Source organism: Ascaphus truei, chromosome 3 (genome assembly GCF_040206685.1).
Source record: "Ascaphus truei isolate aAscTru1 chromosome 3, aAscTru1.hap1, whole genome shotgun sequence".
In the NCBI taxonomy this organism is placed as follows: Eukaryota; Metazoa; Chordata; class Amphibia; order Anura; family Ascaphidae; genus Ascaphus; species Ascaphus truei.
This window is the reverse complement of record NC_134485.1, coordinates 393,736,348-393,808,436: the sequence shown is the minus strand read 5'-3', so window position 1 is coordinate 393,808,436 and position 72,089 is coordinate 393,736,348. Positions and strand designations below refer to the sequence as shown.

Genomic DNA, 72,089 nt, shown 5'->3' with positions numbered 1-72,089 from the left:
GCTCTTGATTCCACATTACGCTCCTCCCTCTCCTCTCTCAGTTCCGCTTCAGACCCTGACAACCTGGTCAGGAACTACAACTCTGCCTTATCTTCCTCTCTTGATCTTCATGCCCCACTTTCTCTCTGCCGTCCTCGCCCTTCTAACCCCAGACCCTGGCTAAACTCCCACACACGCATGCTGCGTTCCTCCACTCGTTCCTCTGAACGCCTCTGGAGGAAATCTCATACGCTCGCAGACTTCATTCACTACAAATTTATGCTATCCTGTTTCAACTCTGCCCTCTTTCAGGCTAAACAAACCTACTTTTCATCACTAATCAACACACACAAGTCTAACCCACGCCGTCTCTTTTCTGTCTTTGACTCTCTACTCAGACCACCCTCAGCTGCCTCCTCTTCTTCATCCATCTCACCTCAGGACTTTGCTGATTTTTTTTTAAGAAAAAGGTGGAGTCCATACGGCAGAACATCCCATCTGTTGCCTCCTCCCATCCCACAATGCTTCCCAACTCTCCTCCTGTCTTTCTTGACTCTTTTTCTGCTATCTCGGAGGAGGATGTATCACTGCTGATCTCCTCTTCGCCCACTACCACTTGCCCACTTGACCCCATTCCCTCCCATCTCCTAAAACCTCTTGCTCCTTCTATAATCCCTATGCTCACACAGATCTTTAACTCTTCCCTCTACTCTGGTACCTTTCCTTCATCCTTCAAGCATGCAACCGTTATACCATTACTCAAAAACAGCAAGCTTGACCCTACCTGTCCTTCTAACTATCGACCTGTCTCCCTCCTGCCTTTTGCCTCCAAACTCCTTGAACGTCTTGTATTCTCTCGATTGCTACACTTTCTCAACACCTATTCTGTACTAGACCCTCTACAATCTGGCTTCCGCACTGCTCACTCTACTGAAACAGCCCTCACTAAAATAACTGACGACCTCCACGCTGCCAAAGACAGAGGTCATTACACTCTGCTCATATTACTCGACCTCTCTGCAGCATTCGACACCGTGGACCACCCTCTTCTCCTTCACATTCTCCATACTCTTGGTATTCGGAACAAAGCTTTATCCTGGATCTCCTCTTACCTCTCCCATCGTACCTTCAGTGTCTCTTTTGCTAACACCTCCTCCTCCTCTATTGATCTCTCTGTGGGGGTACCCCAGGGCTCTGTCCTGGGACCCCTTCTCTTTTCTCTCTACACACTCTCTCTAGGTGACCTAATCACATCTTTTGGGTTTAAATATCACCTCTATGCTGACGACACACAAATTTACCTTTCAACCCCTGACCTTACACCTGCTATACAGACCAAAGTTTCTGAATGCCTCTCTGGAATATCATCCTGGATGGCCATTCGCCGACTGAAACTTAACATGGCAAAAACAGAGCTCCTTATACTACCTCCCAAACCTGGCCCTACTACATCCTTCCACATTGCTATTGGAAATACGATCATTCACCCAGTAGCCCAAGCACGCTGCCTAGGGGTCACACTTGATTCCTCTCTCTCATTCTCCTCTCATATTCAAAACGTTTCTAAAACTTGTCGCTTTTTCCTCCGCAATATCACAAAGATACGCCCTTTCCTCTGTTACTCAACTGCTAAAACTCTGACTCAGGCCCTCATTCTCTCACGTCTCGATTACTGCAACCTCCTGCTGTCCGGCCTTCCTACCTCTCACCTGTCTCCCCTACAATCTATCCTAAACACTGCTGCCAGAATCACTCTACTCTTTCCTAAATCTGTCTCAGCGTCTCCCCTGCTGAAATCCCTCTCCTGGCTTCCGATTAAATCGCGTATCTCACACTCAATTCTACTGCTCACTTTTAAAGCTTTACATTCTTCTGCCCCTCATTACATCTCAGCCCTAATTTCTCGCTATGCACCATCACGACTCTTGCGTTCTTCTCAAGGATGTCTTCTTTCTACCCCCTTTGTATCTAAAGCTCTCTCCCGCCTTAAACCTTTCTCACTTTCTGCCCCACACCTCTGGAATGCTCTTCCCCTCAATACCCGACTAGCCCCCTCGCTATCCACCTTTAAGACCCACCTTAAGACACATCTGCTTAAAGAAGCATATGAGTAGCACTGGATAATCATGGACACATGACACAAAGCTTGGCCTCCTGCAGACGCACTTACTAGTATTCCCTCCTACTGTCTCTGTATGTTCTCCCTACCTACCAATTAGATTGTAAGCTCCTCGGAGCAGGGACTCCTTCCTTAATGTTACTTTTACAGTATGTCTGAAGCACTTATTCCCATGATGTGTTATTTATATTTGTTATTTATATGACATGTATTACTACTGTGAAGCGCTATGTACATTTTATGGCGCTATACAAATAAAGACATACATACATACATACATACATACTGCAGATCATGTTTAAATTAAATTAGTTTAACATTTTAGAATTAATGGTTATGATAAAATCTGAGCCAGAAATAAAAATAATTTTTAATAGAGTACAGTGTACTGTACTTTAAATATATTTTTTAACGCACAGATACTGTATATACCCTGCAGAGGTTACTATCTACATTTTTGTGCTTGAAGCTGACACTGGTACAGTATGTGATTTGTTTTCGCCCACTCAAAGGCAGTGACTTTATCACTGTAATACTCACTCTACCCCGCCACCGAAAAAATAGGCCATACATTTTTCTTCATTCATCAATATATATATATATATATATAAATAAATATATATATATATATATATATATATATATATATATATATATATATATATATATATATATAATGTGAGTTTGCTTGCACTATGGATTCAGAAATTGAAGCTGGACACATCTGGTTCTCTAATGTCTTATAAATACCTTGGGAGAACTGAAGATTTGTATGCGATACTCAGAAAGCAATTTAAAAATGGAAATATACAGTAAATATTAATATATTTAAAGTATATTTCGAAAGAGACACTGATCATTTAGGACCACAATCCAGATGGGATGCTCCCAAGAGGGCTGAAAGCTGACATAACATCTGCTTTTATTTTTCATGGACTCATTAGAATGAATACCCATTCATGAAGATTGGCATTTAAGAGACAAGTCTTATACCAAAACAAAACTAAGTAAAGTCTGGGTTTCATTTGTTAACTTTGATGACTTGTGTATCTAACTCTATTATACTACCAAAACGTAACATCTAATCATTGAGCAAGAAGATGGTGCTATTTATTAAAGTCCCTTAGAACAAAATAGAAGAAATATGATACCAGAAAACAGTATAAGATTAAATAAATGAGAATGGTGGGTTTTTTTGTTTTTTTTTACACCATTATTATCCCCATAGTGAAGCTGGGAGACTTTCAAAAATGTATGGCATGGTTTCATGTCTTCAGAAAATAATGGATCATAGTGCTTGTATTTTGAAAACAAAAAAGGATGGGTAGAGTGCAAATTGTTGTTTACACAAATCATTGTGATATAAATCGAAATAAAAAGCAGGTAATGACAATTTTCCACTTTGTTTTTAAATCCTTTTCAGTTGATAAGCACATATACTTTACCTTAAAACCTTTTAATGTCTCTGACTTTTTTTATTTTTTTAATCAATCCAAGGCATTTCATTATTCTGTTGCTTTCATTACAGTAGTTGCCAAGGATCCACATTTCTACAGTAATACATACATTCCCTTGTATCTTGAAATATTACACTGTACAGTATTACCTGCCTCCAATCTATTCATATTGCCTTAGAACGTCTAATGCCATATCATGACCAGCTGAGCCTCATACACCCTCATTTAAAAACAACTATGACACAAAAGATGGGATAAACATGGCCATAGCTTTATTAAAAATACATACAGGAAAGTCCACCCATTCTCACCAAACAGCTCTCCATAGAGTTCATGATCCCTCCTATCATTATTCACTCTATTTTACATAGTCCGTTCACTTAGCCAGATGTCCACTAAAACATAAGGTCATACATGCCAGCTGCCCTTGTCTAGGTATGCTCCTATAATATAATCCAGGACTACCCATGAGTCCCCTGAACAATGAGCCTGCTTCAATGGTTAGAATCACCCTTGAACCTTCTGACCACCCTGACAAAGTCTAAGCCTTTTAACTCTTTATACTGGCCTAGACTCACCAAACAAAAACATATTTGCCTTCTTTACACCATCTCCAAAACCAAATTAAAAATATCTAACCCAATATCAGAAATGTGCACTTCATCCTGCCTGAATAACCCGGTAACCTCCCCTTCTAAGTCCCTGTTCCTAACTGAAAACCCACCTATAGTAACCACACATTTTTCTTTCAATATTGTTAATACTCCTACAGTTAATCCCCTCCAATGCAACCTTTGCACCATCTCGGACCAAACTACAATTAAACCCACAAATTGACATTTTAAGCTGCATAAATCACTCCGCATATCTCTCACCAACCTACTAGATAGAGTTCTCCCCAAATCATTACCTCCTATGTGTAAAACCAAAATACCCATCCCCTGCCTAACTCTTGCTAAACTCAAAATCAGAGGCAACACACCATCCCAACACAAACCCCTATCCTCTTTACAAAACACCCGCACCTTATCAGAATCTAAATCCAAAAACTCCCCTAATGGACGGACAACCACTCTCTCTTCAGCCCAATAGATTTAGGTGTCTCCCACCATCCAATCCGCAGGTTTCTCCTGCCCTGGTGGTCGTGCCTATCGGGAGGGTTGCTGGGGACATTAACCCCTTCATTACCTTGCTGGTTACTACCGCTAAGGTAATGAATGGGGTTAACTACACCTTCACCCACCCCGTCTACTTGCCCCAACTCACCCCCACCCCCCAAAAAAGGAATGAGCAAATGGCTACTAGCCTTTTGCCATTCAAATATACAGTAAAATACAAATTAAATTGGTAAATGTTCTACTTAACCCTGCCAGAATGAAGGCGTCCTCCTCCTCTTCTTCTTCACCAACATGGAAGAAAGGGACTTCATCCTGGCAGGGGTAAGTAAAACCTTTAGTGATGTACAATTAAGGGGAAAAAGGTGGGAAATGTCATATTGCTGCTTTAAAGAAAGTTGATAAACTTAAAGGGGTATAATTCCATAGATGGAGCATTTTATAAGCGTTCTCTTTAATTAATACACAAGTGGAGCTGTTTGCGACCCCTTCGAATATATTCTCCCAACCTGGGGCAAAACATGGACTTTGAAAAAGTTGTAGCATCTGGGAGTTTGAGTTCGTCAGTGTATGTTTAGATTTCAGAGTCCCACATTTTCAGTGAGAGTGTGATAGCCTCCAAAGATATCAGGAGCTTAAGTTTGTCCTGTTTATTTAACCATAATAGCATTTCTATGCTTGCGCGTGACATAATAGCAGATTATCTTTCTACCCATATCTTTATATTTTTTTAGACATCCCAATTAATCACCTGGCTTAGGTGCACTGCTTGATAATATTGCATTAGATTAGGTAAGGCTAAACCTCTGCTTAGTTTAGATTGGTAGAGGAGGGATTTTTTATTCTCGCTTTCTTGCTATTCTATATGAATTTTGCAATCTTTGATTGTAGATCTGTATGTCCTTTACCTTGACCAGTACTGGAATAGTATGAAACAGATACAGGATTCTTGTAAACAAATTCCTTTTAACAGTGTTTATCCTACCTACAGTATCCAAGATAAATATCTGGATCATCCCCCTATTTTTTTTTTTTTTTTCAAGATTCTTATTATTATGGGATAGTTCGTCTTGTATATTGTTTCTTATGCATTGGTCAAAAAAATTTTTTAAGGTACCTTATGGCTTGAGATTTCTATTTGAAATCAAAATGGTGTGTTATGAGATTTACCTGTTCCTGCAGGATATTTATATTCAGGGCTTCGGACTTGTCGTTGTTAATTTTAAATCGTGACATTTTCTGAAATTCCGACAGGCTAAATAGATTTGGCACGGTTGTCAGGGGAGCCGATATTGTCAATAGGATATCATCAAAGAATAACAACAATGTATAAGCTTTTATTTCACCTTAATTCCCTGTCTTGTGCTATTTTTTATTGGTATTGTATCTGTCTGCATATTAAGTTAGCATACATTAGCTGTGGGATTCCCATATAAGGAAGAGATTGCTGTCATAAATTTGCCTTTAATTCCGAATGCCTTTAGTTCTTCAGACATGTAGCTCCAATCAATATGATTAAAAGCTTTATCTGCGGGGGCGTGGCTTGGATGCAGAGCGGGCTGGTCTCAGGTAAGACTAGCTCCGTCTGTACAGAGGGTCTAAACCACATAAAACAAGCCAAAGTCAGCCAAAACTGCCCTGGGACGGCTCAAAACGTCTCCTGAAGCCAAACCACCGCTAGCTGACACCTAGACTGTGCAGCTCTCGAAGAACTGGGACCCCAGGAACACCCGCAGACACAGGAAGCACGGGCCTCCCTTAAAAAACTCAGCCGTGGGCACAAAATGGCCACTGCACGTGCCTGAAACAGAGCACGGCGCGGCAGAAGAAGGGATACTGGCCTATACCGGAGAGGCAAGACCCGCGGCCCACCGGTGGTAGAGGTACACGGGGGGCGGTTCAGGAACGATCGGGGAGGGCCTCGCTGCCGGGAGAGGGTGGAAAACGGTCTTCTTAGAGGCAGAGTCCTTCCGCAGTGACGATGAGCCGGGGGAGACGACAGTTAACCCCTTACCCCCTGCCTCCACTACCAAGTGGATACCTAGTGAAAGTGGGGGACCCCTTCCTGCAGGGTGAAGTGAAGGTGGTGGATCTGTCCACAACAGGAGCTTCTTTACCACAGCCTTCCCCTATCTGAAAATCCAAGCTGGCTGCCGCCGGCCCTTAAAGGGAGAGAGGACAAATAAATTAATCAATACAAATAAACTAACAAACATGCACCCCCCCTCCGCCTCAGCTGTGAGGAGGGAGACTGAGCTGAGCTGCTGTCTTGCTCCGTGCATCCAGCCGGATCCAAAATGGCCACCACCCTTCTGCATTAAAGGCACAGCTTACCCAAGAAAATAATTAAATAAACACAAAAAATAAAAATAAAAAAAACAGCCTGATAACAACCAAGGTGCTGCTGTAGAATAATTGCAACACTCAAAAGAAGCTATACATGGGGGGACTTCCAGTGAAGTCAAGAAGAATGGTCGCCTAGCTGAGGAGCTCCCGTCACCCTCACGAATAACTCGCTAGAACAAGCGATCCAAACCACGCAAAAATTCACAAAAAATGCACAGACAACACAGTAAACAAGGAGGAAGAAGCCGGTCCAGCCAAAAGGGAACCAGGGCCCAGGAGTCACAAAGTATTTCACTCCAACACATCGCCCCATAGAACAGTGCGGTGACTCCCAAGATGGCACCAAAGAAGCAGCCCACGCGGCCCTAACGGATGCATCCCCTGAATTAGGCCCATCAGAAATACAAGAAATAGGGTTGAATAAAAGCTATTTCGAAGCCCTGTTCCACAGAATGCACAAAGAATTGCGCAAAGAAATCCAGTCAGATATGAACATAGCGCTGGAGGGTCGGAGGACAGAGATACACGGGCTAACAAAGCGCACTGATGTGCTGAAGCGCAAAGTCACTGATGTAATAGGTCCACAGCACACCACAGAATACGAAGTCATAAGACTAGGCCAAGAAGTCACTGAACTGAGAGATGCCCTGGATGAGCAAGAAGACAGAGACCGAAGACAAAATCTGAGAATAAGAAATATACCTTAGACGATCTCTGCCGAAGTACTCCACAACTACCTTTGCACCTTATTCCTGAAACTAGCCCCAGACCTGTCGGATCATGATTTCCAAATGGACAGGGATCATAGGGCGCTGGGCCCCAAACCAACAGATCCAGAGCGACGCAGGGACGTGATTGTAAAGCTCCATGCATAACCAGCTAAAGAGAGGATAATGGCCGCAAGCAGAAGAGCAGGAGATATCCAAATTGAGAAAATTCCCCTCCAAATCTTCAGCGACTTATCAAGATCCACGTTGGAAAAGAAGAAAGGGATGAAGCCCCTTACGAACATTCTGCAAGAAAAAGGCATTACCTACCGCTGGGGCTTCCCCTTTAAGCTGATCGTCATGAAGAATGGACGCCACTTCACCATCTCCAGACTGGGGGACTCACCGTCGTTCCTAAAAGCGCTGGGGCTGAGCCAACAACACGACCGCAGAGTACCATCCAAGCCTCCCACAAACAACGAGGAGACACAGGTTCCTCGGGCCTCTGAACGGCTGGCCAAGCAGAGGAACCCAGGGGTCCCTGAAAAAAGAGCATACCAGAAAACTACGCTGGCAGCTTCCCCGGAGAGATCAACGTAGGAGTATGAACCGCCCGGTCCGACTCCACACATACCTGTGATGCTTCGCCCATCACCCCCCTTCACCGCCAGAAAAAAAGCCCAAAGGAAAAGAAAGATGAGGTATCATCACATCGACCCCTCATTGAACCGAGGCAGAAAAATCACCGTAACCTCCGATCCACTCATGGAACCCGTCCCAAACACCTGTGCCCCCCTCCCCCCCAAAGCTCCACCCTTACAACTAAGCCCCTTGCCCAGCAACTAATCAACGCAGTATTGACCCCTCGCGCCCCATCTCTCCCTACCTCTCCCCCCCAGCTCCTCGTCCACCCACCCAACCCCCCCCCCCTCCTTCGTCCCCCCAGCTTTTCCCTCCCCTCCCACCCACACTACACGTCCAGCGACCCTACAAAAAGCTCCCAATAGCGTGTCCCCACCACCTCCCCACCCTGGAGGTTAATCTAGCCCTACTCACCTTTCCGGAATGTCCGGGGGAAGTCTGGGTGTCCCCTGTCCAGGCGAGTCTGCACTATCTCGGTGTCTGTCCCGGGATCTTGGAGCAGACGCTCGGGCAATCATGACGAAGGAGGATATGCAACACTCTGGCGCACGTTAACATCAGAGGCCTCTCTCTGGACGATGAACTGTAGTAACAGTCCCACTTCACTACTTCCTGAGAAGCCCAGGTTGTATAAACCCTCCGCCCCCCCTTCCTTCCCATGCAAATGCCAAAATGCTCCCTGAATCATGTTAACAGATGTAAGACACAAATCTTAGGATGTGAAATGCAAATACTATAATTTCAGGCTGTAACCACAACCCCTATACCACTCCCCATCCAATTCCCCCTCCCCTTCCCATATCCTCCCTCATGACCCCCACCTACCCCCCCCTTGACCCACCATACCCCCCCCATCAACCTTCCCGCTCTCAAACCCGTCCCTTCCCCCCCACATTATTGTAAAGATATAAGCAACAGCCGAAAGAAAAATGCAAATACTGTATGAAAAATGCCAAGTGATCCTGTCAGGAATAGCGGCGATAAGTAGACATTAGCAAATGTTAAGTCAGCTCACGTTGGATGTCTAAATAAAATAAGACAGAGATGCATTCACCTTCCGCACAGTGGCTTCCCTCCCCCCCATGGTTCCCTCACCCCCCCCCACAACCCCCTGCCCCCTCCCCCCCCCTACCCCCATACCCCCTTTTTCCCCCTCCCCCCCTCTCCCTCCCCCCACTCTCCCTCCCTATAACAGGGGAGTTATCCCTGTTCAAGTAATGTGCCTCTAATCCAGCAGTGGGGTGGTTAACTGCTGGTAGTCAATTAACAAACACCACGTGCCTGATTAGATTGCTTACAAAAGCCTGTATTTTGAGACAGGAAGTGAGACTCCTTAGCTCATACCTGAGCTGAACTTGGAGACAGAGCTTAGATTGTCTTTGACTCTCACAATTGGTATTGAGCCCTGCCAGAAGACACTGCAGAGCTGCTTTCAAGACACAATGAAAAACTTCTAAACCTGAATGCTGACAAAACCTGAGGAAAGGTAGCAAAGCAGGAACAGACAAGATTTTCCTCTGCAAACCACAGGGGAAACTTCTAACCTGGAGCCTGATATTTTCTGTGCACACATTGGTGCGGTTCCAAGAGAGCAGAGAAGCTTCCCCTACAGCAGCACAGCAAACAGATAAGACTTTCATTTACAAGACTTTATATACTGTATCTGCTTATTTTCGTGCTATTTGTTTGGGGCTGGGAGACATGCTTATCTAAGGGAGTGTGGACTGCATACAGCAGTATTTCACTAGAAATACTCCCAAGTGAATAGAAGCTTTGTTTACCCCTTGTTTGGATGTTTTCCTGATGTTAAGGAAACAGGCGCAATAAAAAGCCTTATTGAATTTCACAATAACGAGTCTCCCTTGCATACCTCTGTGAGCGTCTGCCCACACTCCCCCTTCTCCCACTCCCCTTCCCCCCCTTCCCCTCGCCCCCTTCTCCCCCTCCCCCCTTCACTAACAAGATATAAGCTACAGCCAAAAGGAAAATGCAAATGTTATTTGCAAAACGCCAAATGATGTGGTCCTCATGAGAGCGGTCTAAAATAGAGATGTTAAGTGAATACTAGCAAATGTTAACGCAGCTCACAAAGGTTGTTAGCTAAGACATGCCAGATAAGCATCCACCCCCTGCTCAGAGGCTCCCCCCCTCTTTCCCCCCTCCCCGCTTCCCCCCCATAATAAGAGACCCAAGTCTCAGCCTAGAGGGATATGCAAACGTTATGTGAAAATGTCTGATGTTGTAGATATCGTGTCAGAGGACAGAAACAGTGTTGATTAGTAGATACTAGGATTTGTCAAATTAGTGCATAATTGCGGGGCAGCCAAGACATGTCAGATACACGTTCACTCCCGGCACACAAGAACTCCCCCTCCCTCACCCTCCCCCCTGTCATCTCCCTGCCCCGTCCCGCTCCTCCCCCTCCCATCCCCACCTGCCCTCCCAACCCCCCCTCCATCCCCAACATGAGAGGACCCAAGCACCTCGCAAACCGAATAGGGAAAGACATAAAATAGATAGAAATGCACAAACAACAGGCCCACTGCAACGATAAGGCGGGTTGATAAGGAGGGTACATCCACAATATGGCAAAATAGACCCCATAAATGTTTGCTGTCAAAATGCATGTTTTATACAGGTTTCGCATCCTCCAAAAGTTAATGTTTATGTGACGTTGTTCTAAAATGTTTAAAGGACGCCACACTAAGTGGTTCCACCAGAAGTGGTTTTATGTAAGCTTATTCACAGAGGGTGTGGGACCCTCTCTCTGGTCTCCGACCGTGTTCTGTGTACTGGAAGGATCTCTAGGGGTACTAAACCCCCCCACCTCTCTCTCCCACATGAGAGAGACTAACTTTCTAGGGCCACCTAAAGGCCCGACGACCCCCACCCTTCCTATTGTGTCTCCCCACCCCACCCCCCCTAGGGCGGCCCCCCCATCCCCTCCACCCACCTAGACAAATCCACCCAATGCTCACAAGGCATATAGATGCACTGGTCCCAATGGACAGCCTTCCCTTGACCTCAAAAGCCCAAGCCCTTACTGTGGGAATATTAAGGGCCTCGGAGCCCAATGCTCCAAAAAACACACATACCATAAAATGACAGACATAAAACTAATCACACTTAATGTAAAGGGACTTAACGCAACTAAAAAAAGGAAACTAGCGCTCCAGGAATTGAAAAAAACAAAAGGGGACATCATATTCCTGCAGGAAACACACTTTAACTCGCCCGTTCCCCCAAATACATTTAAAACTCTGTTCCCTCAGGCTTTCTATGCATCTTCCCCCAGTAAAAAAAAAAGGAGTAGCAATCCTGATAAGGAACAATGTCCCCTTTGCTCTAACCAACACACAAGCAGACCCAGAGGGAAGATTCCTGGTGCTCCAGGGCACTCTAGCAGGTTCACCTGTAACACTGGTGAATCTATACGCCCCTAATGACAACCAAACCCAGTTTCTCAAAAAAGTATTGGACTCCCTGGAGCAGCAGGCACTATCCTCCTTAATCATAGGAGGAGACTTCAATATGGTCGCCTCCCACACACAAGATAAATCAAAAGCCGCAAAGAATCTGCCCAACGCAACCCAATGCACATCTTACACCATCCAATCGCAAAAAAAAGCAAAAAAAATTCGGGAAATAATGGAAGAATTTTCCCTGATCGATGTGTGGAGAGCTCAGCACCAGGGTCAACGGGATTACACCTTCTTCTCCACCCATCATCAGTCCTATTCGAGAATCGACTACTTTCTAGGTACCAATAACATAGTCCAGGCTTCCTCCCACTCCAATATTGGCCCAATTACTTGGTCTGACCATGCCCCGGTGGAACTCACTCTCTCCCTACCATTTGTTAAAAACAATCCCTATAAATGGAAGTTGAATGACTCCCTTCTCAACTGCCCAGAGACCAAGACGAACATAAGGGACAAACTCTCATCCTTCTTCCAAATCAACGCGGGTACTGGTTCGGCCCCGGCTATGCTATGGGAGGCACATAAGGCCTCAATTAGAGGAGACTTAATCTCAATTTCAACCTATAAGAAAAAAACAAAAAATTAAACTCCAAAAGGAACTGAAAGATAAAATCACGCAACTAGAGCAGCAACATAAAGCGACAGCATTCAAAAAGATACTAAAGCAGTTAAACCAAACACGAGCAGCCCTCAAACAAACACAACTAGAAGAAGTAGAAAGAGCCCTGAGGGGGACAAAACAAAAATTCTTTCACAAAGGAAACAACGCCGACAAACTTTTAGCCACAAAATTAAGAGTCATCCGGGTCAAATCCCAGATCTCTAAAATCCGCACAAAAACAGGGCGAATAACATACAGTATGTAGAGAAGGAAATAGCACAAGAATTTGCCGATTACTACTCAGACTTGTATAACCTAAACCCACCAGGCCAAAGCCAGACCCCCTTAGGGACGATCTCAAAATACCTTGAGCAGTGTAACCTCCCCTCCCTCTCAAATGCTGAATTAGAAAAAGTAAACAGAAACATCACCCTTGAGGAACTAACCGAAGCCATAAGCTCCCTAAAACCAGCAAAAACACCAGGCCCAGACGGATTCTCTAACACCTATTATAAGACATTCATGCTGACTCTGTCCCCTTGCCTGCTCGACATGTTCAACTCTTTCCTACAAGGAGAGCCAATCCCCGCGACCATCACTGCAGCAAATTTGGCGATAATCCACAAAGAGGGTAGAGATCCACTTCTCTGTGGGAACTATAGGCCAATATCCCTACTGAACTCAGATCTCAAAATTTACAGCAAGATATTGGCAAACAGGCTCAACCCGATTCTCCCAAAACTCATTAATACAGATCAAGTAGGTTTTGTGTCTGGAAGACAGGCCTCCGACAACACCCGCAAAATAGTGGACATCATTGACCACGTGCATCTCACAGGTACCAAAGCAATGATCCTGAGCCTCGACGCAGAAAAAGCGTTCGACAGGATCAAATGGTCCTTCCTAGATAAAACAATGCTGAAGTTTGGGTTTAGTGGTCCCTATTTGGAGGGTGTTAGAGCCCTCTACCAAAATCCCACTGCACATGTAAAAATCTCAGGAGGCCTATCAGAACCAATTACTATCAGAAATGGGACCAGACAGGGCTACCCACTATCCCCACTCCTATTTGCCCTAACAATTGAACCCTTGGCAAACAAAATTAGAGAAGAAAAGAGCATTAAGGCGATTTCGATCTCTGAAAAACAATACAAAATCTCCCTATTCGCGGACGATGTGATCCTGACCCTCGTTGACCCCCACATCTCCCTACCTAACCTGCAAAAGGTACTCCACCAGTTTGGCGCTGTGTCTGACTATAAAATAAACATAGACAAATCAGAAGCACTGAACATATCCCTTCCAGACACAACGTGGAAGCTATTGCAATCAAATTATAAATATAAGTGGAGCACCAAATATATCAAATACCTCGGTATTAGAATCTCGAGCTCCCATGGATCCCTCTATCAACACAATTATCCCCCACTATTTGACCAGATTAAAAAAGACTTAGGGCATCATGCAGTAAGCAGCGGAAAAATGCATTAGCCAGTTTAGCAATTAGCCATGTTTTTGGCGTGTTAAACTCGCTGTATGCTGTAAGGGCCGAATCCCTGGCGAATGAATGCGCCACCACCATTTGATGAAATGCGAGTAACCGGTGGCGAGACGGCTGCCTGGCGAGAAGCTGTACAGTACATACAGTACAATAATGTGCCAAATAACTATTATCCAGATAGGGATAATACATTATTTGGCCATTATTAAACACATTAACTAGCATAGTAAAATAAAGAAAATTTCTACTAACCTCTTCAATAAGAAGGCCCCGTCGCCAGCATCATCCTTCTGGTCCGTTGCCAAAATAATACATAGCCAATACATTGCAATGACATTCACATATTAAGTAACCCCTTCATCACCTTATAGAATACTAACTGCAAAGGTAATGAAGGGGTTAAGCTATCCTGGCCACATACCCACCCTTCACACATTCCTTTGTACAGTGGCTTCATCATGAAAAAATACAATAAAAATAAAAGAAACAAAAAAAATATATATATATATATATATATATATATATATATATATATATATATATATATATATATATATATTTATATATATATATATATATATATATATATATATATATATATATATATATATGAGAAAAACTATTTTGCTGTGGAACTGGTTAATCCATGTGAGAGCTGGCGTGGGCCCCTGGATCCTGTACTTTGTCCTGTTATTACCTGTCAGGACTCTTCTCTAGGGTTTGGACATTGGACTTTGATTTTGTTATATTATCTATATTACTGTTCTATTTAGTATATCATTGTTTATTGATCAATAATCATTTTATTAGGTTGTTTTGTTATCACATGTTGTTATTTGCATTTGCATTTATATTATTTTATCTTTTGGCGCTACTTTCTTTCCTTTTTTATATATATATATATATACACATATATTTACACATATATATATACACACATGATGAACCAATATACAAATAAATGTCTCCGGGTTAACAAAAACATGCTCCAATAAAAATACCACTTATCCATAACATCCTCAATTAAATACAATGCTATTTCCTAAACAAATCAAATGTAATCATTCAATCTAAAGCATCAAATGCCAATCCAAAGCCTCAAATGCCACTTAATTACACATTTACATTTACATTGTATACATGCTACATAAAATGTAAGCTACATGTACTGCTCCGGCAGCTTTTATTCGAAGTAATCACCGGCTTGTACCTGGCATGTTCTTGGAATGCCACACTGTTCACCCGGAGCATGCCGGGCTCCTTTTGCCTTCCCAGCCAGGCGCATGCCCGGCTGACGCACGGTTGATGTGTTAATTAATAATGGTTCAGGATTTACTAGGCTGCAATGCTTCACGTGTCCGCCAGATGGCATAAATTCATGAATTGTAATGCAGTATATATATACATATATATATATACTGTATAACAACAACCCCTATAACCCCTAACATACAGTACTGTACACATACAGTACTGTATATGCACATCAATGATACTGTAGGCCGGCGGGGGCGAGATGTGTTTGCAGCAGAGAGAGAACCGCTGCTCTCTCTGCGCAAACATCGGCAAATTAAAAATTATTTAAAACACATTTTTATTCATAGTGTAGATGTGGAGGGGGTCTCCGGAGCTCAACCGCGTTGGTTTCAGGTCGGGGACCCCCTGCTTCCCAAGATACAGCCCCCTTTATGAGGTGCCGGTATCCCTCTGCATTTAAAGGTCCCGATCACGTGACCGCGACATGTAAACAATGCAGAGGGATACTGGCACCCCCTAAAGGGGCCTGTATCTCGGGAAGCAGGGGGTCCCCGGACTTAAAACAAAAACGTTTCTGCTCCGGAGACCCTCTGCACATGTACAGTATAAATAAAACACATATATAAATAAACACTCGTTCCTTACCTTAGCGGCTATGTGCTATGGTAACGAAGCAGCATTTCTGTATTTTAATAATATTGTACAGTGAGCAGGGGGTTCCCTGAGCCAGAAATTAATGCTCCGGGGACCCCCTGCACCTGCACAATATTATTAAAATACAGAAATGCTGCTTCATTACCATAGCTGATAGCCGCTAAGGCAATGAAGGGGTTAACCCACCGTGCCCGCTTTATTGTGGGTAGCGGGGGTGGGTGAAGGGGGTATTTTGCCCTTGATGTGAGTTTAGGACTTTCTGGGGGGTTGCGGGTGCACTTAACCCCCGCAGTTAATACCGCTACGATCATGAAGGGGTTAACCCCTCCCGCTACCCCCCTGCAAGCCCTAAACAACCATCGTTGGGGATAATACCCCCTTTACCCACTCCTGCTACCCACAATAAAAAAAACTCACACACAGCAGCCGCCCCAAAAAAATAAAATAAATCTAAATAAATAAATGAATATAAATAAATACATTTAAAATACATTTTTATTCATAGTGTAGATGTGCAGGGGGTCTCCGGAGCTGAACCGCATTGGTTTCAGGTCCGGGGACACCCTGCACCCCGAGATACAGCCCCCTTTATGAGGTGCCGGTATCCCTCAGCATTTAAAGGTCCCGATCACGTGACCGTGGCCTGTAAACCAAGCAGAGGGATACCGGCACCCCCTAAAGGGGCCTGTATCTCGGGAAGCAGGGGGTCACTTCCGGTCGCTGACGTCACTTCCGGTCGCTGACACGCACCCGTGACACGCACAGCAGAGAAGGAGAAAAATCCGAGAGAGAGAATCCATCCGGTGGCAGCACAAAGCGAAATTTGCAGAGATCATTGAGATCTAAAATGCTGTTTTTTATCTTGCACCATGTGAGTAGATTGGATTATAACTACTTCATTTATTAAATTGTCATACAGTCTACGCTATGTCCAGTGTTTTCCTACCCTAAGGTCAGCTGAGAACCACACTCCCCTGGCAACAACACATTTGACAGACTGACACCAGTTCGTAAAGATACCTTTATGTGTCTGTATCCTACCTCACATTTGTAAGTATTCTGTGTACACATTTTGGGCTAGACAATCTTTTTTATCACTGTTTGCACAATATTGCACCATAAGCATTTTTTATGTGTTCCCACATGGTATGCGCTTCCTGATGATCCACCTGCCACTTCTTCAAACAAGGATTGAGAAAGAAATCCTACACCAGGTTACAGCTGCAATCAACCATTGTGTTTGTTTAAGTATCACTTATCACTATTTTATTGGTTATATCACTGTTTGTAAATGTATATGAGCGCCATCATTGGTTAAACACCCCACATACACCCCCTAAAGGGGCCTGTATCTCGGGAAGCAGGGGGTCCCCGGACCTGAAACCAACGCGGTTCAGCTCCGGAGACCCCCTGCACATCTACACTATGAATAAAAATGTATTTTAAATGTATTTATTTATATTCATTTATTTATTTATTTATTTAGATTTATTTATTTATTTTTTGTGCTGCTGCTGTGTGTGAGTTTTTTTTATTGTGGGTAGCGGGGGTGGGTGAAGGGGGTATTGGCCCCAACGGTGGTTGTTTAGGGCTTGCGGGGGGTAGCGGGAGGGGTTAACCCCTTCATGACCGTAGCGGTATTAACTGCTACGGTCATGAAGGGGTTAAGTGCACCCGCAACCCCCCCGCAAGTCCTAAACTCACACAAAGGGCCAAATACCCCCTTCACCCATCCCCGCTACCCACAATAAAGCGGGCACGGTTGGTTAACCCCTTCATTGCCTTAGCGGCTATCAGCTATGGTAATGAAGCAGCATTTCTGTATTTTAATATAATTGTGCAGGAGCAGGGGGTCCCCTGAGCATTAATTTCTGCTCACTATACAATATTATTAAAAATACAGTCATGCTGCTTCGTTATCATAGCACATAGCCGCTAAGGTAAGGAACGAGTGTTTATTTATATATGTGTTTTATTTATACTGTACATGTGCAGAGGGTCTCCGGAGCAGAAACGTTTTTGTTTTAAGTCCGGGGACCCCCTGCTTCCCGAGATACAGGCCTCTTTAATGTGCCGATGTTTGCGCAGAGAGAGCAGCGGTTCTCTCTCGGCTGCAAACACATCTCGCCATGGGACGGCCTATAGTATCATTGATGTGCATATACAGTACTGTATGTGTATGTTAGGGGTTATAGGGGTTGTTGTTATACAGTATATAATGTATATATACAGTATACTGCTGCGGCCAAGTTTATTCGAGCATTTGCCCGTTCTTGGCCGCAGCAGTAGCCTGGCGCGCGCCCGAGAGTGACGGGCGCGCGCCGAAGCAGCGGAAGAGCGCCCTCCGATCGGGGCGCTCTCCCTACCGCTGCCGGGTCCGCCGGGTCCCCCGGAACCCCCTGCCGCTGTCCTTCGATCGCGGGACACCAGGGCTCCCTCGGGGAGCCCCTGGACGCGCGTGCAGGGGGCGCACGCTCCCGAAGACGCGTGACCGCGCGTCGCACGCCGAGGGGCGGCCACTAGCAAGCCGGGAAATCTCCCGGCTTGCGGTACCGGCCACACTCTAATAAAGTGTGTCGGTAGTGTATACTGCATTACAATTCATGAATTTCTCGGCTTCAAAGACAACAGCTCGCAAACGCCCCCATGCGTTTTTACACGGCATTGCAGTATTGCAGCCAGCGGGAATAAAATGCTTAAATCACAGCCGCGATATAACGCTATATACCCCGGGAGAAAACGATACAAAACCGCACATCACCGGGATATTCCGAAATTCGCGGAACTAGCCAACTTCGAATAAAGTTGGTCGCCACTGTAGACGCTGCAAATCAATGTTAACAATACAATATTCCAACTAAAATAGCATTACATCAAAAGAAGTATACTACAGTATGTAATCCAATAAAGTCACCATCAATCAATTAACATACATGAATTACATCCCAAAACAATTAAAATAGCATCCATACCAATTACACAATTAACTATCGCAACCGTTACAGAGAACAAGTTACCATCATACAAAATAGGACACCAACAATTACAATATACTAAAGCAAGCCTCACCATTATCTAAAGTACGTCATAGAAGCCCAAAAATTACATCTATCTAATTATAAAATACATTTAACACACATCTATGCATAGCAGCATAGCCAAAATCATTTACAATAGTGCAAAGAAAGCTTTTACACCACTATCATTTCTTACCCTGTATGAATATATTTCTCTAGACATACATACATACATACATACATACAGTGGCAAGAAATGATGTACAATAAAAAAAATAAACACATGAAAAAAGCAAAAAAAAACATATTTACATTAAATACATTTCTTTAGTTAACTTACCATTACTTGACCCACTCACCGACTCCCGTTGATCAGCTTACTCACGAACCAATCCACGAACAAAAACCCATAGAATAAAAAAACAGAAAATAATAAACATTAAAATAATAAAACACGACAATCCAGGGGTCTTCTACTTGTAATCCATCTTCATCTGTATTCTTCTATCTTCTTCTGGGTTCTTCTTCCCGTCTGCTGCCACGCCCTGGTCTTCTTTCTTCTCCGGAGGTCCTTCCTCCTCGGCGTCTGGCTTCAAAATGAGACGACATAGGCTTTTAAAGGACTATGACGTCACATTTTTGACATGGTTCCCACGGCCCTGATTGGGCCGTGAAAACCATGTGTTTTGGCCGATGCAAAAAAAAAATGATGACGTCACTTAAAGGCAATGAAAGCACAGCCAATCAGAATGGCTTTGCTTCAATTGCCTTTAAGATTATGTCATTAAAAGAAACATGGCCGGCCTCACATGGTACGGCAGCAAATCAGAGCGTGGGAACTCCATCCCAACTCTGATTGGCTCTAGTAGACCATGTGACAGAGGCTTGGGGAAGAACGGATATGACGTCATTGAAAGCCTGTCACATCCTATGTGATACACATCCTATGTAGATGTAGAACCTATCAACCGCCAACCCCCCCCAAAAAAAACGCCAACCAAAATGGCGTTTTTTTTTGATTCTCGCCACTTTCTCGCCCCTTACTGAATAGGGGTAGCCATTTTTGGCGGGAAAGTGGTGAGAATTGCCTTTCCGCTGCTTACTGCATGAACCCCTTAGAGTCTTGGAAAAAACTCCAAATATCATGGTTCGGGAGAATAGTTTCCCTCAAAATGAATATTCTCCCAAGGCTGCTGTACTTCTTTCAAACACTCCCCGTAGTTGTTCCACTAGCAGCCATGAAAAATATACAGGCCCTAATGTTCCAATTTATTTGGAATGATAAGAGACCGAGGGTCCCTAGATCGGTCATGCTATCACCAAAATCAAGAGGAGGTCTGGGGGTTCCCGATGTGGTCAGGTACTATCTCGCAGCCCAGCTGAAGCAAGCTGTAGTTTGGAATTGCGAACCGGCATGGCCCGCTGGCTCGAGATAGAATCACATTACGCAGCCCCATCCAGACTTCAGGTCCTCATGTGGTCCCAAGGAGGAAAAGAGGGAGGACAGAGGAGATTTGAACTAGGAGCAATGAGATGCACTTGGGATACTTGGACAAAAAGCAAAGGGAAATATGGCCTGCTAAACACCCCGTCACAAATCACCCCCATCTTTGGCAACCCGAAGTTCCCGCCCGGGTGCTCCAAACAGCAATTTGACCAATTTCAGGGTCTTGGAATAAGGCTGGTGGCCGATCTTCTGAAAAATGGAGAGATCTTAACCTTCAAAGAAGTACGAGACAAGTACCAATCACAACACCTCCATTTATTCAAATACCTACAAATTAGACATTTTCTGATGTCTCTCGCTCAGAACTCTAAATTTCCCCCACCCACCAGATTCGAAACACTATGCAGTATAGACAGGTATCAACGAGGCATAATCTCTGAGATTTATAGGGGATAGAGTCAGCAGCAGAATCCCCGACCCACCACTACATGCAAAAATGGTCTGCGGACCTAAACATACAAATTGACAAAGAGGACTGGGAGGATATCTGGGAGATGGCGGCTAAAACCTCAATCTGTACAGTAACAAAAGAAAATATCTCTAAAATTTTATTTCAGTGGTACCTGACCCCGGCTAGATTTAGCCAGATCTTCCCCGGCACACCAGACATGTGCTGGAGAGGATGTGGTCAAAAGGGAGACATGGCCCATATTTGGTGGTCGTGTCTGGAGATTCAGAGGTTCTGGGTAAAGATTCAGATGCTGCTCTATGAGACAACGGGGATCCCTCTCCCCCTAGATCCACTGTCCCTGGTGCTGAGTAAACAGTTCGACGACCTACCCCCTCCAATAAGTAGACTAGTCTCTGCAATATTGACGGCGGCCAGATGCTCAATAGCAGCAGCCTGGAAGCAGGTCAAAGCTCCTGCAAGAAACACGGTCATAAGACGGGTGAACGAGGTAATGTCAATGGAAAAACTAACTGCCATGTTACACAAAAAAATGCCGCAGTTCTGGAACACATGGGATCCATGGATAGGCCCCCAGGGCCTGAGATAACGGGATAAGGCGAAAAACCGGAACGAGGAGATGAACTAAGGGGGACCTCCCTCCCCCTTTTTTGTTTGTCTAGCCCCCCCTAAACCCCGCCCCCCCCCCACACACTTCCCCCGCCCCTCTACCCTTTCCCTCAACTTCCAAAAAAAGGAAAAAACTATGTTGGCCAGTATTCACTCAGTGTTAGCAAAGTTAAAAAGTTATAAGTTGTTGTCCATAATGTAACCATGCCTGTAAATGACAATGCCAATAAAAAGATTGATACAAAAAAAAAGCTTTATCTGCATCTAAAGCTAGCAACATTGGTGGTATACGGTTTGTTTTTTTTAAAATTTTAATGTCATTATTGATAAGTGAGATTTGTCTATAGCTTTTACATTTTGTGGTGTCTTCTTACTGATAAAACTACCACATGACATTCTACTGGTGTATGTGCAGGGTAGTGTTTCATAATTAATATTACTTTTATTATTTATTTATTCTTCTACTTGTTTGTCTCTTACTATATTACAAGAGTCCAGATTGTAAAGACAACATTGTCCAGTGACAATCTGAATATTAATGTATTTGAGGTCAACTAAGGAGGATTTGGATGTAGAATGGGAGAAGAGAATGTAGAATGGGAGAAGAGGATGTAGAATGGGAGAATAGGATGTAGAATGGGAGAAGAGGATGTAGAATGGGAGAAGAGGATGTAGAATGGGAGAAGAGGATGTAGAATGGGAGAAGAGGATGTAGAATGGGAGAATAGGATGTAGAATGGGAGAAGAGGATGTAGAATGGGAGAAGAGGATGTAGAATGGGAGAAGAGGATGTAGAATGGGAGAAGAGGATGTAGAGCATTGTAGCAAAAAGGGGGACTGGAGGGAGGGAACAGAGCTTGAAGGATTGATAGAATGACTAGAAAAGTCAGGACAATTAAGATGTGAAGAATTTAAATGAAACATTCTGTGATAGGCACGAAAGTGGGATAAAAGAAATTACAGTAGGTATGGATTTCTGTAACAATTTAAAACAATCTACCATTTTGAGAAGTGACATTTAAATGAATACCACGGTGGTGCTGTTTATGTAAACAATAATGTTTAGTCGTATGAATAACTACTGCATATGTTTTTTTAGGATTTTGTCACTGATGAAAAGTGAGTTGAAAAAAAACCACATTAAAAGAAGTAATAATTTCATGTCATAGTAAAATATCGCTGAAGCATTAAAGGTGCTGACATAAATAGCATTTTATAAAGTATTTTTACATTTCAAATATGTTTTTGCTATGATCTTTTTTATTAACTTTAATGAAAATTCTGTTTCGGAAATGTAAAACTTTTATTGGCAAAATGTATTAAAATATTTCTGTATGTGACAATAATGTCAACAATATGCAATTAAAATAATATGAATTATACATTTAAAAGCTAAGATTGCTGCCGAAGTGCTGATAACTGAACAGAAAACGTCATGTGAAAGCTGCTACTCTATGAGTAGTCGTACAAAGGAGGCTGTTTTCAGCCCATGACAAGGCACTAAAAATATAGTTAACATGTCACTTCTATTTAAGATTAATTAAACTAAAGAAGAACACAACGCATACAATAATATGCTTACACAATACACAAGTCTGCTATGAACCTGTTAAATCATTATTATGCTGCGTGATCAGATTTGTCAGCAAATGCCAATGTGTTACTGAAGGCAAGTTTAATGTATTCCTATTTATGCACACTGAAAATAATTTAATTATTTTTATTCTACATAGCTCTGCCACCTTGCACAACATTATAGTAATATATATTATATATACTTTTTTTTTATATATCCTCCCCAATGCTTACCCTTTTCTCTGCTACATCATCTACCTTTTAACCCTTACACTGTCTGGTCCTCAACCACCTGCTCATGCCTCCCTTCATAAAGGTAACTGGAAACTTGAGCAGCCCAGTATTTATCAGTACACGGAGCAGTGAGATGGTATGATCAGCGGATACCTGGAATGCGCCGCTCCTCACCTCTGACAAGCCCCGTTGCGTTTGCCTTCCCAGCCTGGGTTCATGCCTGGCTGACGGGCGGCTGATCTGTTAAATGATAATGATTAGGATTTAATAGGCTGCAATGCTTCGCGTGTCTACCAGATGGCATAAATTCATGAATTGTAATGCAGTATATATATATATATATATATATATATATATATATACTGTGCAGTATTGCAGCCAGCGGGAATAAAATGCTTCAATCCCTGCCTGGAAAATACCTCAATGCACTCGGGCAGAAAACAGTCACAAACCTCAATACACCCGGGTATACCCGAATTCGTGGGACTAGCCGAGCTCGAATAAAGTGTGTAGCCAGTGTAGAGCTATCCAGTTGTGTCCCAATAAAGGAGCTGGGAGGTGCTGCGGTAACTATAGAACAGACTATGCAAAGGGTATAGTCTTTGTTGTTCTGGATTTTTACAGTCCCTAACAAAGTTCCAGAAAAAGATCAAACAGCACAAAGGATTGATACAGTAGTTAAATAAGAGCAAATAGATGCAAGTCCCAAAATAGCACATGAAAACTGCTGCAGGACATGTGAAACAGACTATGCAGTAAATAACGTCTCTGTAAACTTGTTTTTTGTCAACGTGACATGCCGATGACGCCCCCGTGCGGGCGCAACCCGAAGGTGGGGCCAGAGGAGTCCGTAATAATACTCATGCCCGTAGACCGGCGGCTGGTTGACGGCCCAGGTGACGCACCGCAGGAGGCGGGGGAAGCGGAGCACCCGATATACAGCAAGAGGTAAGCGAGAAGTGCGCCGAGGGTAGCGGGACCCACGAATCCTTACATATTTAAACCACTCTGTCTCTTACAATAGGGCGAGAGCATGGGGTGGGAGGGGGTCAAACCAATCAGAATAAAAGTGAAACATATCACATAGCTGATCCTAATCAGCAATCAACAGACTATAAAACATTAATTTATTTCAAAATATGTAACAAAAACACATATATAAAACAAAATGGATTATGATAATACAGCAAGACCACTGAAATGAGAGACATAATTAGGACACTGAAGTGATATAGTAAACTGAGCATCAGTATAACCTAGAAAAGCGGTGTGCAAAGTGGGGGGCGCACACCCCGAGGGGTGCGAAAATTTCTGTGGGTGCGCGGCTCTTACAGAGACCCTGCGCTTTCCCGAAAACATTTAAAATAAATGCCAGGAATTGCATGAGGCCTCTGAAACTTTTACTTACCTTCCAGCAACACATCTCCATGGCAACCTGGCGTAAAATGAAGCCACGGGACACGTGACATCATAGTTGCCATGGCAAATGTGACGTCACATGACCCCAAGATGTAATTTGATGCCGGAGCCGTGCAGGGAGGGGGGCACGAGCCGGAGGGGAGAGGAGACAGGCGGCGCATGTAAGAAACTTTGCGCACCCCTGACCTAGAATACTCATCAGCAAGCATATAATGAGATTTAAGCACAGGAGACTCGAAAAATAAGGACAATAAGAGTTTGAAAACTTATGACCAAAAAGGGCATCATGAATGCACAAAATAGAGCAGAAAAATATGGATGACAGGGATGGGCCATCTTGCAGGGAGATAAATACCACTACTCACCTTTCAGATGAGCTGTATAGCGGTGTCCGGTCCCTGTCTGTAGCCGCCATCTGCCATCTGGCGTGTCTTCCACTCGCTGAAGCTAAGAGATACATGTGATGTTAAGGGTAGATTTGGCTGCTTTTAAATAAAGGTTAAGCCCGCAGTTACCCCTACCTATCAATCGTATGATGTATGTACAGTTTATTCTACCAGTCCTATATATGTTGCTCTTAAAGTATGCAAAACAGTGATGTACAGCTCTGTTCAAGAGCATGGACCTGTATGGGTTAATTCTCTCTTGCAAAAGGAACTGCAATCCCATCAGAGTTTGGTATTGTAGTCCTGGACACTGTGATGGGATTAGGTCCATTGTTGAGGAAGCAGGGAGAGGTTAACCACCTGCTTAGTGGACTTGTTTGGCAGGTAAAACTATAAGCCCTGGGGCTATATCTGTATTATGATTTTGGAGGGGAATTGTGTGGACATTGTCCTGTATCTGCCTACATCCTGTGGACTATACTAAGGATAGGAATGACCATACTGCTGCGGCACAGTTTATTCGAGCATTTGCCCGTTCTGTGCCGCAGCAGTAGCCTGGCGCGCGCCCGAGTGTGACGGGCGCGCGCCGAAGCAGCGGAAGAGCGCCCTCCGATCGGGGCGCTCTCCCTACCGCTGCCGGGTCCGCCGGGTCCCCCGGAACCCCCTGCCGCTGTCCCGCGATCGCGGGACACCAGGGCTCCCTCGGGGAGCCCCTGGACACGCGTGCAGGGGGCGCACGCTCCCGATGACGCGTGACCGCGCGTCTATGACGCGCGGCACGCCGAGGGGCGGCCACTAGCAAGCCGGGAGATTTCCCGGCTTGCGGTACCGACCACACTTCAATAAAGTGTGTCGGTAGTGTATTTTGGCATGCCATTTTGGACTCCCTGGCCAACATTCAAACCCAGTAATCTCATCAACCGAGTATGCGGCTGTGTGCAGAAACCAGGACTATTGTTCCTACCCAGACTAGTTGGCACCTGCATGATTAGGACAAGGATATACATACACCTTCTCCCCAACCTCAATTTAGTCAATCTGGACCTGATCTTCTTTGTGAAGACTGTGTGCTGACAAGTGACTAGCAGAGCCTCTGTAAAGGAAGATCTGACAGGGAGTCAGCAGTAGTGAACTGAGGAGACCCAGTGCAGGGGTCTGGAGTATCCGGTGGAGCTGCGGTCTGTGTGTGCAGCATTGACTGGAGCAATTTGGAGTGAAACAAGGGTGGAGAATGTAAAACTACTAGCTAGCAGAGAGCAAGGCAGTGCTGCCCATACTACAGAGGACAGCAGAGCAAGTTGGGAACGTGTATCGGGGTAAGCAACTGGCCAGAAGTCCCCACACCTAGCACTTTAGGTTGTTCACCGAGCTGGGTGGGTTTGTGTGTGTTTTATGTACTGGAAGTTTGTGGAATATGTTTCCAATAAGTTCACTTTTGTTCAGCTCTGCAGTTCTGTCTAGTACAGGGGTGAGCAAAATTTTGATCCTGTGCCCCCCTGCCTGCTCACCTCCTGGCTCGCGCCCCCCTCCTTTTTGGCTCCGGCGTCAAATTACATTGCGGGGGTCATGTATTATGACGTTGTGGAGTCACCCTGCCTGTATTAGTTCTCTGGTATGTTTAACTCATTGATCCCCTGCATATATAGGATTCACACCCCACCCTGCTTGTATTAGTTCTCTGGCATGTTTAACTCATTGATCCCCTGCATATATAGGACTCACCCCACCCTGCTTGTATTAGTTCTCTGGTATGTTTAAAACAGCAAACTGTATTTGTTAATTGTGTGCTGTGAATTGTCTAGCTTTTAAAAGACAGATTTATTGGTAAAGGTCATGTGACTGTTAGATGTATAAATCTGAAATCACTTAAGGGAGAGCACTGGTGGTAGTGCATTGTTTTTAAGAGTGTTGCATTTTAAGTGGATATGTAGTTAGACAGTAGTTAGAAAGTAGTTGGACTTGAGGTGGAAAAGAAGCTGGAACTTTTGACAACATTGTCTACACAAGGCAGCAAATTGTGAGCTATCTGACAACACTATTATCCCATGCTTGTTAGTCTGCACAGTTAATCCCCCCTACACACTTTATTTACTGCAGTCTCTCCCAACACTTGATTGCCTCTCCCATCCCCCCCAGACCAAATCTCTCTGCAAACCTTGAACAGACCTTAGCATTACAAATGCAGCAGAACATATTGGCAAGGAAAAGGCACACCTCTGCTGTTTACTCTGCACACACTCACTTGGCTCACAAAATCTTCATGCACTATTACTACTGTACATCTGTGATAATGAACCTGCTAGTATCTCAACTGTTTTTCTTGTGGCCACATGTAAATGTTACCCTCTCTATCCACTACCATCCCCTCCCTCTTGGTCCACACCCAATTTCATCATACATCCTCTAGATTATTCAAAAGCCTTGCACTATCTACTGAATGTTGGTGGAAAACTCTGAAAACCAGCACACCAACACTACTCATTCTAATGGCAAACATCACAAATGTAATACTTGCAAACAACTCCAATTTCTATTTATACTGTTACTCTCTTTAGCAGGTGATATTGAACGTAAGCCAGGCCCTCCCTTTTCAACTCTGTCCCATACCTCTGAGAACACTCCATTCAAATTCCAAAAAGGTATATCTGTCGCCCATATAAATATCTGGAGCCTGCTGCTCAAACTGGATGAACTAAGGTCATGGTGCCTTATGCATAAACCCAAAGTCATCATCATCACAGAAACATGGCTAACTCCTAAAACCCTTGATGCAACTATCGCCAGGATACTCCATTTCGAGGAAAGACAGGTCAAAAAGAGGAGGTGGGTGTTATTTTATATTGCAGACACTGTACAATTTATGCTCTTAAATTGCCCCCCAAGCCCACCCTCTTTTGAAATCTTACTTGGCAAAATCTGCCTCCCCTTTTCTAAATCTGTTCTTATCTACCAGTCCCCTAAAGCCCCACAACAATCCCTGACTGATATCACACAGTTTCTTGGCTCTATATCGAATCTGAATCAGAAAAGTGAGCTGCTAGTTCTTGGGGATTTCAACTACTATTGGCTCGACTCTAAAAACAACAAAATCCAGGTACAACTCATATCACTTAACCTAACTCAACTAATTTCCCAATCTACTTGGACAAACCTCAAATCTCACAACCATTCCTTGCTAGACTGGATTCTCTCCTCTAGTCCCAGCAGAATCCAATTGTCTGGCATCCTACCTGACATTTTCAGTGACCATGCAATAATGTACTGTGTCAGGAAAATCAGACCACCCTAATCAAGCCCTAACATTCTCCTCAATACAACATTTAGAAACTTTAACCCACAACTATTTCTGGCTGATTTTATCAGCTGCGCTTGGTATAGAATCGACTTAATCCCAACCTCGATTCTGCACTCGACTATTTTCAATCCGAGTTCTTAAAAATCTGTGATATCCATGCTCCACAACGCAGTATAAGAGTACGGGTGGCCCATCTTCCATGGGTAACAACCGACCTTATATCGCTCTACCATCTTAAGGATAGGTTGTGGAAAAGCTACAAAGTAACTGTCACTACTAATGATCTTAATAACTACATATGCCTGAGGAATATGTGCACAAGGCAAACAAGGCATGCAAAAACTAAATATTATTCTGACAATCTTCATCAGAATATATCAAATTCAGCTAACTTCTGGAAGGTTATCAACAACCATGTAATATCATTAAGGAGGATATAACCCTGACAAAGCCCACTGACATTGCAAATGCATTCAATTAATAATTTGCGGGGTGGGCTACTAACTTATTAGCAAAACCCAACCCGAACTACATACATAAACCTCATTCTGGGAGTACCCCTATAGCCCCACCCTCTCCCAACACAGCCCACAGTTTTCAATTTGTCCAAGTATCTATAGTGGAGAATACACAAGCGCTCCTCAAATTAAAACTAAGCAGCCAATGTTGACCTGACCTACTGCAATCAAAGTTCCTACGACTTGATGCCCCAACATTACCAAAGCACTTGCTTCCTTAATCAAAATGTTGTCTTTATGCCATATCCCTATGACCTGGAAAACTGCCAGAGTTGTCCCAATCTTTAAAAGTGGGGACAAAAACACTGTCTCAAACTACAGGCCAATCTCTCTTCTCCCAATACTATCTAAAGTCATGGAAAAATGTGTTCACTCCCAATTAAGGGACTACTATACCAAGACACATTTCCCTACCCAATTCCAATTTGGCTTGCACCCCAAACACTAAACGGTAACTACCCTCCTAAAGGTTTGCAATGCGATCCAGTGTGGAATGGAACTGGGATAACTTACTGGTGCAAAGGCTTTTGATACGGTTGATCATGTTATCTTGCTAAACAAATTCCAGTGCTCTGGAATAGATAATCATGCTTTAAACTGGTTTCATTCCTACGTATCAGGTAGATCCCCACATGTGTCTATCTCGGGCACTAAATCCAACAACTTGGATATCAACTGCAACGTCCCATAAGGCTCTGTTCTGGGACCCCTACTCTTCTCAGTGTTTAATAATGATCTTCCTACAGCTTGTAAGGGGGCCTCAATACACATGTATGCGGATGACACAATCTTATATGCCCACAGCCCTAACCTCTCTGACCTTGGACACGTACTTCAATCTGACTTTTGAGACTTGAAAATTGGATTTCCTGAAACAAATTGTTTTTAAAACTGACAAGACTGTAACAATGGTATTTGGGACCAAGGCTACATTTCTAAAGCTTCCAATAAAGGAGCAACAGATCAGAACCAACTCTAATACTATCCTAGCCCCTGTTACTAATTTCAAATATTTGGGTTTATGGTTTGACTCCCATTTAACATTTGGGTTGCTCATTGATACCCTGATAGCCAAAACCTATACCAAACTAGGTGTACTATATAGGAACAAATCCTCCTTAAGTCTGCTGGTCAGAAAGCACATTGCATAGCAGATGCTGATGCCAATTATAGACTATGGGGACATATTATATGACTCCCCAAACTCACCTTGGCAAGCTTGATACCCTCTACAACTTAATATGCTGCTTTGTCCTCAATGCAATTACAACACATATCACTGCAAAATGCTCAAAGAATTAGATTGGTCATCACTCTAGGCGCAAAGTTCATCTTTCCTGTCTTGCATTCAAATACTTTCTGGGCAAGTACCGCCTATCTGAACAAGCTCATCAATCCTACCACATGCAGCACTTATCATCTGAGATCTGACTCCGCAGAGCCCCCTCCCTGGAAAATCTCCCATCCCCACTTTGCGCACCCCTGGTCTAGTATACTGATCCCTGGTGTAAATGTCCGGGTCTCCCTTGACAATGCAAGCTGCATTTCCTTCCCCCGGGATGATGTAGATGCCCCTATATGGGGCTCTACAGCATGAAGAGGAGGCTATATGACAATTTTTGGTCATCTACATCATCGAGGGGCTTGGACAGTGACTACTTTCCTGACTTTCTTTGAGCAACTGAAACGTCCAGTCTCCCTTGGCTCTTTGACTTAAAACTAAGTTAATAATAAATAAATACATCAGTACAATTTTTCATTAAACTTTTAGAGTACAAATGCTGCCTTCATCAAAATAGTGTAGCTTGTTTTGTATTTAAGTTGAGTATTTATATCAACTGTTTACAATCTCCTAATTAGAAATTGGCGAATCCGTTTCCCAGATTTGCTCACATAATCCCCCAAAAAAATTTTGCAGTGTAAAATCTGCAATCGGATTTGGTCGGTTTTAATCCACACGGATTTATGAAAAAACATCATTGGAGACAACCCATGGATGGATTTGTAGAATCAAACCTGCGGATTCAGTAATCCATTGTGGATTCTTAAGAATCAGCCAAATGATTGCTGAATCCATGGATTGGATTTTACAAATCCATCAACGGGTTGCAGAATCCGTGGAGTGTATTGGTAATAATAATAAAAATATCCGCAAAACGTGAATCACCATTTTTGAGATTGAACCGCTGAAGTCCGCGGACCAAAGTAACCGGCTGATTTGCAGTGGATCTAAACTCGCCCAAATTGTTTTCCCATCTCTACTCTATAATGTATACACTGTACCATTTACTTTTTTTCACAGTTGACCATGCTTTCTTCTTAAAGTCATTCACTTTTATGTAGTTTACGACAATATTCTTTCATGTGTTTAATTTAGTCCACTCTACAGTATATTTTACTTTTTAAAATCAACATCTATTTCACTGGCAACCTCATAAGTTTTGTAGACCAATTATTTTGATCTTTCTTTTGACATAAAAAAACCCATTTCATTCTCACTTGGATTCAAATGCCATTTGATGTAATGTCACCACAAATGTGACAGAGGCAAACAATAAGATATTTATTTTATACATTTGCTAGTCCCTTACTGTACCTGTTCATTTTCGATTTACAAAAGTATACTTTATGACATATTCTTCTGGTGTATTGTATGCATCCTTCAGAGTTGTCCTGGGCTGCATTTTCTCTTATTTTATCAAACATTGCAAGCCAATCAAGGTATATTAAAATGGGTGCATTTATTAGTACAAGTTTTGCCACAGACAAACATTATTTGGACGATTTTGATTTTGTGTTTGATTCAGTGCATTAAGCTACTCAATAAATTTATTTAGACATTCATTGCATTGGTTTTAATAACTGAGATCTCACAAACCGGCTTGTTTTCCTTTTTTTTTGGAGATACAGTATGTTCTGCTTTTATTTTTGCCAGCCACCAGTATAGCAATAAAATGAGGAAAACAAATGCATGGATCAGCAAACAGTAAATATGAAAAATTATTGCAAAACTATACAGAAAAAAGGAACATGGAAATCATGAAACACTTTTACCTCATTCCACAGGGACTGCAAAGCAAACAAGTAAAATAAATCTGCACCCGTGTCAGTTTCATTTAAGCTGTTTCTGTTAAAGGTTTTGTGGTGCTGCAATTTTCTCTGTGTGGATTTCAGTTTAAATAAAAGGGTGAACACTAAAGGAATCAAATCAGTTGCAACAGAATTAAAAAAAAAAAAGAATTACAGGGGGGGAAAAGTAGCTATGCAAATTTTTGTGAGAAGGAAAACACATGCACCTTATGTATTCATGATTTTATATTTTGTCGTGATGTGCAATGCTAGTGTGTGCCGAAATACCTACAGTAGTATCATCTGTTTAAAAAGAGGGGACCAATCTCTTGCCAGGTGAATGATATACTGTGAGAAAGTTTGATCCCAGATCCAGTGTCCCATTTTCAAACTACTGTAAGTGGGCACAAATTTACCAAGGAGCATATATAATTACCTGGAAGCTATTTGGTTTGAGCAGCCAAATGCACCAAATATGCAGTACAGATCAGAAACCATGAGATGACAATAATGCCTTTAAAAAGGAATAACCATTGGAAGAAGAGTAAAGACAGAAACCAAAAAGCACACTAAATGTGTAAACCAATTACAATAGTGAACTAATATACCAAATGAATGAGTAGACAAACTGTATTTAAAGTGAGGTGCAAAGTAGGCTAATAAACATTTGTGAAAAACATAATAAAAAAACAAGTGTATTGAATAAATTCAATATAAACTTCCCTTTGGGTTTAATGGAGAGTCTGCAGCTATATCAAAAAGGATGACAAGGCATCCAAATCTATAGAGCAAGGAAACAAAGCACAAAGAACTCTCATAGTGTAGTATGTCAATATTTGTATTGTGTAAAAAAGTTAAGGGATGCACGTACAGAACCAATATTAGTAAAAGCAGTGGGTTTAAAACATGTATGGTCCGGATGGATCCACAATCTGCCGCTGCACAGTCGGAATTAGCACGAAGGTGCAATGATAGTTGGTGGCATCCCCTCTTGGCTTTGGGCTCACTGGGGCTGTCTTGTCGGGAGAGTCCATCCACATTCCCATGCTTGCTGCCTTTCTTGTGTTGGATGGTAAATTCAAATGCCTGCAATGCAAGACTCCAGCGAAGCAATTTGCCATTTTCCCCCGACACCCTTTGTAGCAAACTCAAAGGATTATGATCAGTGATTACTGTAAATGTCCGGCCATACAAATAGGGCTGCAGTTTTCTCAGAGCCCAAACAATGGCCAGGTGTTCTTTTTCAATGGTGGCATAAGCCACTTCCCTGGGCAGCATTTTCCTGCTCAGGTATACCACAGGTTCCCTCCCCCCCCACACTCCTCCCCTACTTAACTGAGTACAGCACCGATACCGTAATCGGAACCATCAGTCTGCACTAAGGACTTTTCCAAGTAATCTGGGGCAGCCAGAATAGGAGCACTATCCAGTGCTATCTTTAGTGCGTGGAAAGCTGTTTCACAGGCAGGAGACCAGGCTACCAGAACTGGGAATCGCTTCTGTGTTGTCAGTCAGGGGTTTGGCAAGGGCACTATACTGAGGGACAAACTTACTATAGTAGCCTGCAGTGCCTAAAAAAGCCATGACTTGCTTTTTGGTCTTACGTACGGGCCATTGCACTATAGCTTCCACCTTAGTGGGTTCTGGCTTAAGGTGCCCTCCACCCACTCTGTGCCCTAGGTACAATACTTCCGCCATACCCACTAGACACTTGGTAGGTTTTAGTGTCAGCCCTGCTTCCCTGATCCTTGTCCGCACCGCAGCTACATGCACTAAATGTGACTCCCATGAGTTACTGAACACAGCAATGTCATCCAGGAATGCCCTTGCAAAACTTTGCATACCTTTCAGTAACCTATTGACCAGGCATTGGAAGGTAGCTGGGGCATTTTTCATCCCAAATGGCATCACCAAAAATTCATAGAGTCCACATGGAGTGATAAAGGTTGACTTGTAAGTGGAATTTGCCAATACCATTTGTATAAATCCATGGTGGTCAGATACCTTGCCTCCGCGAGCTCATCTAACAGCTCGTCCATGCGGGGCATAGGATAGGCATCTGACACCGTCTCACCATTGAGCTGCTGGTACTCCACACGGAACCGAGTGGTTCCATCCTTCTTAGGTACCAGGACTATCGGACAAGCCCAAGGGCTCTGAGATGGTACAATTATCCCTAGGGCCAGCATCTCTTCTACCTCCTTCTCTATGCTACTCTATACCTCTGCTGATACTCGGTACTCATGCTTATGCAGAGGTCTTTGCTCCCCCTGTAAGCAATTGGTGCTCGGTGATATGTGTTCTGCCCGGCTTGTCCGTGAACAGAACCCTATTCTGCTCTAGCATAGCCCTTGCTTCCACCCTCTGCTGTACACTGAGCTGAGACCCTATCTCAACCTGCTCTACTGTGCTCCCCTGCCTAGATTCCCCTAGGAGATTAGGCAGAGTATTGCTCACCGCGTCCCCCATCAGTGGACTACAAATAGTCAGCACTGATGCCACACTATTTAAAATACTCCACAAGCATATTACAATGATAAGCCCTATTTCTACCTGTCTCTCAATCTAACTGTACAACATAGTTGCATCAATTCATCTTTCTGAGAACCGTGTACGGTCCAGACCAGGCAGCCATTAATTTGTTCTGCTGAGTGGGCTTCAGAACAAGTAACTGCTGCCCTGGGATGAATGATCCTGCTATGGGCATGTTGGTCATACCAAGTTATTTCTTTTTCCATATTGTGTATTGGGGTCTTGGAACCCCATTTTGAACACTGGCTGCAAGATAAACTGTTTACCTTATTGGGCAATCTTTAATCCTATGTACTGTATACACTATTTAGGATCACTTTAGCACCCCTTTCCTATAGTCTACCTTCCAATTAGATTGTAAGTGCTTCGGAGCAGGGGCTCCTTTTCCTAAATCTTAATTTTATGTCTGAATCACTTCATCCCATGATGTGTTATTTGTAATATTTGCTATTTATATGATTGTCACATGTATTACTGCTGTGAAGCACTATGTACATTAATGGCGTTATATAAATAAAGACACACATACATACAAATGCCAGGGAATGGATTTGGACTGTTCTGCCCATATCTAATCATGTGATAGACAATGGAATTGATGCAGAAGGATTCACGTGCTTCATTGAAGATTCTACACATACAGAAATGTCAACAAGACGGTCTGAAAAAACAAAAATCATGTGTGTAGCCCTCTTTCCCCTGTGTCTAGGGTGACTACTTGTGGTGCATTACCTGATAGGCTCACAGGAGGCCTGATCCTCCACTACAGGGAGCCTGGGGTGTACCTGATTCATTCTGGTGACAGCATCTCCACCTGTGAGGGATCCTAGCCGCGCTGGATAACCCATTCACAGGACACAATACAAATAACACACACACTGGTATATAATAATAGGTTTACTGAACATAGATAACACCATAACACATATTATGCAGACCTCGCATGGCCGTCCCTCCCGCAGTGCCCGACTGTCCAACCACCTTGTCCATACCCTGGTGAGGTTTCCCCCAAAGTATAAAGGTGCCCTGGGTACCTAAACACCCTGCGTCCACAGATGCCACAACCCACCCAAAGTGTGCAGTAGCACTACCCACAGAACGTGTGTGATTTGCTGGTGCATTTGATGAATTAGATACCTGCCGGGAACTCCAGCCCCCGGGTACCACCAGCCTTTGATAAGATCAGTCTGTCCCACGTGGTCGTCATCAGCGATGGCGTCCGTCTCTGCATGGGGTGAACTCCCACTGGAGTGTCCCACCATGAAGATAGTCTCTGTCTTGTGGTGGTGGTCTGGTCCCAAACCACAGGCCACATGTACTGCATGGCATTGCTGCTGTGTCCTTAACACTATAAACTAATGGGGCAATGTCCCTATCTGAGGGGCCTGTCGCTAAAGCACCCACAAGCTGTTTGGGTCTCAGGGCCTACCTGGGGCCTAAGTGGGCAACTAGGCCTAATCCTGGGAAGCGCAGCTCCCTGGACACTACCTGTTCTCTCTCTCTGCTCCCCTTTCTGACTGGCATGGCTCTCCAAGCGCGCCAAATGTATCTCTTAAGGTTGCTGAGATCCTGGCAGCCTTATTGGCTGTTCATGCCCATGTGCCTGCAGCCCCAGTGGCTGCTGGGGATTGTAGTTCCCTTGCGGAGCTCACCATGTTATTGCCACCGCTATACTGGTGCACTGCGCATGTGCAATCTTCTCTAATGACTGGCGCAACCTCACCACTCTCTGCGTAAGTTGCTTCTGTGCATGCGTGTGCAATCAAATATGGCGGCCCCCACTCGGCAGCAACCTCCCTGCACCTGCCTGACTAGCTGCACTCGCCCCAGCTGCCGCGGAGGTAAGGGGAGGGAGGCCCAAGGGGGACCCAGAGGGGAACCTGGCTATACTGTATGTGCAATTGTAAAGACATATTCACATTGAAATATGTATACTTATAATCTCAGATATGCACATCATTCTTTATAGTTACTCAAAACAAAAAAATCCTCACACAAAATACAAACTATATTGTACAATGAAAGTTACACTTTTTGAGCACACACCAGCCTTTCCCTCCACTGAGACACAGTCACAAGTGAACATTTAACAAACACACACACACTTAATAAATACAGGCCAAAATAAGGCATCACAAAAAGTGCCCACATGCAGTCAGTTTAATGTAACTTTTTTTAAAGGAATGTCAACTAATCCGAATAACATATTTACATATTGTACAGTATACCACATGCAGTATACCACATGCAGCACTTATCACCTGAGATCTGACTCCAAGGGACTTTTCACGATTCCAAGGTTCAACAAAGTATCCGGCCGTTCCTCCTTCTCTTACCGTGCACCTCACAATTGGAATAATCAACCTTAGATTACCAAAACTGCCACCAGTCTAAATTGTTTCAAAACTAAAGCTGTCACATTTGAATGTGGTCTGTAACTGTTACATACAGTATGCCTATAACTTATTGTATCTTTAATTGTTCATGCAATGTATTTAGATATAATGTATAACCCTGTTCACCTAATGTAATATAATGTCATTATGTATACTGTGATGTACAGTATAACCCTTTTCACCTAATATAACAATGCATTTGTAACCATGTGTTTGTCATCATAACTCTGTGCCCAGGATATACTTGAAAACGAGTGGTAACTCTCAATGTATACTTCCTTGTAAAACATTTTATAAATAAATAAATAAATATATCTCATACGTGGTAAATGCAGGTACATACTAATGCTTATGCCAATTGGTCATGAAACAGTTAATAATTATGTGTAGAAAGCCATACAGACAGTTCTATTGGCTCTGTGTGCAAATGTTTTGGTAATCAAGCTGCAGCAGTGTTTGCAACATCTCTAAACGGTAGCAATTAATTAGTGAGTTAGTAAGCACCTGATTGTCTTGCATGCCCATGCAAAGTTAGATTAGGTAAGTTTGTTCTTTGAATATTTGATGTTTTATATTTGCACATTTTATATAGTGAACGGTTTCAGAGTTACTGTTTTCATGGGATTTATGTTACAATACAGTACTCACCCAATACCACAATGTTTTATGTATCATCAGATACCTCTTTCAACACCAACAATAGTAAAACGAATAGGTCCATTACAAATAACATATCTGTTAGGGAAAAGTAAAATAAACCCTGCTTCTCCCCCCCCCGAGACTCTTCGGTGGTGTCTAGGGTACATGGGGCTGATTACATGCGGTGTGGTGCGTACCTGTGAGGAACAGGAGGGCCTGAACTTCCCGCGGTGTTGTGGGGGAGCCAGGACCGGGCTTCTGGGGTGATAGCCTCCATGATCTCTTAGTGGTGCAGCGCCTCCATCTTCTATACTCCCAGGGTAATGGGACAGGACCGGTATAGAAGAACCCCTCAGGTCCCAGGGTTATACTCTCCAAATCACACACAGTCTGTACGGGTGCAGAATAGTCTCTTTATTTGACAGAGCAACAATATCCCAACGATAAGGCTTCCAGCAGCCGCAATACAATCGCCAGGACGAGGTACACACCGCTCACCTCCTCTCCTTCCCTCCAAATCACTCTTCCGACAGGATGGTCTGAGCCAGGGCTTCAATACCCTGTGGCCCACCTCAGAGGTTAGCCTCGAGGTGGGTCTTGAATTCACCCCCCCCCTTCACCCCTGGCAGCGGGGTGAGGGCATTGGTCCACCAGTCTATGATTCTATCAGCTCTATTTATAGACGCTGATCATTTCAGTTCCTCTTGCTCTCATCCGGCACGCTGCGCCGGGGAGCCCGCAGCCTCCTGATACTCCTCGGACTGTTCCGTAGGATTCGTGGCTTACGGCATAATACTCTGCAACTCTAGACTCTCGATATCACTGTTCACTCGAACTCTTCCTAAGCTACTCTCTCTTCCGATGGACCATCAAAAGAGAGGAACACAACACAAAAGCACAGAAGAAGAACAACACCGAAGTCACCGGAGTTGGCTGCTAAATATAGAGCTAGCCCCTCCCCTCATGGTGTCAGCAGAGCCTCCCCTCTTGCTCACGCCTGCAGCAGAGTCCAGGCCTGCGTCTACCACTCAGGTTAGGGCTATGAAGGGGGAAAACCCATGATGATTACTGGCGCCTGATCTTAACAGGACTTATCACAGTAGAAGGAAGATAGGTATAGCCTGAGCTGTTTACAGGGGGCTACACATGTTATACACAAATGTACAAACACCTAAATATGCTGCTGTACTGTATGTCTTTTGATTGGTTAAAGGATTAGAAATTACAATTTCTTCTAAACATTCCTTACATGTGATCATACAACAGCATCTTAGTAGAGTCCCTTCAATAAACAATAAGAATGTGGTCTGTTTGTGACAATTTATTTGCATGTGTTGAATAGTATTGATCTATTAAAGAGAAAGGGAGATGAACGTAAAAGAGTATCCTTGTCTCCATTTACTACAGTAATTGGAGCTATTCCCTAAGACGGGTTCTCAAGACCCACCCAACAGGTCAGGTTTTTAGGATGTCCCTGCTTCAGCACAGATGGCTCAATCAGTGGCTCAGTCGATGATGCCACCTGTGCTGAAGCAGGGATATCCTGAAACCCTAACCTGTTGTGGGGTGTTGAGAACCCCTGCTGTATGTAATCTTACAGTTTTGCCCATTCAATGCAATGAGCTGGAAGGTGTCTAACTGCATAGCACCACTTAGTTAATATAGGCTTATGTTTTGTTTGAGGAGATAGAAGAGAAGAGGAGCACAGCTCACAGCGTCCACGAACGCAGAAAAATAAGGGCAACTCCAAACATGGGATAAAAATATATATTAGCCTTTAATAGTCAGCTTGGCAATAATACAGGACCACGCACCAACGCGTTTCATCCCTCAGGACTTTCTCATATGTTTTGTTTGCAATGATTTTGCCTGGTTCTTGCAGTAAGAAAGCACTTATAGCTCCTGTATGATACATCTGCAGAGACATTTCATATACTTCAAGCCTTTTTCCAAATTTTTTGTCATGAAAAAAGATCATATCTAATAATACTCAGATTTGCAGTTTAACCAGGCAAACAAGCAATAATTGTATATGCATACTAAAGATATTGGAAGTTGCAAGCAGAACTTCTTGAGGCTGGTACAGTGTTGCTTATAAATTCAAAGTGACGTAACGGCTAATAATAAATACAGTATGCATTAAAAAGCTTGTTAAAGTGACAAAAATCCTCCAACATACAGATGGTAATAAATACTCAAGAATGAATCCATATTTAATATCCTGAATTTATGGATATTTCAATAAGTACAGTAATCAGTATAAATAATATTGGTCGTCTGCTAAAAATTATTGGAGATATAAGCATACTTTATTCCCTAAAATTGATGTATTATAAATATGTATCAGCATTATGGCCATTTTTGTGACACCAAAGTTCTAAAACAAAAAAAAAAAATGACACTCTGGCAGCACATCATTTCACATGAATCAACAATTGTTTCAAAGGGGGCCATGCCAAATCTTAAATATACTGTAGCATCAGCTTTGAAATATCATTGGCTACATCTGTATTTTTAAATGTTTGAAAACTGTATTCATATTCAAACAGTTGATGTTCACCTTGCAACTCGCAAACCGCTTGTAACATGATCTAATCTATTGTTTTTTGTATGCAGACAAATCTAATCTCTTTGTTATGTCGCTCAAAGCATACCCAACTCTCAGGATATGTAGGAAGCCCATGCTTACTCAATTCCTGAGATACAGATATCCATGGATCCGATACCCGGGAAAGGCAATTTCACAGGGACGCTTCCTTTCTTGCTACCAAAAAATACTCTTTATGATAAACATCTCATTACACAATAACACAGTACTGCTCCAATGATTAACAATCCCAAGCCCAAGACGATGATATTATTCACATGCCTTCGGAGTAAGACAAGGAAGTTCTGACAGGGAAATACTTATTTCACTGACAGAGACAATACTTAGGATCAGATTGTTGGTCTCACTCACAAACACACATGAACACACCAACACCAATTGTTAGTCAAATACAGTTTATTGGTTACTTAGCTTCGGATAAAATTTAGAATCTTACTGCAAGCACGATACCATATTTAGACAGCCAGTCAACCCCCATTCCTGGTAGTTGTATCTTCCTGTGCTCACGTTTTTCCCACACGCAAAGCCACCAAGTGCAAATGTACTGTATATAGTTGTTACTCAGGAAACAGATTTCAGGAAACAAAGCCCTTGAAATGGGGGACCAATGGTGGCTATCGAAACTATAAACATATAACTTTTGTGGAACTTTACATGTTGTTCCAGACATTAATATCCGTTTGCAAAACAGTAGTTATTTCAGACATAATTTCAGTCATCGTAGACATGTTAGTAAGAAGCAAGGAAAGTTAACTCATTATGTGCCTGCTATGCCATCAGAACCAGGATAAATCTCATTCTCCTTACATTCAATAATTTGGGTCATATAATTATCTTTTAGAGCCCCTAAAACTGTTTCCTTTAATGCTAATATCATTGTTCCAGTCTATGTCTGGATAATTAAAATCACCCATTATGCAAACATGATTTAGTTTTTATGCCTTCTCTATTTGCCAAGAAAAAAACTGTGCACCAACTGTGTTTAAAAGTGATGATAATAATAATAATCAATTTCTTATATGTTTAATGTTACTCAACATAGAATATAAATGAGAAAAGATTCTTATACATCAAATTCTTTCTCTAAATAACCCGTGTTGAAAGCAATTAGAACACAAATGTGTTACTAATGTGATAGTGAAGATAAATTGTGTCAACTACATTCAATAACTTTCACAAAGAAATAAGGGCCTGATGCTTGTCAAAGTGGATGGCTTTTATAATCCAGAGGATCAAACAATTGTTCTTAGGCAGTATGATAATAATTTTATTGTCATACTGCCTTTCAAGAACAATTGTTTGATCCTCTGGATTATTAAAGATACTGGGTGTAAATACATTTCCATCTGGACCGGAGGCTGATGATTGCAGCTGGTGTCCACGAAGCAAGTCATCTGTTTCTACAAGCGGTAACATGTACCCTAAACATGCCCTGCCTGTTTAACTGATATTCCTGTACAGTATGTGCATCTATTACCGCAAATTCTGTTGTATTATAATTACTTACATATTTACACTATGAGAGTCGTGCGCAGTGTTTTTTTTTCTCTTTCTCTATTTGCAAAAGTATTTTGGTTTCCTGAAACTAGCAGATATTTGGGGGTTTATCACATATCCCTACAAACATTTTCTTTGTACTTTTACCCCCACTGTTAATTTGAATCCACAAGGTCTCTACATTATCATTATTCCCTCTAGAATAGTGATAGAGAATATCAATGAAAGCAAGTAGTGAGCAGAGAGTGAGACTGAGACAAGTGAAGCTGCTGCTATTGCAGTCAGTGATGATGAGTATTGATTTGAATGGTGAGCTGAGTGACTTCTAACTGACTTACCAATGCCCATGGTTGCATCAATACTGCTGTAACTTCCACCGCAACAACTGGACTGTGTCCACTGCAGTCAATCACTTGACCGTCAACGCTATTACTCAGTAGCACCAACTGCCAGTGACTTGTTGTTGTTACGCCGGAGTAGCCCGCAGACCAGACCTGTCCCTAGAACTGAGGTGGCAGGTATGAATACACACACCGACAGAGCGAGGGACATGTCCGGGTTGTGGTATTAGATGGTGCCAGGCCAGATGGGGAGTATTGCGTGAATACTTGCCAGTACCATTTTTTCCAGAAGAATGGTCGTTGCCGTTGCCGAATTCAGGGGTAGGAGAAGTATGGAAGGACCGAGATGAGAGCCGTGGTTGAAGGGAGCCAGAAGGTACATAAACAGGAACAATCCGAAGTCGAGAGACAAAGGGGAAGTCTGCCAAGCCGCGTCAAAATCGAGAGAATCAAAGAACAAGCACTGTGAATCACCCATACAAAAACTATGACGAGCAAGGAAGCACAAGACAGAGAGGGTATATAAAGCTGGAACAGCCAACCAGGAGAGGGGGCGTGCCTGGAGGAGCCCAGGGAGCTTCAGCGCATTGGCTACTGTTCTTAGAGCCCAGGTGACACTCAGCAAGAGCCAGATTATAACCGTGCGGTGTTTGGGGGTGGAGCCTGAGCGGGGATAAGTTCAGGGGCTATTGTGTGTGCGCTGTAAGTCCGACATGCGCATGAGAGGAAGCAACGTGGGGTGCGCGCGGAGCAGCAATTCCGACTGCTGCGGCGTAGAGCATGGGGGAGGTAGTACCTCAAGGAGTGTCCCACCATGCCGAGGGGTAAGTGATGCAGTTGAAGGGGGCTTGCATGGTTGTAGTGGAAGGGTCTGAGCAGTGTAAGGAGAGAGCCGTGAGCTCCGCCTGTGGCACTGTGTGCTCACATTCCTAACAGTACCCCCCTCTTTATGATCGGCCTCAGGACGATTCAAGAACGGCTTCTCCGGAAATTTCCTCCTAAAAGTCTTCAGGAGGCTGGGCGCATGGATGTCTTTGAGCGGAACCCAAGACCTCTCCTCGGGTCCAAAACCCCTCCAGTGGACCAAAAACTGAAGCTGCCCCGTGGAGATGCGGGAGTCCAGTAAGGCTTGTACCTCGTATTCTTCGTTATTGAGTACCGTGACTGGATCTGGCTTGCTGGTCTGTTTAGAAAATAAATGATTGTCAATGTGGGGTTTTAATAGCGAGGCATGAAAAACGTCTGGGATCCTCATGGAGGGTGGTAGTTTAAGGCGAAACGCACTGGGTTCATCTGCTCCATGATGGGAAAGGGGCCCAAAAACCTAGGCGCCAATTTAGGGGAAGGAACTCTCAAGTGGATGTTTCTTGAAGAGAGCCATACTAAATCCCCTGGCTAGTAGTTGGGTGCCGGCCGACGGTGGCGATTGGCCTGAAGTCTAGCAGTATCAGCGGCCTTGTGGGGCGTCGATTGTACCTTGGACCAAATGTCTTCGAGAGTGGAAATCTGTTCATCTACCGCCGGTACCCCAGAAGTAACATTGGAAATAGGTAAACAGGAAGGGTGAAACCCATAATTGACAAAGAATGGAGATTCTCGGGTGGATTCGCTTCAGGCCAAATTGACCGCATACTCTGCCCATGGGAGGAGTTGGGACCAATCGTCCTGGGAATCGGAGATGAAACATCTGAGATATTTTTCCAGCGACTGGTTAGTTCTCTCTGTCTGTCCATTGGACTGGGGGTGGTATGCAGAGAAGAAGGAAGAGACAATTCCCAGTCTTTTAGTAAAGGTCCTCCAGAACTTGGAGACGAACTGGGATCCTCTGTCAGAGACAATGGAAGACGAAGCGCTGATTCTAGCGTGAAACGCGTTGAGGGGGAGACTGTGGTGTATCCTGTTGTGTTCGTGAGGTCTCAATAAAGTTATTCTACAACCCGGAAGTGCCTTGGATTTTGTCACAGGCTGTGGTGCCGGATTTTTCTTCCTTCCTAGGGTGAAACCCATAATTGACAAAGAATGGAGATTCTCGGGTGGATTTGCTTCGGGCCAAATTGACCTCGTACTCTGCCCACAGGAGGAGTTGGGACCAATCGTCCTGAGAATCGGAGATGAAACATCTGAGGTATTTTTCCAGCGACTGGTTAGTTCTCTCTGTCTGTCCATTGGACTGTGGGTGGTATGCAGAGGAGAAGGAAGATACAAATCCCAGTCTTTTAGTTAAGGTCCTCCAGAACTTGGAGACGAACTGGGATCCTCTATCAGAGACAATGGAAGACGGAATGCCATGGATCCTAAAAATATGCTCGGAGAAAATGTCTGCTAGGGCGGGAGAGGAGAGCCGTCCCTTGAGGGGGATGAAGTGGGCCATCGTCGAAAACCTATCTACGACAACTAAAATGGTGTTGAAGCCCCTAGACCTAGGGAGATCGACTATGAAATCCATGGAGATATGGGACCATGGACGAGCAGGCACTGGCAATGGGAGGAGAAGTCCCTGAGGTCTCTGTGGAAATGTCTTGTTCTGGGCGCATACAGGACAAGCGCGAGTGTATTCCGCAATGTCTTTAGACATACTGGGCCACCAAAAGTTCTGACGAATTAAGTCTAACGTCCTTCTGAAGCCCGGGTGACCTGCGGGTTTAGAAGAATGTCCCCAATCTAGGACCTCTGGAATTAATCAGGGCGAGACTGAGAGCCTGTTAGAGGGGATCGCCATGTTTGAAGGGATCTGTTGCTGGTCCCTTTTGATCTTGTCTAGCGATTTGAAGGTGGAAGTAGCCAAAATTCTTTCGGGAGGTAGGATGGGTTCCAAAGATGCCTCAGGCCTGTCTTTCAAGGAGTATTGTCTGGATAACACATCTGCCTTCACGTTCTTCGTTCCAGGGATGTAGGATAGGTGATAGTTAAAGCGAGAGAAGAAGCGTGTCCAGCGAGCTTGTCGAGGATCGAGGCGACGTGCTCCTTCATTATACAGTAAATTTTTGTGGTCCACTAAGATAGAAAATTGCTCCTTTGACCCTTCCAACAGATGTCTCCACTCTTGTAGTGCCATCTTAACGGCCAATAACTCTCTGTTGCCGACTTCGTAATTCCTCTCGGTGGAGGAGAATTTCTTGGAGAAATACGCACAAGGGTGAAGTTTATCCTGTGAATGTACTGCCTCTGCACCGCAGTCCGAGTGTGCGAAATTCCGCCGCATACTGTGTTACCGATCTTCGCCCCTGAGTTATCTGGAGGAGGGAAACAGACGCCATCTCCCGGTGTGCAGGGGAATCAAAGACTTGTCAGAACTCATCCTTGAAGGCTAGGTAGTCTTGTGTCAGGTCCGGGTGCAACTCCCAGACAGGCGAGGCCCATGCCAGCGCGCTGCCCGTCAGTAGGTTGTACACGTAGGCTACCTTCTTCTGGCCGGTGTCGTACTGAAGGGGTGCCATTTCAAATTGAACCTCGCACTGGTTAAGGAAACCTCTGCACTCCTGCGGGTTGCTGGCGTACGGCATGGGAGGCGGTATCTTCACGTCCAGAGTACTAGGTCTGACTGGTTCCGCAGCCTGTGGTGGAGAAAGAGATACAGGTGCTTCCGGTACCTGAGCCGAAAATTTGGCAATTTGGCGTGTTAAGGGCACAATCTGATCGGCCATGGCCTGGTTTTGCTGTATCAGCGTAGAGATTGCTTGCCTCAGTCTGCATCTTGTGGGCTTGTCATAATGTTACGCTGGAGTAGCCCACAGACCAGACCTGTCCCTAGAACTGAGGTGGCAGGTATGACTACACACACCGACAAAGCGAGGGACGTATCCGGGTTGTGGTATTAGATGGTGCCAGGCCAGATGAGGAGTGTTGGGTGAAAACTTGCCGGTACCAGTTTTACCAGAAGAATGGTCGTTGCCGTTGCCGAGATCAGGGGTAGGAGAAGTATGGAAGGATCGAGGTGAGAGCCGTGGTCGAAGGGATCCAGAAGGTACGTAAACAGGAACAATCCGAAGTCGAGAGCCAAAGGGGGAAGTATGCCAAGCTGCGTCAAAACAGAGAGAATCAAAGAACAAGCACTGTGAAGTACCCATACAAAAACTATGACGAGCAAGGAAGCACAAGATAGAGAGGGAATATAAAGCTGGAACAGCCAACCAGGAAAGGGGGCGTGCCTGGAGGAACCCAGGAAGCTTCAGCGCATTGGCTGCTGTTCTTAGAGCCCGGGTGACACTCAGCAAGAGCCAGATTGTAACCGTGCGGTGTTTGGGGGTTGAGCCTGAGCGGGGATAAGTTCAGGGGCTGTTGTGTGTGCGCTGTGAGTCCGACGTGCGCATGAGAGGAAGCAACGTGGGGTGCGTGCGCACGGAGAGGCGATTCCGCGCCGATGGCGGCGGCATAGAGCGTGGAGGAAGTACCTCGTGGAGCGTCCCACCATGCCGAGGGGTAAGTGATGCAGCTGAAGGGGGCTTGCGTGGTTGTAGCAGTAGCGTCTGAGCAGTGTAAGGAGAGAGCCTTGAGCTCTGCCTGTGGCGCTGTGTGCTCACATCCATAACAGTTGTGTGTCTGTCCATAATTCCACCTTCCCTACAACCATCACCAGTCCATTGTTGTCGTCATCATCATCTCTTTGCTAATGATTAAAAATTACATCCTATTTTACTTTGACCATCTAGTCTTGGCCCAAACTAAAGTTGCACAACATAGTTTCTAGGTTGAATTGGTATTGACACCTGGCTCGCACTACAGCCACGATTACATAACATCTAGGTTTGCAGTGCTTGGCTTGTTTAAAATGTTACTGTTTAAAATAGTTACTGTTCCAAAGGGCATACTTATTTTATTTTTGTATTATTATTCTGTTCTCACTCATAATTTATATTTATCACCTGTGAAAATCACTCGTTTTGAGTGATATGTGTGAATCACTTACCCAGCCACTGCCACTCCCTTTATTCATAAGTATTTAGTTGATAAATATATATTAGATTTTAAAAATGGTAAAAATGACAAGATGAAATTCCAGAAAGTTATCTCAACATGGGAGAGAAGAAACAAATGCTCTCTCACAATGAAAGAGCATGAAATTAAACTTCTGGATGTTGCATCAAATGGCTTCTTTGGTCTGGTGACTTTGCAGAGTTCTTTTTGGCTTTTGAAAAAAATCCTGGAATAAGATGTCTCAGCAAGCCGCTGAGTCTAAGAGACTTGGGCTTAACTCTACTACACCAGCGAGGGAGACCAGAGCACAAACAGGCGCTGCGTTGCTTTCTTTCCCATCTCCTCCCTTTCATCATGTTGTGACTCAAACTATGGATGTCTCTTCTATAACATTTGGCCAATAATACTAAACAGTGATGTGAGAGACCAAGTCTCCAACTCCTAGCCAGTACACTAAGAATAGGGACCTCCTAACCAACAAGTTCCTGGCATTGTCCAAGCTGATTATGTAAGATCATGTAGCAATGTTTGGAAGGGTAGTGTAATGTTTCTGTCTATAAGTTAGAATACAAACCTGAAGGGCAGAGGTAGGGAGTGACACTCTCACCTTTGCCAGGGATCAGAGTCCTAGAAATGACCGGGTAGTGATTTCCCACTCCAGCACGCAGCAGGCAAGAATGATCGATTCTGGCTACCAGGTTGTCAGGCAAAAATAGTCAGGTCACATTTCCAAGATTGTGACAGGCAAGAAGGGTCAAGGCAGGCACAAGCACAAGGTACAGATCACAGAAAAGATAAACAGCAAAGAAGCACACCCAGTATAGCAAAACTTAGCACTGTTGAGAGCAACTGGCAGGTATTTCAAACCCTGGAGCAGATGCTGACAATCAGAGTCAGAAAGAGGCTGACTTCCTGAGTGGTGGCCATCTTATGTCAAGAGTGTCCTGGTCTGTTGGCCATCTTGGCTGCAAAGCAAATTCTCACAGTACCCCTCCCCTTCATGGGTGACCTCCGGGTGACAAGAACCTGGTGTATCATGCATTGACCATGGTAGAGGCATGAACATCCTGAGCCTTTACCCAACTATTCTATTCATGACCTTTCCCCTTCCAGTCCACCAGATACTGTAAAAAGCCTCTGGAATTACGTGAGTACAATATCTGCCACTCCTCATACTCCAGTTGAACATCAACAGCTACCGAGTTAGGAAGTTGTGAAGACAAAGAAAAATTATTCCTAAAGACAGGCTTCAGGAGTGACATGTCAAAGGAATGTTCAAGGAAGGATGAAGCTCCTGTTGTAAAGCAACCTTATTTACTCTTCGGCTGATCCTGTAAGGACTGATAAAGCATAGTCCAAATTTGGTCGAAGGTTTTTGTAACCAAATTTTCCATGTCGACAGTCATACTTCGTCCCGACGACATAAGGATGCAAAGGCTCCATCATTTGCCAGACGATCTTTTTTGTTTATCCTTAGCCGAATAAGAAGTAGCTAGATCCCTTTCCAAAGATCATGAATATTCACTGCCCTGGTGTCAGCCACTGGAACCCCTACTGCTGATGAATGAGGATGAAAAGTACGGGGATGATCAATGCAACGAAAAAGGGATAACAGCCCAAAGAGTCGTGTGACAAGGAATTTTGAGCAAACTCTTCCAATTGAAGAAGCTCTGCCCAATTGTTCTGCTGTTCATTAACATAGTCTCTCAAATACTGTTCCAGGGATGAATTGGTGTGCTGACTGTTTGACTGAGGATGGTAAGCCGAGGAGAAATGGAGATCGGTCCCCAAACACCTACAGAATGTCATCCAAAACCTTGATGTAAATTGCTATCATCTGTCTGCGATGATCTTTGTTGCAGACCATGGGCCTCATGCAGTAAGCGTTGATAAGGGAATTATCACCATTTTATAGCCAAAATTGGGTTTGAGATTCAGTAAGCGCCGATAAGTGCTTGATTTCGCCAGGTTTCGGAGCCGATTATTTTGTTATGGCCAGTCGGCTGCCGATAAGCCTGTTTTCGCCACTGATCGCCACTTTTTTAAATCGGCTGGATTCAACAAAAAAAATCAGCTTATCGGGGCTGATCGGCACTACGAAATTGAGATGTTATGGCCGATTTCTCCCGCCAACTAAAGTTGGCAGTTTGGACGGGAGAACGATCGCTAAGGCTGCCGGAACGGCACTTAGAAAAAAAAAATCTTCTGTACATCAATGGAGTCAATGGAGCGGGGACGTATAACAGTATAGTACTGTTTACGTTTCATTGCTCACAATACAAACGTAATTTGCATTACAGTGTGGGGGGCATTCCCTGCATTGTGTCACGGCTGACATGTATTATTTGCATAACATTATACTTTTACATGTTTGCAGCATTTGCGGGTCACAGAACTCATCATGTGATGATGTGGCAAGGGAAAATACTATACTCAACTCTTAAAGGAGAACCTCACATCATAGCACACATTTTACTGCATTGATCGACAATTGTTTACATGATGTTACACATGTCACACATGTCACACATACACCGTATATTCATGTTCCTTTACATTACACAATGCTTGTAATGTGTCACGCATCTTTAAACGTTCATGTACATCTAAATTCTCATGTTTACATCTACGTTTGGTCCTCCCTATTTTCATGACGTCACTTATTGGACGCTCAATCACATTGCATGTTTACATTGTAACCGTAGCATTACAAGCACTTCAACCTAACTTATACACACATGTACAGTAATTCAGCATTGGGACACCTTGTTAACTCATTCTATACCAACTATCCTCCTTACAAAAATGCATGCATATGCACACGACTATTCATTGTTGGCAACATGTCACAATAACATGGCTAATTACACATGTTACACAAAACTTTTCCCACATCAATCTCAGCCTTTTTGTCTCATTACATGACTGACTCTTGCGTTCACAAGTTTTACATGCATTGCACATGCAACTATTTATTTGCAAGCAATGTTTCTACAAAGCATCACGTCACATCATTGGCAAATATCATCATTCCCTGCAGAATACACTGGCGACACACTTTATTCGAGCTCGGCTAGTCCCACGAATTCGGGTATACCCGGGTGTATTGAGGTTTGTGACTGTTTTCTGCCCGAGTGCATTGAGTTATTTTCCAGCAGGGATTGAAGCATTATATTCCCGCTGGCTGCAATACTGCACAGTACATATATATATACTGCATTACAATTCATGAATTTATGCCATCTGGTAGACACGCGAAGCATTGCAGCCTATTAAATCCTAATCATTATCATTTAACAGATCAGCCGCCCATCAGCCAGGCCTGAACCCAGGCTGGGAAGGCAAATGCAACGGGGCTTGTCAGAGGTGAGGAGCGGCGCATTCCAGGTATCTGCCAGGTACATACCGGGTATTTGCTCGAATAAAGTGTGTCGGTGCAGTACACACAACAACTGCACACAGCTTGCCACACAAGTACTTTATTATGTTCATGTAAAACCTTGCATTTTACTATGTCACCTGACATCATTATACCTATTTAAAGGACGCCCATTACCTGCTCATTCACAGCTACTCATTTCAAAATGTTGAGATTGTTTAGGAGACGGAGGAAAATTCTTTTCTATGACATGCTTGATGATGAAGACAATCATATAGGGCAAGGGAGGGACACACCGAGGGAGAGTGACAGGGACAGTGACGCGGATACGACAGGGACAGGGAGAGGGACAGGCCGAGGGACAGGGAGAGGGACAGGAGATCAGAGGAGAAGACAGAGGAGACAAGTTGTGCCTCGTCCGCGTCTGTACAGGGAGAGAACCCTGTTAGATGGGATGAGTGAGGAGGAGATTGTAAGTCGCTATCGTTTGAGTTCAGCAGCAATCTTAGCTCTTTATCAGGAGATAAGGGGAGATTTAGATTTTTTCACAGCCAGAGGTCGTGCAGTCCCTGGGCTTGTTAAAATGCTGTGCTCATTACATTATCTTGCTTCCGCGTCATACCAGACAACTGTGGGCATAGTGGGCGGGGTCTCGCAATCTACATTCTCGCGGGCCTTGACCCAGTTTCTCTATGCACTCAATAGACGCGCTAGGAATTATATTCATTTTCCTACAGAGGTGACAGAGTGGCTGGAAGTCAGGACTGGCTTTTATAATATAGCAGGGATACCATGTGTGCTGGGTGCAATCGATTGCACACATGTTGCTTTGATTGCACCTAGTCAGAGTGAGCATGTGTACCGCAATCGGAAGCACTACCATTCACTCAATGTACAGGTGGTATGTGATGCCACGATGAGGATAATGCATGTGGTACCCAAATTCCCTGGTTCCAGTCACGATTCCTCTATCCTGAGGAACTCTTCAGTCTTCCATGCGTTCGAAGAGGGACATTTTGAATATGGTTGGCTGCTGGGTGAGTACACATTTACATGTTATAACACAAAACACATTTTTATTTAGGAATGTTGGCATTGTAGAATTTGATCACTAATGTAAGCTTATGTGTGCTCCATTCATTATAGGTGACTCAGGATACGGAATTAGGCCGTGGCTCTTGACTCCGGTGCTAAACCCTCAAACTGAAGCAGAGGAGAGGTACAATGCAGCCCATATATCTACAAGATCTGTTATAGAGAGGACATTTGGCCTACTCAAGACCAGATTTAGGTGTCTGGACAGAACTGGTGGGGCTCTTCTATACAAGCCTCAAAAAGTCTCTGATATTATCCTTGCCTGTTGCATTTTGCACAATGTTGCACTCAGGCACAATGTACAATCAGACCTAGCTGAGCCTTTGGTAGACGAGCATCCCACCCATGTAGCTGCTGAAAATGAACAAACAGCCAGTGGTGGCCAGACACGCCAGAATCTCATCAATTCATTTTTTTCTTGTAAGTAAAAACAGATATGTTCCAAGTTCTACTTTTATACTTACATTATGTTATCTTAACAATAATTTTTTTTTATATAACCTTCTGTTAGGACACAGATGAATATGGGTTGCACACCTTTCTTTTCTCTGCTGTGTGCACAAAGGGATGTGGCACCGGTATGTTATTGTTGCACAGGTTATATAATCCCTCTTCAATTGTACTTTAGTTGTGTGTATGTGAATACAACTGGGGTAACAAAGCACTAATATTTTAGCATTGTGTTGTTCCTTATGCTAACACAATACACATATTATGCCCATACTCATTCATGCTTCTAGTATGCTTACATACAATGTTATTGGTGCAGTGTAACATGTACATCCATATGATGTGTACACCAGGCTCATTTACATTTTGAATGTCATTAAATATACATGGTGTTGCACATTTAACACCAAATACACACTTTGATGTGTTGTTTACGGTACTGAAGATGGCATGTCAATGTTTGCAATTTATATATTGTTCCTTTGCATTATAGGTATATTTGCAGTATGACTGATCATGGTATGTATATTTGCTGACATCTCTCATAAGATGTGGCTACCTCAATCTTCCTATAATTATTTGAACTAAAAACCCAACATATTGGTTTAAACACAAATGTTACATATATGTACTTTCTGTATCATGTATATGCATTTAGCTACTCTTGAGGTTTCATGTGCATTGTATTACAAAATGATTACTCACATTTCATCACATTTTATGTATGTTTCCTTATAATTTCCATTAATGTAATATAGAGGTGTTTGGAGAAAAGGGGATAACTGTACTTATTTGTTTACTTACGGGAGCACATTCATCACTAGCATAGACACACTTTTTAAGACAACTGTTTGTGTCTCTATCAATTGGTGTAGGATCCATGTATAACACCGACAAATGATAACACCAGCTTTATTATGGTAGCTTATATCATCATATTGACTATACTATGTATTTTTAAACGATTAATAAACACCGTAAACTATAGTTAGTTAGGTTAATGAAATATACACAGAAACGTACTTCATAACATGATGGTGATGTCATATTCAGAACATCATGCATTGGAGGGGACCATAACATCTGGCCAGTAACATTATTTGCTACAGTCCCAAACCATTTTATCTACATACCCATGTAACAAGAGATTTTAAATATAAATGGCTACTTGGTTGTAAGTGTCCTTTACATTGGGAGAAGGAGTGGCTCAGTGAGTAAAGACACACACTGGCACTGATAGTTTGAAGCAGGGGAGTCTGGTTCAATTCCCGGTGTGGGCTCCTTGTGACCTTGGCCAAGTCACTTTATCTCCCTGTGCCTCATGCGGCAAAAAAACATTTGTACGTTCCACGGGCCAGGGACCTCAGGCTGAAACATGTGTCTGTAAATCGCTGCGTACAACTAGCAGCCCTATACATGAACATGCTCATATTATTATTATTATTATTGTTACATAGTTTCGACAGTCATACGTTCCATTACACAATAGAATACACAAATGTGTTAGCAGAGTGGGAATGGTTGTTATATAAAAAACACACCATGTCATAAAATGTTAGTAGTCATTAAAGAACACTCAAGAAAAATTCAATAGGCACTATTTTGCAACATCATTATGTTAATTAAGTGCTTATGCAATATAGGCATAAGGGTATCACTTTTTTAATTGTTTGTTAATAAGCGCTGCAAGCAATATAAAATTAGTTCCATATGTAGTATAGTAGTCGGTGGCTCCTCCTCACAATCATCTCATATAAAGGTAGACTCTTCTGAAATCATACATTGATCCGATTGTATCTTCCCCGACATCTCTGAAATACAGCAAACACATGATGGTCAAATATGGCACCTTACTATATATGTATCCGTGACAACGCGTTACACAGCTCTATATGATTGTGTACATACACACGTCACTCATTTATATGTTACAACTACAAGTGTACATCAGTATGTAATTTTTATTATCATTTGTAGCAGCCATAACTATGTATATGAAGTGAACGTTGCCTGTATACTGAAAAATGTGCGCGCACATCTTAGTGTGCGCACGCACTTCACGCTTGGCTCCACTAACTGTTAGCGCATGCGCAAAACAAAGCGAACGTTGTGCGTTCAATACATGTAGAAAATACCAGTAAACATCACATCTTTATTTCAAATACAATGAAGATGAAACTAAAATCATTCTAAACGAGTACATCTGTATTCTTTTAAACCAGACGTGTTTGGACAGAAAGGACGGCCGATAACACAATGCGCAAATGCAATACGTGTGACGTCATGTTAAGCCAGCGTGAAACGCACGCTAACACTCCTCCCACTCAATTAACATTCGGCTAACGCCCAGGGTACGCCTACAAACACTGAGCCGCACGCATCACACACTGCAGTTACCGTTACTATAACAAAACATGACAGCCAATAGGCTTTGAGGCGCGCACGTCGCTTGGGGGCGGGACTTACATCCGTAATCCTTTTTAAGGACGCCTTGGCCCATGACAAGGGTCCCACGTCATACGTGGTGGACCCGGTTTTCAATGTTGTAGATGTTGCATGATAACAAAACAGGTATGTGTTAGAGTTATGGAAAAATGTTGCTAATATGTTTAAAGGGATAGGAAAGTACGTATATGTATACCGTCAGCAATGTGTACTACTCTTTCAGGTTCTACTATATTGTATTAGGAAACAATTTGTTTGTGATCGCTACATGTTATGCAGTCTGCAATGTTACGCTGTATCCACGCATTGAAAGTGAAAATGGTGGTTACAAAAAAAAAAAAAAATTTAAACGCAGAGTCAACGCATAACGATTGTTATATTTACCATTCTTCTAGAATTAACTCTTCGCCTGGCTGCAACTGGTCGCTCCAGAAATGCAAGGCATTTTCATCCACGCTTGACCCAACCGCTGAATCCAGTATGACACATATCTCCTCCAGGAAGCGCTCATAGGAATCGCCACTGCTTTCTTCAAATAATTGGTCGGGAGGTAGGTTCATTTCTTCGGGTTCCCATTCCAATGCATTTTCAGCTGAAAGGCTTGGTACATAATCATAGTACTTTTGTTCTTGTACAATGTGGGTTTCAGGAATGGAGGCTGCAGATATTGCAGCACGTATCGATTCAAACGGATCAGTAGTAGCGGATACATTGCTATTGCCATTAGGAATAAATATGCCTTTCACGACAATATAAGTGCCGTCTTTCAGGAGAAATTGTTTTTCCTGGGCAATCTTCCAGAAACCATAGGTGTGTTGTAGCTTATCCTGGTCACGTTCAAAAAAGTCATTACTTGATAAAGTGAATCTTATTGAGGAATTAAAATTCCGTGCATGCTTACGGTCTTGGTAATAAGGATATTTTGCTCGAATGAAATCATCGATTTGGCGTGTGCTTGCTTTCTGTCCGCGACTGTTCAAGATGGCTTCACAGATCATGTACTTATACCCTAAAAGGGGATTAATATTGGTAACGAATTCATCAGCCATGTCTGAGTAGCACAAAAGCTGTGTGCAGGTCTGTGTTATTTGCTCATCAAAATGAATGTGCTGAATGGCTAACAAACTCCTGTTTTTCCTTGTCAAGGTCATCAAAACTAACTACTTTGACTCCTTATTTCAAACGCCAATTGGCTTTGTAAATCTAATTGGGTTAACAGTTGTGGTTAGTGATATGGGACTGTGGGAGAAACATTTCTCCTTCTTTTATCTCGTTTCTGAAAAACATCCCTAGACTTTGAAATCGTTCACATAGTGTTTTTTTGAAAACTAACAAAGACCACTGTGTGAAAATAGTTCTTAGCCAGGCATATCAGTACAAACACACACCTGCAAAAAGAAATGTTTTTTCCCCGCTTACATTTCTGTGTGTATGTGAAAGTCTGGTTAACTCCCTGTCTGCATGAGTTTAAATACGTGTGTATATATATATATCTAAATATATCTCTCTTATAAAAATATATATATATTTATATATTATATTTTATGTTTTTTAATATTGCAGGAGTACACACAACATTGATGGCAGTAAGTATACCTTGTATGAAACCTATTTAAATGGTGAGAAACATGATTGAATGAAGTAATAAACATTTGTTTAAGCACAATACTGTTAGAGTCTCATACTTAGGATATTTCTCAAACATTATGCCTGTATTATTAAAATAGTGTGCTTTCACAAGGAAGCATGAAGTGTATTAGTTTGTAAAATACATGTATACCAGTTTATATAGTACTATATATATATATATATATATATATATATATATATATACACACACACACACACACACACACACACACACACACACACACACACACACACACACACACACACACACACACACACACACACACACACACACACACACACACACACACTCTGTGTGTGTGTGTATATATATTTTTATACATTCTGAGATGTTATTGAAACAAGAACACACAAATGATTAAAGGACAAAATTAGAATGCCCAAGCAAGGCAAAGGTAAGTAATAATTTACACATAATCCTGCTGTACACGTACAAGAAAGATGTTTGCAGTTACTTAGGTGTTTTTATAAATGCATGTGACTAATATGCATATGCAATTCTTACATCAATTAACACACCCAAATGCAATGTTTTGCTGCAAAGTCAATGGCAGCTTCTCTAAACTTTGCAACTGGTTCCAGGTGGACCATTACTGAACAGACGATTAATACATAAATATTTATAACACTATTCATTAATTGAGTGTTAACATTTCCAAAACTTCACGTGTACAAGAACATACTTGAAAGTTTGGAAACAACACAGTCTTCAGCATACATACAATAGTAATTAGATAATGTGAAGTCAACAAAACAAGGCCAAAGACATATTTTCTGAATTATAACATTTATTTTTTTTGTTCCTTTTGCGAGCGAGTAACAGGCCTGCTTGTTGTCTCTTGAATTTTCCTTTTTCTTTTGCCACCAACTTTAGGCACAGCAGAGCCACTTTGAGTGGCCTCTGGCACTTCACGGGCAGGGCTTGTGGCCAGTGACTCACCTACAGGGCTTTTGGGCAGTGACTGTTCACCTACGGGGCTTGTGGCCAGTGATTCACCTACAGGGCTTTTGGGCAGTGATTCACCTACAGGGCTTTTGGGCAGTGATTCACCTACAGGGCTTTTGGGCAGTGATTCACCTACAGGGCTTTTGGGCAGTGATTCACCTACAGGGCTTTTGGGTAGTGACTGTTCACGGACAGGGCTTGTGCCCACTGACACATGTGAGCAAGTTGGTAGACACTGCACAAGTGATGGTTGGTCTGTTTCATGTGTGTCTTGTTTTGTTTTTGTCGCCTCCTTTGTAGGTGTCTGCTGCTGAATTTGTACAGATGGCAGCGGTAGGATGTCATCAGGAAACTGCACAGCAATGTCTGCTACTTGACCGGTAACATTTGGGCCTGGTGAATGAATATCAGATGAATGTGGTGAAAACTGACCTGCATGAACAGATCCTGCCTGTGAGGTGTTGAATCGTGGTACATTAGTCATTCTCCAGTAATTAGCTTGTGTTTGCTGAACAACTAATGCTTCGAATGAGGTGTTGATTTTTTGCAACTGTTTAGGCACTTCAATGAAGACTCTGTGGAGATGTGCCAATTGTGAAACTGTTTCTTCCTGCAGTGCAATCATCCTTTCCAGCACTGTCATCAGGTCAGAATGGCGACGATTTTCTGCTTCCACAATTTTTCCCTCAGAAGCTACAATTGCATCATATGTGGTATTTGCTGGACGTTTTGGCGGTAAAACAGTTTCAATTGGAACCTCTTCATGGTCACTTGCTTGTATTTGTGTGTCTATGGCGGCGGCGGCGGCATCATCATCATCATCATCATCATCATCATCATCAAAATCCTCTTCATCATGTTCTACAAATAAATGTACAAATTATTAAATGTCATGTTAATCTCTGCTGTGTTACTATGTAATTGTACTGTGTCATAAGTAACAACTAACATGTTTCCATACGTTTTATAACCTCACATTAAAAACTACCTTGACTTAAGAATAATGTTTGGACTCAGTATGAAATATGAGTGAATGAAAACTTGCTGTAAACTCACAACTCCTACATGATAGTTAACATCACTAACACAATACAAGTTGCCTTACACTTCATTTTCACTGACACTAAGTAATCCTATTTAAAGAAGATGTGCAAAACAAATAATGAACATGACAACATAACATATAGAAGAGCACATATTATATGGCCACCAACTGATACACTCACCTTCTAGGTGTGTTGAGCTGGCTGACCCAGGTGAAGACACTTGTTCAGTCTCAGGTGACACATGTCCTTCAGGGGCAACTATATATAACAATAACATAAGTTTTACATTTACATGTGTAAATATTGAACAAACAGTTATTGTATGTTCTGTATTTATGAGTATCTAACAGCATCATTTCCTTAACCCAAAATGTGTGTGTGAAAGTGAACATAAATAGTTGTAATAACAATGTACATGCCTGTGTACTTAGAAGTTTTGAGTTCCCTAACATACAACATACTATGGTTCTGCAGTAATGCGTGAGGAAAAATACATTAAATTTGTACATAAAAATCATATGTTGTGTAGTGATATCAGTATCATAATGTACATAACTATCATGAGATGACCATTCACAATGGTTATCATGAAGGTGGTCATATTGCAAAAAGTGTTGTTTTTGGTAGAGGATATGTGTGGTACATTAATATAAGATGTGGCACACCTGAATGTGGCTGTGACTAAACAAGACAACACATGCAGTGTGTGATAATGTGTCGTTGATAGTAGTTCAACTATAGATATGAGTGAACTAATGTGTGACGTACGGTTTGATAAGTAATGAGTTGTTGGGGCATTTAGTAGCTAAAGTGAAGCTTTCCAATGAGTGTGATTAACTTCAGTTGTGCTAGTGAGGTTGTAAGAACGGTTTTCCCTTCCCCAAAAAGCCTAATCAGCCACACCTTTCAATTACTTGAAACAGGTGAAAATGGTGTGAACTAAGTTGCCCCTAAAATGAGGCTGTAATTAGTGTGTGTGCTGAACCCCACCCCCTCTGTTGAAGTGTATGCTGTGATGAGATATTAATTGCAGCTGCTTTAACACAATGGTAGATGAGCTAAATAGTCGTGTGCAGTTTTTAAGTTATGAAAACAATGACATAAAATATGATACGTGTGCCTCATTATGCTGTCTGTATATGACTTAAATCAAAAATGGACCTTTTCATTAACAACTATAGATGTGTTAGTGCAAGTGATGTTTGTAGGCCGTTGCATGCAATATATTTGATGCCAGCTTAAAATAGGCAGTAATGTCATGTTTGTCGGAGTAAAATAAATAAAATACACAATAATATTCTACATATTTCTGTTCTGTACCTGTAGCTAGTAATAATTTCTGATTAACATGTGTTACACATGTGTACTACCCTGTTGTTCCCCATCTTCGCCCACCATCAATTGCTTCCACTGCAGCAATGCATTTTGGGAATTCACATGTAAATGAGCACGCAATGGCACGTGCTATATTAGTTACTGCTTTTAGTAGGACTACAACATATATGTCTATTTTGAGATATATATGTATACAGAATCAGACATATACATATATAGATGCAGGTATGCTTATATTGTGAAGACAGTATAAAAAGCAGTGTAACTATGCAAAATAACTGTAAGCAACGACACGCCTAGTACAGTAATATTTCTCACCTGGTGGAAATTGTGAGGGGTAAATTCCTATATCACGGTCACCAGGTAAGCCTTCCACGACGACGGGAAGTAATTTTGCCCGAAGCAGCTCCTCCAATGGACTTAATATGAGACGTTGTGGTGTGGGCCCACCTCCAGTGCCAGTAGCATGCACGCGTTGGTGTTGTATTTTCTTTTTCAATTTGGACCTAATATCATCAAATCTCTTGTGACAATTCCGCTTGTCCCTCACATGATTCCCACACGCATTGACACCAATGACTATTGTGTCCCACATTTCTTTTCTGCTTGCTGAACTTGTCCGCCCTTGAAAAACATATCAAATATATGAGGTAAATGAATAATAATATAAGCACCAGTTTCCTACACTGCTAGCTGTTCCAAGAGATAGCAAACATGCTGTTTTATGTGTAATATGTGAAGCACATGAGCATTCACTACTAAACCTATACATGTAAGCAAGGTTGCATTCATATTGTATGCAGTTATGGCAAATTGACCGCCTGTGTTTAGTTGTCCTTGTAAGGCATGCTAAAAAGCTGTGTTTCCAGACTAATTAACATAGAAAGATATTGTGAAGCCATATTTGCATATGAACAAAACTCTGATGACCTAGGATCACATGTATTTGAATAATAAATGTAAATGTACACTTACCTAGTAAATGTCCATATATACTGTCATAGTGCTCCAGAATGCCAGTGACAAGAGCTGTATTTTCCTGGTCATTGAAGCGAGGATTACGTGGCTTCTCCACACGTTTCTTCCGAGCAGGTTTAGGGTCAGAGCTTGGCTGGTGCTGACTGGACTCTCCTTCTTCCAATGGAAGAGCCTCCAAAAGCTGCCCACCAGCAAGCACGCCACCACCATCCACCCCATCAGCAACTGCGCCACCAGCAGCACTCCCAGCACCAGCACTCCCACTCCTAGCACCAGCACTCACACTCCTAGCACCAGCACTCACACTCCTAGCACCAGCACTCACACTCCTAGCACCAGCACTCACACTCCTAGCACCAGCACTCCCAGCACCAGCACTCCCACTCCCAGCAACAGCACTCCCACTCCCAGCAACAGCACTCCCACTCCCAGCAACACCACTCGCAGCACCAGCACTCCCACTCCCTGCAACACCACTCTCACTCTCAGCAACATCACTCCCCTGAACAGTACGTTCACTCCGACGCGTACTCGCACGAGTAGCACTCCCACTCCCACCAGCATCACTCTTCCCACGCTTTGCGGGCATACTTCCAGCACTCACAAAAAACAGACAAGAAATGTACAGGCAATCACACGAAACACTTCCACATATAAAACAAGACAAAGATGTAAACAAAACAACAATGGACAAAGCTCACCCAATACACAACAAGTCTCTCAGTCAATATGCAAATGTTCAAACAGCCAGCTCTGTGCGGTTCTCTCTCTCTCACTCCCAACAACACAGAGAATGAATAGCAGTACACGTTGCCTTTAAATATGGCGCGCAATCCAAAACATGCTTGTTTCGCCTGATTCAGCAAGATTTGTGATTGGGCAACCTAACAGCACCCCGCCACGCACGCCGATACACCTGTGTGTGATCGGCTAATCATCGTGAGAGTGGGCGGATTTGTTTTCGGGTTGATTTTGAATGTATTCGGCACTTACTGCATACGGAGAGGAAAAAACGCCAATAACATGACTAATCGGTAAGATTGCCGATTTCACATAATCGACGCTTACTGCATGAGGCCCCATGTATACAAAATGCTTATTTAGTGCAGATGTCTTCCAGCTCTGATGAGGAGGGCAGCTTCTATAGTGGCACAAAGTGTGTTTGTTTTGAGAAACAATCCACACTGTAGAGAATGGTCATCATACTGTGAGATGGGGGAGGCTCCACGATAAAGTTGTGTCCATGAACTGGAGGGATCTGGAAGCAACTGCAGAAGTCCACAAGACAATGTTTGTTAACATTGATCCTGGGACACAGACCTGGCACCTGTGCTTCTGTAAACCAGTTCACATGATCCGCTTGTTTCTTGGTCATGGCCGTGATGGGCGCAACGATTTTAGAAAAGTCCCGAATAAAGCATCTATAATAATTTGAAAATCCAAGAAACCTCTGGATAACAGCCAATCCAGCACAGCAGAAACCTTGTTTTTATTCTTTAATTTGCGTTAAGAGTTTTACACTAAGGGTCATTAAAATTGTTTTTACAGCTACTTATTAGCAGCACTTTATAATTATAAGTTCCTGCTACCAATCTATTATAAGGTCTCACAATTTTGTATTCACCTATATGGGCCTTCTAATACCTTTTTGGTTCAGCTTCAACCCTTGATATTCAGATTATCTGTGTCTGTCGACCATTAATTATGGATATCCTTATGAGGTCAGTCTACCAATATACTGTACTTATTGGGACAACAATACCTGGGGACCTTGTCAGCCCCCCATGTTCTGCCCCAATTAACCTTCATTTGATGGTCTGGGGTATTGGTGGTATATGGCCACCTGCCCTATTTTTTAAAGTGTGCACCAATCAAGAGGATCCCTGTTATCTCTCATGCAATTGCTAGATAATTGCCTTCTTATTCTCAGGTGGCCCCTCAATATACTCTAGTGAGTTATACACTCCACTCAACGTTACAGCGAAGCATCCCATCCTCCCCTTCCCCCGCTCAACCCCAAAAATGGAAAATCTGTATTTCTCTAATTCACATTTCTCGAATTTGGCAAAGAGATTGTTCTCTAGGAGATGCTGAAGAACCATTCTCACATGATGATGATGTTGCTCAATGGTGTTTGAGTAGAGGAGGATGTCATCAAGGTAGATAATAATGGAAGAGTCTAGCATGTCTCTGAAAATCTTTTTTTACAAAAAATTGGAACACTGCAGGTACATTGCATAATCTGAAAGGAATCAAGTTGAGCCAATGTCATCAAATGAACCATATAAATCTTTTGGTTTAAAAAAAACAGGCTTATTGTAATTCTTCATTTAAATTGTGCAGATGTAATAAGCTAAGGGTGAAGGTCCAGAACACTGCCCGTTTCAGTAGTCCATATCCCTCTCAACCCCCCCCCCCCCCTGTTGAGTGTCTAATCTGCACAATTTCCATTACTTTAAAAGAAGGAGGATACTGGTGTTGTTGTATACAGTGCTGTGTCAAGATCATGTCACCTTTCCCTTTCCTGATTACGCTTTTATTTTCTATGAATCTCTGTTTCAACATTCTCAGAGTTGTCCCACATACTGTATAGAAGAGCACATGGACATTTAATATATAAATCATGTTTGTGAATATAAAAGTGATACGGGATTTAACCTGAAATGTTTTCCCACTGTCTGGGTGTGAAAAACCACAATCACACAGCGCAAGCAGAAGTAGGTTTGCTTTTACTTAGTAATGCATACTCTCATAATATTCCTTGACATCCTATTTGATCAGGCGATAAGCAATGTTTTTGCCCCTTTAAAGGCCAAAAGGGATCATTGAACTCCATTTGTCTAAGGTTTGATCATTCTTCAGTAAGTTCCAGTGTCTGTGCATAGATGATATGAGAAGTTGACTACCCTTTGTATATTTGGTGACAAAAATCAGCCCTTAGATTTGCTGGTTTTGTCTGCGGTTTGAATTGCCTGGTGAATGCCTTATCGAGAATTAGTTTGTTGTATCCCTTTATCTCAAAAAGTTCCCCAAGTGTGTTGAGGTTTTTTTTTTCTTCAATTCGGTGGGTCTGTCTATTTTATTTTCTACTCTACTCTCTGTGAGAAAGGTAATGTTTGTTTGAGAGTGTCTGGATGGAAACTATTAGCATGTAAAGTAGAGTTCCTATTAGTCAGATTATGACATAGGACAGTATGCGTGTGTGTGTCTTTTCTATACATACTGAAACATCTAGGGACGAGATTTGTGTTTTACTCCTACTTTAAAAGTTCAATCTTTTTTGTGAATTAAAAAAAATGCAAATTTCCCTTTTTACCCAAATTTAGGTAAAAAGTTTGCACATGTCCAGTGTTAATAGTGCAATGAGGGCAAACTGTTCATGCAAAAAAAGTGAAATATGTTGCACTTGACAATGCTTGATCAATAGAATATTATTAAGAGCTTAAACAGAGGAAAGGAAGTTGTGGGTTGCAAAACCTTTTTTTTTTTTTTTAAATACATACATCACAATGCAAAGCTTTTATAATAGTATATTCTATCTCGAGCTAATAAGAGTTCAATATTAATCATAATATCAATATGTCGATCTGATATTCTAATGGAACTTACAGTAAGTATTTACAGAAAGTACAGATAAAGCTGCCATTATTGTGCCTTTTAACTCTTTAGAAGTTTATAGGAACTGTAACTCAATTTTCCCTAAACTCTTGCTGCTTGTTATGTCTTTTTGATGTGACCTATCCTGCCCTAATGCATTAACTGGGACAATAATGGTTACTACTGCACAGGCTGAATATGTATTTATTTACATTGTACCATGTCTAGAAAATGCTTGAGTGCATACAATGTAATTAATAGTGAATAGAGATGACATGAATGTTTTTAATGATACAGTACTGTATAAACATTGATGTTTAATTTAGCTGTTACTCTCTCTGTTGTTAACTTGAAAGCCAAGGGGAATGCCTTGAATTATAATCAGTTTAATTGTGAATTGTTTGGGGACTTGTGCTGTTTATTATAGGGTGGATATGTGTATATGTAGTGGAGATTTCATAAAGACTTTTTGTAGGTACATAAGTGAAATGTAACTATTTTAAAAGTGTTGAAATATAATCAATTTATGCATTTCAGAACATTTTTTTCCCTATAGGATTGATTTGAGTTATAAGTCACTGAGTGCTCCAGAGAGCGCAGAGATGTACCAAGACTTACTGTTTCTGTGACCGTGTGTCAAGGGTTGATCTACGGCTTGAGTGGATCCCTGTGGCAGGAACAGCAGGGAGCATGGTCGAGGTCACAAGCAAAAGTCAGAGGCAGGCAGCAGGTAGTGTGGTTGAGGTCACAAGCAAAGGACGGAGGCAGGCTGCAGGTAGCATGGTCAAGGTCACAAGCAAAGGTTGGCAATGGGGAGGCAGGAACAGGACTGGGACTCGGGAACAGGACTGGAAATCGGGAAAAGGACTGGGACTCGGGAACAGGACAGGGACTAGGAAAAGGGCAACACTCACTATATACATTTGTATGGCTGGAAAAATTTAATCCAAGGGTGTGAATCACCCTGTACGGCCACTTTAAAGGTGTGAGAACAGTTAAAATAACAATTTATTAAACATATATACTAATGTACAAGCTATTAAAAATACGGTGGAATGAACAGCAGCGGAGAAGTCTTATTAGCCAAATACAGTTGATTAATACACTATATTTATCCAGTCAGGATATAGGGAGGACAGAGGGAAATATCGTAAGTGAATCTGCGGTCTGTATGCTAGCGTATGATTACTAGTATAGACACAGAGGTTCTACTTGATATCCAACGGCAATCTACTTGGCATGGTCCATAATTAATTGGTATGAACAAAACCCACTGTCACGGTAGCTTATGACAAGATATAATGAACACCAAATATCTGGGTTGAACTGAACGAGGCTTAGATATAATAAAATATAATTTATTCCTTAAAAAAGGTGAACACAGCAATATAGTACAATTAACAGGAAAGAAGATAACACTTACTTAGGGTTGGGGGATGGAAAAGTATCCACTAGCAATTCTCCAGCAGTCCAGTGACATTCAAGATGGAATCAGAAGCACAACTCCAGCAATCCAGTGACATTCAAGATGGTATCAGAAGCACAACTCCAGCACAACAAATAATAACCCCTAGGGTCAGCATCTCCTCTATCTCCCTCTCCATACTGGTCTTGACCTCTGCTGACACTCTATAAGCGTGCTTATGCAGAGGCCGCAGGTCCCCTGTGAGCACTGGGTGTTTTGTGAGATGTGTGGTCCCTGGCATATCAGTGAAGAGGGCCCCATACTTAGCTAGCATGTCCCTGGCTTCTCCCTTCTGCCTAGCACTCAACTGTGCCCCTATCTCCACCTGCTCCACAGTGTGTCCCTGCCTGCTAGAAATCATAAGGGGTCCTACAAGATCCATCGCTACTTTCTGGAAGGGTTCCCCTATTATCGGTAGGGGTTTCAGGGGTGGCTTCACACGATCGCCCGCCTTACCCACTCGCTGGCAGGCATCACAAGAGCGGCAGAAATTGCCCACATCTCGAGATGCCCCCGGCCAGTAGTAATGCTGTAATAACCGGGCTCGCGTTCTGTTGACCCCCTGATGTCCCGCTAACGAAATAGAGTGAGCTACCCGTAACAGTTGCTGTCGGTACCCCTGGGGCACTACTAGCTGTCGCTTACCAGTCAATCCCTCCTCTATCCCTGGGTTCCCTTCTTCTCTATACAGGAGTCCCTTATACCATAGGCAGTGCTCAGTGCCTTCCCCTGCCTGAGATTCGGACGCCCGAAGTCTCACGTCGGCCAGGGTAGGGTCTGTCTTCACTGCCTCCCTAAACTGGGCTCCTAATTCTGGCCACCCCCCCGTCAGGTCATTGTCCGGAGAATGGGTAAGGGTGAGGGGGAACAGTAAGTCAGTCTGTGGTTGCAACTGATCCTGGCTTACCTCCCCGGGCTCCTCTGCGCCCTCCGCTAACATTGGTCCCAAAGGCTCGGGGACTGGCATCGCCGCCATGGCCGCTGCCTGGCTCCGGGTAACCGCCGCCACTGCAGCGGGCTTGGGCACTCGGTCATAGGTGCAAGTCTTCGGTCCCAGATCGTTGCCAAGAAGAACATCGGCATCCAAACCGGGTAAAACCCCCACCTCCCGCACACCCTGGCCCTCCCCCCAATCCAAAAAGATTCTGGCCACTTGCAGAAAACGTGGCTCTCCGTTGGCCACAGTGATCTGTATCCCAGGGCCTGGGATCAATTCCTCTGGCCGGACCATATCAGGTCGGACCAGGGTCACTGCAGCTCCTGAATCCAGCAAGCCGACTGCTTGCCGGTCACCGACTGTGACCGGGGTGAGATGTCTGCTCCGGGCGTCCATCTGCTGCAGGTCCGCACTGAGATGTCCTCCGCTCCTGGCTGTAGGCACCGATGAAACCGGGACAGGTGTGGCATGGGACGCCTTGCTGGGAGTTGGTTCCATGACCGGTCCGGTGTCTTTGGTGGAAGCTACCCGCACGAGGGCTACCGGCTTCGCAGCTGGGGTGCGTTGCCCCTGATGGGGTCCGCCGGAATGCAGGGGTTCCAGGCAATCTGGTCTGATGTGACCAGGGTGGTTGCAGTGGTAGCACCGGCGCTCGTGCCGGAGCTCCCCCGCCTTCGGTGGACTGCTGCCCGCAGGCGGCCTCTGAGTCCATTGGGGGCTATTCGCAGACTTTCTGGCCGGTGCTGCCACCATCGCCGCCTTGGCTACTGGTTTGGCGGTCATCAGGGCTCGGCTGGCCACATAGTCATCTGCAAGCCTCGCCGCCTCCTGGTAAGTCTTGGGCTTCTTGTCGTACACCCAAGCCTTCACCGCTGGTGGGCACTGCTGCATGAGCTGCTCCTGAAAGATGAGGCCCAGCAGGCATTATAGGCCTTATAGCCCTCCACCCAGCGTATCCCATATAAAGCCATGCGGGTCACATAGGTAACATAGGACTCCTGGGGCTGCCTCTCCTCCTGCCGGAATTTACCCGGTAGGCTTCAGGGGTAAAACCGTACTGAAACAATAACAGTTCTTTCAGGTTTTCGTAGTCATCAGCATACTCATCTGGAAGCGCCATCATTGTCTGCTTAGCCAAGCCGGACAGTAAGGGGTCCAAACGTTCAACCCTATGCTGGGGAAGCACTTTGTACCGCCGACACTGTGTCTCAAAGTTCTTTAGAAAACTGTCGATCTGATCAGTACCTTCCACGAACTTGGTGAGACTGTGCTGATCCAGTTTAAGTTCATCGTTGTTGGGTTGGACAGGGGGGCAATAAGCGTGTCTGTTCACTGCCATAGTGAAAAACTGCAGTCGCTCCTCCGGTGTCCCTCTGTCTCCCCATGCAGTAATTAGTGCCAACATTTCAAGGGTGAACGGACTGGTAGCCGCAGCAACCAGTACCCCTCCTGTTGCACTCGTTCCCTCCCCGAGATTCCGCCGCCCCGGCACTGGGTTCCTTCCCTGATCTCCGGGTGGCTGTAAAAGGGCAAGCTGAGCCGTATCCTGAGGCTCTGCAAGCCGGGCTTCATAGTCACCATCAGCCTCGCTCATGGTTCAGTCGCAGCAGTGAGGTGGTGTTACAACTTGTGTTAACTGTTGCACTACTGTGTGTTCAATATCTTTAGTCCCAGGAACGTGCAATTCCCTTCGAGTTCCCACTATATTACAGGGTAATTACTGTACACTGTAATACAGGTTCAGTTCAATCCCGCCGCTTGCCACCAGTTAATTATAGAGCTTGTCACGGTAGCTTATGACAAGATATAATGAACACCAAATATCTGGGTTGAATTGAACGAGGCTTAGATATAATAAAATATAATTTATTCCTTAAAAAAGGTGAACACAGCAATATAGTACAATTAACAGGCAAGAAGATAACACTTACTTAGGGTTGGGGGATGGAGAAGTATCCACTAGCAATTCTCTAGCAGTCCAGTGACATTCAAGATGGAATCAGAAGCACAACTCCAGCAATCCACTGACATTCAAGATGGTATCAGAAGCACAACTCCAGCACAACAAAAAACTGTAGGGTTGACACAGTTTATATACCTGTGCAACCCTATTCTTAACATTGAACACAGCCTATTGGTGAGCAATTATCTGTATTCACACTCTAATGTGGAGACACAGACTAACAGACTAACCCATGCCCTCAGGTAACAATTAGACTGGCAGAGTTTGTTGATTTACTAATACTTAATCCCTAGACATTGGGTAACAATCAAGGCAGTTACTTTTTGATCACCGTGCTTAGGCTACTCAGCCGTCTGCCCTTCATGACTTATTAGCCTAGCAAATGGCGTCTGCATTTTCAGAACAGATCCAAAATAAAATACATATACACTTTAATATCTACACATAGTATTAAGTTCCATTCTGGTGGGCTCAGTGGGTCGACCTTTGCCAGTTTTTAATGCCTACAGTGACTCTACATATTGGCCAAATATGAACTCTCTGCGACCTCCAGAACTGGAGATACAGAAATGCACTTTAAAACATTAAAATACATGCTTATAATGAAACATGGGAACAGGGGAACATACATTTTCAAGGTACAACAAGGTGCAAACCTCATCCCTGGACCGCAGTCCAGTTAACCCCTTGTCTCTCTGGTGAGGTCAGGGGATGGCCATATGGGGTGCAACCCCTTTAATACCGGGCCACCCCCTTTCTCCCTCTACACCTCCCCTTCTTAATGGGTGACCTGTGGCCCACTGTCCCTAACGGGGAGTGGGGCACTGGTGGCACCCTTAACGAACTCAGTCTCAGAGGGATAGTCCTGATGTGAAAGTCCATCAGCATTGCTGTTTTTACTACCCTTTTTGTGCTGAATCATAAACTCAAACTCTTGCAAGGCCAAGCTCCACCTTAGCAACTTGGCATTCTCCCCTGATGCACTCTGCAGCCAACTCAAGGGGTTGTTGTCTGTGAGGACCGTGAAAGCCCTTCCATACACATAGGGCTGGAGATTTTGAGTGCCCACACAATGGCCAAGCACTCTTTCTCAATGATGGCATAGGCCACCTCTCTGGGAAGTAGTTTTCGGCTGAGGTACACCACAGGGTGCTCTCTACCGTCGTCCCCCACTTGGCTCAACACAGCCCCAATGCCATAGTCCGAGGCATCAGTCTGTATGAGGAAATGTTTGGTATAGTCTGGGGCAGCCAGTATGGGGGCCCCAGCAAGCGCAGTTTTCAGTGCCTGGAAAGCAGTTTCACAGGCAGGAGTCTAGGTGATAAGCACAGGCAGTTGCTTCTTAGTCAAATCAGTCAGGGGTTTGGCCACGGCGCTGTACTGTGGGACAAACTTCCTATAGTACCCTGCGGTGCCAAAAAATGCCATGACCTGTTTCTTGGTCTTTGGAACAGGCCACTGAACTATGGCTTCTACCTTGGCTGGCTCTGGTTTGAGGTGTCCTCCACCCACCCTGTGCCCTAAGTACAGGACCTCTGCCATCCCTACCATACACTTAGTGGGTTTCAAGGTAAGCCCAGCCTCCCTGATCCTATGCAGCACCGCAGCTACATGTCCTAAATGGGAGTCCCAGGAATTACTAAAGACAGCAATGTCATCTAAGTAAGCCCTGGCATAGTTCTGCATCCCTTCCAGTAACCTATTGACCAGGCGTTGGAAGGTAGCCGGGGCATTCTTCATCCCAAATGGCATCACTAAAAACTCATACAGGCCACTTGGAGTGATGAATGCTGACTTCTCCGTAGCCTCAAGGGTCAGTGGGATTTGCCAATAGCCTTTGCTCAAATCCATGGTGGTCAGATACTTTGCCCCCGCGAGTTCATCTAGTAACTCATCCATGCGGGGCATGGGATAGGCATCTGACACCGTCCCAGCATTGAGCAAGCGGTAGTCCACACAAAACCGGGTGGTCTTGTCCTTCTTAGGAACTAGGACTACCGGACTTGCCCAAGGACTCTGGGACGGAGTAATAACCCCTAGGGTCAGCATCTCCTCTATCTCCCTCTCCATACTGGTCTTGACCTCTGCTGACACTCTATAAGCGTGCTTATGCAGAGGCCGCAGGTCCCCTGTGAGCACTGGGTGTTTTGTGAGTTGTGTGGTCCCTGGCATATCAGTGAAGAGGGCCCCATACTTAGCTAGCATGTCCCTGGCTTCTCCCTTCTGCCTAGCACTCAACTGTGCCCCTATCTCCACCTGCTCCACAGTGTGTCCCTGCCTGCTAGAAATCATAAGGGGTCCTACAAGATCCATCGCTACTTTCTGGAAGGGTTCCCCTATTATCGGTAGGGGTTTCAGGGGTGGCTTCACACGATCGCCCGCCTTACCCACTCGCTGGCAGGCATCACAAGAGCGGCAGAAATTGCCAACATCTCGAGATGCCCCCGGCCAGTAGTAATGCTGTAATAACCGGGCTCGCGTCCCGTTGACCCCCTGATGTCCCGCTAACGGAATAGAGTGAGCTACCCGTAACAGTTGCTGTCGGTACCCCTGGGGCACTACTAGCTGTCGCTTACCAGTCAATCCCTCCTCTATCCCTGGGTTCCCTTCTTCTCTATACAGGAGTCCCTTATACCATAGGCAGTGCTCAGTGCCTTCCCCTGCCTGAGATTCGGACGCCCGAAGTCTCACGTCGGCCAGGGTAGGGTCTGTCTTCACTGCCTCCCTAAACTGGGCTCCTAATTCTGGCCACCCCCCCGTCAGGTCATTGTCCGGAGAATGGGTAAGGGTGAGGGGGAACAGTAAGTCAGTCTGTGGTTGCAACTGATCCTGGCTTACCTCCCCGGGCTCCCCTGCGTCCTCCGCTAACATTGGTCCCAAAGGCTGGGGGACTGGCATCGCCGCCATGGCCGCTGTCTGGCTCCGGGTAACCGCAGCCACTGCAGCGGGCTTGGGCACTCGGTCATAGGTGCAAGTCATCGGTCCCAGATCATTGCCAAGAAGAACATCGGCATCCAAACCGGGTAAAACCCCCACCTCCCGCACACCCTGGCCCTCCCCCCAATCCAAAAAGATTCTGGCCACTTGCAGAAAACGTGGCTCTCCGTTGGCCACAGTGATCTGTATCCCAGGGCCTGGGATCAATTCCTCTGGCCGGACCATATCAGGTCGGACCAGGGTCACTGCAGCTCCTGAATCCAGCAAGCCGACTGCTTGCCGGTCACCGACTGTGACCGGGGTGAGATGTCTGCTCCGGGCGTCCATCTGCTGCAGGTCCGCACTGAGATGTCCTCCGCTCCTGGCTGTAGGCACCGATGAAACCGGGACAGGTGTGGCATGGGACGCCTTGCTGGGAGTTGGTTCCATGACCGGTCCGGTGTCTTTGGTGGAAGCTACCCGCACGTGGGCTACCGGCTTCGCAGCTGGGGTGCGTTGCCCCTGATCGGGTCCGCCGGAATGCAGGAGTTCCAGGCAATCTGGTCTGATGTGACCAGGGTGGTTGCAGTGGTAGCACCGGCGCTCGTGCCGGAGCTCCCCCGCCTTCGGTGGACTGCTGCCCGCAGGCGGCCTCTGAGTCCATTGGGGGCTATTCGCAGACTTTCTGGCCGGTGCTGCCACCATCGCCGCCTTGGCTACTGGTTTGGCGGTCATCAGGGCTCGGCTGGCCACATAGTCATCTGCAAGCCTCGCCGTCTCCTGGTAAGTCTTGGGCTTCTTGTCGTACACCCAAGCCTTCACCGCTGGCGGGCACTGCTGCATGAGCTGCTCCTGAAAGATGAGGCCCAGCAGGCGTTGGTAAGTCCGTGCCTTATAGCCCTCCACCCAGCGTATCCCGTATAAAGCCATGCGGGTCACATAGGTAACATAGGACTCCTGGGGCTGCCTCTCCTCCTGCCGGAATTTACCCGGTAGGCTTCAGGGGTAAAACCGTACTGAAACAATAACAGTTCTTTCAGGTTTTCGTAGTCATCAGCATAC

General features: G+C 43.9%; 1 protein-coding gene across 1 annotated transcript; it reads right to left on the bottom strand.

Moving 5' to 3' along the window:
- Window positions 1-43,841: 43,841 nt before the first annotated feature.
- Window positions 43,842-61,524, bottom strand: LOC142490788 (uncharacterized). Its single transcript, XM_075593209.1, has 5 exons — window positions 61,356-61,524; window positions 59,490-59,795; window positions 58,017-58,094; window positions 56,714-57,651; window positions 43,842-44,009 (listed from the first exon to the last, which is right to left on the bottom strand). The coding sequence occupies exons 1-5, from the start codon at window positions 61,522-61,524 to the stop codon at window positions 43,842-43,844; spliced, it is 1,659 nt and encodes a 552-aa protein (XP_075449324.1).
- Window positions 61,525-72,089: the final 10,565 nt, after the last annotated feature.

Coding starts and splice junctions, on each gene's coding strand:
- LOC142490788 (XM_075593209.1), bottom strand. CDS start 61,524: ATGACCAAGAAACAAGCGGATCATGTGAACTGGTTTACAGAAGCACAG. Junction 59,796..61,355: donor GGAGCCTCCCCCATCTCACA/GTATGATGACCA, acceptor ATGTTTTTCAAG/GGCGGACAAGTTCAGCAAGC. Junction 44,010..56,713: donor GTGGCTCTGCTGTGCCTAAA/GTTGGTGGCAAA, acceptor TCCGATTCTCAG/GACGATTGGTCCCAACTCCT.